Below are 72,089 nucleotides of genomic sequence, written 5' to 3'. Positions count from 1 at the left end.
TTAGTGCTAATCTCCATTAATTACCCATCCTAACAGACACTGACATGTGGGTCCCCGAGCCTAATTAGGTTAGTCTAAATATCCTGCTTAAATTAGTGCTAATCCTGCGGACCCCACGTGTCAGTTTGACTTTGACTTAGTCAACGTTGACCGGGCCCACCTGTTGGCGACCTAACTAGCCCAGGGTCAGTGACCAATGGGCCCCGCAGGTCAGGTTTGACCTGGACCCGTCCTGTTGACTGGATGACATCATAGTGACGCAGTGATGAGGTCATAGATGCTTTTCTAGATCTTAAATAAATCAGAAATGATTTATTTAATTCAGAGAATGTCCAAAACTTCAAAAAATCATAGAAAATAATCTATAACTTAGAATGAAATAATTTATATATGAAAAAATATCAGAAAAATTCAAGGAATCTATTTATGGCATTTTCATTCATGTTAGAACAATTTAAGGCCATTGTTTAGGACAAATCCAACAAAGGGCATTTAAATAATCATATATGGAGTTGGAATTTGAATCTTGTATTCAAACCAACTTCATTTAATTGTGTTGCTAGTTGCATTAGCTCAATCAACAACATATTGCCATGTCATTATCATGCATCATGTTGTGCATTGCATTGATTGTGTTCCTTCTCTATTGCCGGTGGTTGTCCCCTCTCGATAGACGTTGTACCGATGTTGTGATCGTTGACACTGATGAAGAGCCAATGATATCTTCAGAAGTGCCAGGCAAGCAAAACACCCTTGTTCATTCCGATACAATCCCACTCTCTCGCTCCTGCTCTCTTTTACTGCATTAGGAAAACAACGATTCAACTGTTACATGTCGCGGTAGTTGAACCCCTTTCCTCTGCATGACCTGTCATTGCCACAGTAAATAGATGAAACCCACTAGCATGAGTAGGAGTTGTTTGAGCCCTGATGTGCCTACTCATTCATGCTTATTTGTCATGCCTGCTACTGCTTAGAGTTGAGTCAGGTCTGATTCATCGGGGATGAATTGGAACAGTGATGAACATGTCCTACTGTGTGTGAGCTAAGTGTGTGAAAACGATTTGGTAAAGGTAGCGGTGAGAGGCCATGTAGGAGTACATGGTGGGTTGTCTCATTGAAACCGTCCTTAGGAACTGAGTTCTGTGTTTGTGATCCATGAAACAGTTACTACCACGCATTGGGCCCGAAACCAATGGACCCTCTCGGCTTCTTGATCACCCTTGTCCTCTGTCCAGGAGTTGCAACTAGTTTCTGGTGTTTATAGGATATGTGTTGGCGGCCGTGCGTAGCGCTGACCCTAGGGGTGGGCTATGATGCGGTAGATACACCGTGGCCGGGCATGCCGGGCGCCCGTTTGGTGTCTCGGAACCCTGTACACATCGTCCGGGGCCGTATGTGGAAACCTCGACCGGACTCCCTGCGGATGGAACCTGGATAGGCGATAAACCTGGACTAGAGACTTGAGTGTTTAGGTAGGCCGTGGCCGACACCCTCATTGGGCTTCCGCTTGAAGGTTGCCGAGTACATGTCGTGTAAACGACGTTAAGTGGTGAGAGCGTGTGTGAAGAAGTACACCCCTGCAGGGTTAATATCATCTATTCGAATAGCCGTGTCCGCGGTAATGGACTTCTGGGTTGCCTATAACAGTTCATAGACAAGTGAAAGTGGATACTCTAAAACTTGCAAGATAAGTGTGAGTGCTATGGATGGCCTTCTCGTAGGGAGACGGGAGTGGATCCATAGTGGTGTATTGAATGGTGAATATGTGGACTCGTGTGCGCCACCTCAAAAGAGTTACTTGCAGTTGTAGTTCAGGTTAGCCACTGAGTCAAAGCTGGCTTGCTGTAGTTAAACTCCACCACCCTCTTTGTTGATACCGATGCATATGTGGTTAGTTCTGATGTAAGTCTTGCTGGGTACATTTGTACTCACGTTTGCTTAATTTATGTTTTGCAGAGAGACTTAAGTCTCGCTAGTAGTTTCGCGTGGACTTCGACGTTTAGCTTGATACCTCAGCTACGATCTTGTGCCCTCGGCAGGATCTGGTAGATAGTCAGGCTTCTCAGCCTTCTTCATTTGTAGTTGTCTGTACTCAGACAAGTTAAGCTTCTGCATGTGCTTGTTGCTTGTATGCTCTGTATGTTGGGTCATAAGACCCATGTTTGTCATATCTCGCTCCTCGGAGCCTAATGAATAAATACTTTGATTCGTAGAGTTATGTTGTGATGCCATGTTGTATTTACACATACCAAGCATATTGTGTGTATGATTGAAATGCTTGGTATGTGTGGGATCCGACAATCTAGTTGTTTATCCTTGGCAGCCTCTCTTATGGGGAAATGTAGTCTAGTGCTTCCTTGAGCCATAGTAGTCCGCTACAGCCCGGTTCACCGGAGTCCTGCTAGCCCAACACTACTGCTCAGATCACTTGACTGGCCGGCATGTGTTTCACTTCGTTCCTGTGTCTGTCCCTTCGGGGAAATGTCACGCGGTGACATCCGGAGTCCTGCCTAGCCTGCTACAGCCCGGGTTCCCAGAGTCCTGTTAGCCCAGTGCTACAGCCCGGAATCACTCGCTGATGACCGACATGCTCGATGTGATTCATGTATGCCTGTCTCCATAGGTCTGTGCCGCTTTGGGTTCACGACTAGCCATGTCGGCCCGGGTTCTCTGTCATATGGATGCTAGCGACACTATCATATACGTGAGCCAAAAGGCACAAACGGTCCCGGGCCATGGTAAGGCGACACCCGTGGGTTACTGTGCGTGAGGCCGCAAAGTGATATGAGGTGTTACCGGCTAGATCGATGTGACTTGGAATCGGGGTCCTGACAACGTACTCGTACTGTAGCAGTACTAGTACTAATTTTTTCAACTAGTAGTGCGATGTACTGTACTTCTAGTCTAGTCTAGTATAGTGCACCAGTTTTGAACTCTTGAATCTCAGGGCCAAGGAGCTACAGTTGGAAGTGGAGGGTACTCCTGTTCTCTAGAACCATCGTTGTACTATCAATGCAGGGGAAGTACACCTGCATAGTGGCCTAGTGGGTACTCTCGGTGCTCTATTCAGCCGCTCCTCTCACGTAGCTGGCCTACTCAGCCGCTCCTCTCACGCACACACTAGCAACCTGTTTATCAGTGATGGTTACTGCGGGGCAGAACATTTGAGTTATTTGATACAACGAGACTAGGCTTTTTGCTTCCATTTGTGGAGGTGTAATGGATCTCGTCGAACTTTGTTAGTAGTTCCTTCTTTATGAATGAGATGAAGCAAAGCTTTTGCCTCCGTTTCAAAAAAAACACGTCAAGAGGAATTTCTTTTATAGTAGAGCCGATAATGGAGTGAAGTCCATGCATGCAACGCCACAAGCTACAGAGTAGTAGTAGAGCACTTTACGTACAGAGCCATATTGCACAGTCCCCAATGCCCCGCCAGGCTTTTCCGGCTCCGCAGGCTTAATTGGGAGGCGCTAGTTTAAATATGCTACTAGCAGATGAGGAAGCTCCAAGCGAGGTGCGGCTAGGGCGAGCACACGAGCCACGAGATGCTGGGAAGGAAAACCCATTCACATGGCTAGGCTGTCCAGTGCACCTAGATTGTGGGGCCGCACGTCCGTTTGAGTTCAAAACTCAAACTACCCGTGTAAAATATTGGCTCGCAGCGAAGTGTAGTAGTACTATTTTTTTTAAAGGCCGCCGTGCGTTCGGTCGGGATCGAACCCAAAAAATGAGGTATACACTCTCGCGACCACTAGTAGTACTCGTTGGAGTACAACGCAACCTAGAATCGCCTTTTGTCGCTAGTAGTACGTACACAAGAAACCCCTAAGAGCATGGTTAATAGTATAGCCAGCTGCTGGCTATATGCCAGTGCCATGTCATCTATAGCCCATCTTATAGCCAACATGTACAATAATAGATCAAAAGAGTGTACTACTTTTTTATTATGTGACCCACTTCTCATTCTCACAAAGTGCCTAGGAGCACGTGCTAGAGCTGGCTCTTCACGAAGAGCCCGCTTACCTTCTCTCTCCTCTTCTCTTTCCTCCAACTAAGCAGAAATATACTAGTTTATTTATTATAGCCCACTGACTCAGCTTTATTGTACTTGCTCTAATAATGCAAGAAACCACTAAAATGCCAAGAAACTACTACCACTTGCATACGTGGCGGACTTAAGATAAGACTACATTATCAACCATTGTACATGCTCGTACCAACAAAAATCCTCGAGTGACCTCCTACCTCCGGCCCGTCCACCTAGTCATCCTCGGCCATGGGACACAGCTACCGCCACCGGCAGAAGGTGAGGTCAAAACCGCCGGTGGTGCGGAGCCCATGTTGCGGCAGCCCGGATGCCAGCTCCGTCCGGCGCTCGCGACCCCTAGCTAGCCAAGATAGCCCCGTCCAGCTGCTTGTCTGCAAGGTTTGCTAGCTAGATTGGCACGACAGCGCGGCGGCTTGCTCGCACGCGCCACGCTAAGGCTAGCCATCTGGCTCGGGCGAAGGCCAGCACGGCGGCTTGCTCGCTCGTGAATCACGCTCGGGCCAGCCTGCCAACCCGTGCGGAGGCCAGTGCGGCGTCCGGCCCGTCCGGCGGAGCGGCGACCAACCCGCTCATCACCGGCGCCACCGACGAACACGCATCAGTACTGTTTGAAGTAATGTTTAGGAAAAATAATGATTTGAGGGGAATAACAGGATAGAAGGTCAGATGTGGGTCCCTCGTGTCAATGGTCAAATAGAATGTGTTGGTTTAAGCTGCCTCGTCAGCACGGACGTGTGGGCCAACCCTGTCATAAATGGGTTTAAACGAACCCAATCGGTAGGAGTACTAGGTAGTTTTTGGCGTGGATTAAGAAATTTTGGGTATGTTTTTGCTATTTTTTGTACAATAGATTCTTCCTAGGGCTGGTTGAAAGTGGTAGTTTTTTGTTAAATACTCTACATATTGTAAATAGGAGTGAAAGTTAAGCTTTGGAAGCCAATAAGCACGGCTAGTTACATAGTGCATATGTGTACATGATTGAAAGTAAATATCAACCATGAGTGACTAATATCTTGATGGAAAACTAGGAAAAAATGCATGGTTGGAAATACTAGCAATGGTCATGTCCGTTGCAACGAATCATAATTAGAATAGTACTTATTCACAAACTTGGTACAAAACACTCTTATTTTGATATACATATGTCACTAGAGATATATTATGTTTCAATTAGAATATATTCCTTGGGCTGTTTTGGTGAGGTCAGGGAGGGATGTGGTTGGTTTTAAGATACTAATTATGGTTTTTCTGCAAATTGGTAGACAAGTGGGATGTTGGTGAGAAAAGGCAACAACTTACCTCACAATCATTAGGTGTAGATCTAATGGTCAGAAACGACGGATGGCAGACACACCAGCATCACCAACTTAGTCTTGTATAGGAGTACTAGCAAGATCCGTGCATTGCACGGAACATCAAGATGCATTTTTTTATAAAACACTTGTTGTGATTGACCATTGCGGGAGTAATCCCATGTGTAAAAACTAATGATATCTCGAGAAATATAAGATAAGGTGAAGAGGAGTGGGGTGTGGTGGTGGTTGGTGGTCGGACTGAGCGGAGGCATGGGGATTGACGACGCCGACAGCGGCCACCAGGCCAGTTTGTTCCAAAGGCTTCCTTTCTTAATTGCTCAACAATGAGGTTTGTTGGAGATAAGGATGAACGAGGGAAGGCCTTGTCTGCAAATGTGGAGAGGGGTGCGGGTATCTTTTAGTTTAATTTCCATCTGTCAGAAATAGATCGGACGGTCTATATTGCAAGATGGCACACGTACCATCATCACCAACTCGGTTTTTTATATGAGAAGAAATATAAGTATGGAGATACAAACGTATTATCGATAATTGCTTCCGTAAACTAGCATCTACATTCTATTCAATGCCTCGGCATGTGGGGCCTTAGCACAATGACTTCTCGACTATGTAAAACAAAGATTTTCCCGTCGCCGACAAGGAGGGGGTGATGGCGGCGCGCTTTTTGGCTTGCTCTAGTCCTAGTAGTCATACTAGGTGGTCTACGCACGTGTAGAATTATTCTTTTTCACGTCTCGTGTTCGCCGTACTGCCACGACTGTTGATGAATAGACGGTAAGTTATTCACGGGGAAAACCTTGTTGAGCAGGTTTGCGAGAGAGAGAGACAGTGTGCGTGTGTGATATGTTAGAGACTGAGGCAATGATAACAGATTCTTTGTGTCTATGTGTGTGGAGGATAGAGAGAGACATGTACATGGGGCTTTGTGTTGTGTAACATGGAGACACATATACATAATTAGAGAGTGAGTGTGTGAGATACACATGCGTACATGAGGAGAGATGAGGATCCAGATAAATGGGTGTTTGTGCGTGTCTGTGTGTGTTTGTGCACGCGTTTGTGTGTGAGAGGGAGAGAGTGTATGTGGAGTAGAGAGACCACTGATGATGTAAACCTAGTATAAGGGAAGGGGGAATGGTGTGACATGTGTAGTAGCGAGATAGCACGGGTGCGGGCGGGGGGAGCAGACTATTTGGAAGAGACACCGAGTGTCTGTGTGGGAGAGGGGTGTGAGAGCGAGAGAAAGAGAGAGCTAGCGACGGTGAGAGAGACAGGAAGAGAGGGGGCGAGAGGGGTCGTTTGTGTCCATAAATAGCGTATAGATAGGGAGACAATGTTGATGTTGTCCGAAATTGGCCTATGAACGGAGTCGCAAGGGAAGCGAGTCATCGTGTGTGTGATAGGGACTTCATGAGAGATCTAGAATAGATGGTGTAGAGAACAATGTGCGAAATCGAGAACGATTATACATTAGGGAGCTATGCAAAGAGTCACGACATATATGTATACAGGGAAGGAGCTGGGCGGGTCCGCATGTGGGAGAAATAGAAAGAGGAGAGTGGTGCACAAGGAGACAAAGTGTGCTTGTTTGCAGTGGGGGTGGTGTGTGAGGTGAGTGCGCGAGAACCACATAACTAGGGAGATAGACGTTTGGGTGAGACGTTTTGTGTGTATGGGAAATATACACTCTACATAGTGCGTGTGCTTGGGTAAGAGAGATAGCGGGAGTCCTAGAGAGTGAGGGAAGAGATGTGTGCATGCCCGAGAGACAAAGTGATAGAGACCTATGTTGGGGTCCGGACTTTACAAGAGAGAGGGGTGTTAATGTGCTCGTGTGTTGGTGTTTGGGGGAGAGAACGACTTCTCTATGTGTGTGTGTGTGGTGGTGGTGGGGGGGGGGGGGTTGAAAGCACAAGTGCTCCCTAGGTGGTTTTGATAATTGATGACAACATATCTCTTGTTGGACTAATGTTTCTATCTAGTATGTTTCAGATAAGTTCAACAATGGAGTGGCATGGACTAAAGGTTGTGGGAACTCCTTCAAGATGCTAAGGACAAAGGATTGGCTAAAGCTTAAAGCTCAAGACTCTTCATTTTACATTTTAGTGATCCAAGATCACATTGAGTCCATAGGAAAAGCCAATACTATCAAGGAGGGATGAGGTGTTGCTTAATGAGCCTCTTGCTTCATGTGCTTAATGATATGCTCCAAAACCCTCAACTACTTTCCCATATCCACATATGACCTAAACCCTAAGCCAAACTCGGTCCTACCGATTCTTTCTATCCGGCGCCACTGAGTTTCACTTGTCATAATCCACTGCCAAACCCTAGCAATTCGGTTCTACCGATAGGGATCTCGGTCTCACCGAGATGGGATTGCAAACTCTCTGTTTCCTTTTCGTAACTTTTCGGTCTCACCAAAAAAGCGGATCGGTCCCACCGAGATTGCAATGTAAATTCAGTGTTTCCTTTTTGTAACTTTTCGGTCTCACCGAAAGAGCAAATCGGTCCCACCGAGTTTGCCTGACCAACTCTCTGGTTAGCTTATTACCAAACTCAGTCTCACCGAGTTTGTGTAATCGGTCTCACCGAGATTACGTTATGCCCAAACCCTAACCATATCGGTCCTACCGAGTTGCATGTCAGTCCCACCGAAAATCTCTAACGGTCACTAGGTTTACCTTTTCGGTCCGACCGAGTTTGTTGATTCGGTCCCACCGAGATTGGAAAACTGTGTGTAATGGTTGGATTTTGTGTGGAGGCTATATATACCCCTCCACCTCCTCTTCATTCGTGGAGAGAGCCATCAGAACACATACACAATTCCAACTCATATGTTCTGAGAGAGAACCACCTACTCATGTGTTGAGACCAAGATATTCCATTCCTACCATATGATCTTGATCTCTAGCCTTCCCCAAGTTGCTTTCCACTCAAATCTTCTTTCCACAAAATCCAAATCCTATGAGAGAGAGTTGAGTGTTGGGGAGACTATCATTTGAAGCACAAGAGCAAGGAGTTCATTACCTACACACCATTTGTTACTTCTTGGAGAGTGGTGTCTCCTAGATTGGCTAGGTGTCACTTGGGAGCCTCCGACAAGATTGTGGAGTTGAACCAAGGAGTTTGTAAGGGCAAGGAGATCGCCTACTTCGTGAAGATCTACCGCTAGTGAGGCAAGTCCTTCGTGGGCGATGGCCATGGTGGGATAGACAAGGTTGCTTCTTCGTGGACCCTTCGTGGGTGGTTTCTTCTTCGTGGACCCTTCGTGGGTGGAGCCCTCCGTGGACTCGCGCAACCATTACCCTTCGTGGGTGGAGCTCTTCGTGGACTCGCGCAACCATTACCCTTCGTGGGTTGAAGTCTCCATCAACGTGGATGTAGGATAGCACCACCTATCCGAACCACGGGAAAAACATCCGTGTCTCCAATTGCGTTTGAATTCTCCAAACCCTTCCCTTTACATTCTTGCAAGTTGCATGCTTTACTTTCCGCTGCCAATATACTCTTTGCATGCTTGATATGTATTGTGTATGTTGAAATTATGCCTAAAACTCCACTCAAACCAAAAAGGCCTAAAAATTGCAACTTTAGCACTAAGTGTCTAATAACCCCCCTCTAGACACATCTACTTCTAGATCCTACAAGTGGTATCAGAGCTTTGGTCTCCATTGCCTTGGTTTAATCACCATTGGAGGAAGATGGATGTGTCTACCATAGGGAGTCTTAGACATAGAGTGCCTATTCTTGATGGAGAGTATTTTCATGAGTGGAAAAATGAGATGCTTGTAATTTTCAATCAATATCATTTGAACAAGTATATTGCTAGCCCTTGTGCACCTCATATTGATCCTTTGCATCCTACCCTAGATGAAGATATTGACATGATTCGCAATCTTAGAACTATTGAGCTCATCATTAGAGGATTGCCCAAAAATTTGATTGCTAGTTTGCCTACTCTTAATTGTGCCTATACTATATGGAAATTTCTTGAGGAACGATTTCCCGATCATTCCTTGAAAACTTTGGATGAAATTCTCCATAAATCTATTGCCTTGAGTAAGATGAACTCTAGTGATCCTAGTTTTGGTAATTGTCTATTTGAACTTACCAATCTTAACCATGCTAAAGGAGATGTTGGAATCATTAGTGATATCATATTCGAAGCTATAAGAATTCATAAAAGTGACCACTTTGATGATCATTTATCTAATGAATTACCCTCTCTAGGAAATGATGAGTCACAAGATCATGATGAACATGGATACTATGATGATGATGATAGTGACTTCGATCTTCATGATGCAATGAGACATTTTGGTCTTATGGCAAATCTTCGGGGATATGAATCAGGAGGAAAGGAATGGGTTCTTGATAGTGGATGTACTGATCATATGACCGGAGATGAAGAGATGTTTCGTGAGCTTGCTGAAAATGACGGCCCTTGAAAATATGTCACCTTTGGTGATAATTCAAAGGGTAAAGTGGTTGGCCTTAGTAAGGTGGCCATCTCACATGATAGTTCCATTCAAAATGTCATGCTTGTTGAATCTCTCGGCTACAACTTACTTTCAATATCTAGACTTGCTGATTTCGGTTTGAATGTCCTATTTACTGAGGTAGATTGCCAAGTATTTCGTCGAGACAATCATAAAATGGTCTTTACGGGTATGCGTAGAGGTGATCTTTACATTGTCGATTTCTCTAAAAAGGCACAACCTAAAACTTGCTTTGTTGCTAAATCCTCAAAAGGTTGGTTGTGGCATAGACGACTAGGTCACGTTGGCATGAGAAACCTTGACAAGCTTATTAAAGGAAATCATATCCTTGGAGTTAACAATGTCATATTTGATAAGGATAGACTTTGCAGTGCTTGTCAAGCAGGTAAACAGGTTGGAGGAAGGCATCCCGTGAAGAACATCATGACCACAAGAAGGCCACTCGAGCTACTTCATATGGATCTTTTTGGTCCCAACGCCTACAAGAGTCTCGGTGGAAATTCTTTTGGTCTAGTTATAGTTGATGATTTTTCAAGATTTACGTGGGTGTTCTTTCTTAATGACAAGTCGCAGGTCCAGAAGATCTTCAGAAACTTCGCTAGGAAGGCCCAAAATCAGTTTGACGTGAAGATCAAGAAGGTTCGGAGTGACAACGGAACGGAGTTCAAGAACGCAAATGTGGACACCTTTCTTGACGAAGAAGGGATTTCACACGAGTTCTCGGCTACGTACACACCTCAACAAAATGGAGTTGTTGAAAGGAAGAACCGAACGCTCATCGAAATGGCAAGAACGATGCTTGATGAATACAAGACGCCGAAGCACTTTTGGGCAGAAGCGGTTGAGATAGCTTGTCACGCAACAAATCGCTTATATCTTCACAAGCTACTCGGCAAGACGGCATACGAGCTTCTCACCGGTAACAAACCCCAAGTTGGATACTTTCGGGTATTTGGCTCAAAGTGCTACATTCTTGATAAGCATCATCATTCAAAGTTTGCTCCTAAATCTCATGAAGGTTTTCTACTTGGTTATGGCTCAAACTCTCACACTTACCGTGTCTACAACAATTTCACCCGAAAGGTTGAAGAGACGGTAGATGTGAAGTTTGATGAATCTAATGGCTCGCAAGTAGAGCAATTGCCAATTGATGTAGGAGACAAAGACCCTTCAAAAGCAATCCAAGACTTGTCCATTGGAAAAATTCGTCCAACGGAGGTGAAGGAGAGTACTTCATCCGTCCAAGTGGAAGCTTCTACTTCACGACAAGGTGAACCAAGAATCGACACGGAAGCATCCACAAGTGGGACACACCAAGATGAAGAAGACAAGGAAATGCATCAAGATGAACATCAACAACCTCCTTCTCCACCACGACAAGAGAACGACAACGTCAACAATGAAGAAGGCCAAGAAGAAGAACAAGATGAAGAAGATGTTCAACAAAGACCCAAGCAAAAGCTCTCACGAGTTCGAGCAAGAATTGCCAAAGATCATCCCGTCGAGCAAATCTTCAATGATATACAAACCGGGAGAATCACTCGCTCAAAGACTCGTTTAGCTAACTTTTGTGAAAACTATTCATTTATCTCTAGCATTGAACCTATGAAGGTTGAAGAAGCATTGGAAGATCCGGATTGGATAAACGCTATGCATGAAGAGCTACACAACTTTGAGAGAAACCAAGTTTGGACATTGGTTGAGAAGCCCGACAACAACCACAACATCATTGGTACAAAATGGGTGTTTCGCAACAAGCAAGATGAAGATGGACAAGTGGTTCGCAACAAAGCACGTCTCGTCGCCCAAGGGTACACACAAGTCGAAGGTATGGACTATGGTGAGATATATGCTCCCGTTGCTAGACTTGAGTCCATTCACATCTTACTTGCCTATGCTAATCACCATAATATCACCTTGTACAAATGGACATTAAAAGTGCTTTTCTAAATGGTGAAATAGAGGAGGAAGTTTATGTCAAACAACCTCCCGGCTTTATCAATCCTAAGAAACCAAATCATGTTTACAAACTTCACAAAGCTCTTTATGGTCTTAAACAAGCTCCTAGAGCATGGTATAAATGCTTGACCAAGTTCCTTATTACAAGTGGTTTTGAATTTGGTAAAATTGGTTCTACTCTTTTTACTAAAAGGGTTAATGGAGAACTATTTGTATGCCAAATTTATGTTGATGATATCATATTTGGTTCAATTAACCCTCTCTTTAGTGAAAAGTTTGGAAAGCTAATGTCAGAGAAGTTTGAGATGTCTATCATGAGTGAACTCAAATTCTTTCTCGGTTTGCAAATCAAGCAAACTAAGGAAGGTACATTTGTCTCTCAAACAAAGTACACCAAGGACTTATTCAAGAAGTTCAATATGCAAGAATGCAAAGGTATGTGTACACCCATGCCTACTAGTGGACATAATGATTTGACCAAAGATGGTGAACCGGTTGATCAAAAGGTTTATCGCTCTATGATTGGTTCATTGTTATACCTATGTGCTTCACGTCCCGATATTATGCTAAGTGTGTGCATGTGTGCACGATATCAAGCTGCTCCTAAAGAATGTCATCTTAAGGCTGTGAAAAGGATAGTGAGATATTTAATCCATACACCAAATTTTGGCATTTGGTATCCTAAGAGGTCTTCTTTTGATCTTGTTGGCTATTCCGACTCGGATTATGCCGGAGACAAGGTTGATAGAAAGTCCACTTCGGGTACTTGTCAATTTCTTGGTAGATCTCTTGTGTCTTGGTCTTCCAAGAAACAAAACTCGGTATCCTTATCCACCGCCGAAGCGGAATACATTGCCGCTGGTTCATGTTGTGCTCAATTACTTTGGATGACTCAAACTCTTAAAGATTATGGGATTTATGTGAAACATGTTCCACTGCTTTGTGACAATGAAAGTGCTATCAAAATTGGTCATAGTCCTGTACAACATTCTCGAACTAAGCATATTGAAGTTCGTCATCATTTCATTCGAGATCATGTTGCTAAGGGTGACATTAATCTTAAGCATGTTCGCACCGATAAGCAATTAGCGGATATATTTACTAAACCTCTTGATGAGAAAGTGTTTTGTAGGTTGAGAGGAGAATTGAACATCATTGATGCTTCGAACTTGGAGTAGAAACTCCATTGGATACATGCAATACATGAGCTTATGACTAATCCATGATATATCTCTTCTGATAACTATCTTATGTCTTGGATATATTTGCACCTTGCATGTTGTCTAACCCATGTAGGTGCTTGGTTGAATCTAATTCCATGAGATTGCGACTCACTCACATCTTGAGCAATCTCTACATCACCAAGACTCTACACAATGGTGGTTGAAGACAAGGAAGCACAAAACCATTCAAACATATCCTTTGACAAATTCTATGTTGAGCTTCATGATTGTCATTTTTGGATACACAAGTGCTCTTCCTTGCAAGAACTAACCCATGTAGGTAGATGAACTCAAACTCCAAGTGGTGCTCCCAACTCTTGATGAGCTACATCAACCTTGAGCACCCACACAAGTTCAACTACATGAGCAAGAACCACACCACCACCCAAGGTATTTTATTCCATCTTAGAGAAGCTTTACTCCAAGACATGAGTCAGAGCAACTCAACAAGATGTGAATACATCAAGATGCTTAAACGAAAAATGGTAACCCCATTTTGAGCTTAAACAATGAGTATGACCTATGATCAAGTGTTCTCACTTGACTCCTAAGTCAATATACTCTAGCATAGGTGACTATGTCACCGCCCAACTCTAGATGAAGTTCTCTTGTGTTCTTTTCTGTGTTATTGCATTTGTCTCATGCATGTTTATTTTCTTTCTCTTTTTCAAAAAAAACTTCATCTAGATCTTTCAGTTTCTTCTCTTTTCTCTTTGTTTTTGTTCTGCATTTTCTGCATTCAATTCCTTGCAAATCCTTCAGGTAATTCATTGCAAATCTTTGTGAGATCCTACATGTCTAGTGAGATGAGGTGACAAGTGTTTTTCTCTGTGTGAACTCGGTTTCACCGACTTGTAATTTTCGGTCCAACCGAATCTTTTCGGTGCCACCGAAACATACCACTCGGTGCCACCGACTTCGCAACAGGAAAAACAGTTTGCCACTTGTTCTATATTTCTTCTGATCTAGCTCTACTCAATGAATCTTGTCCTCTACAAGCATCACAGTTTTATCCATTGCTTTGTGCTGAGTCTCAAGGACCAAACCTATACGACGGATTCCAGAAAGCCCTTCTTGGAAATTGATGTCAAAGGGGGGGAGAGAGATCACATCAAAGCTTGTAGGAGAGAGAGATCACATCAAGGGAGAGAAAAAGTCTCAAGGACCAAACCTACAAGAGAGAAAGTATTAAGGGGGAGAGAGAGACTTCCAGGGGGAGAGAATACTCAAGGATCCCAGATGCTTGATGCTTGATGTTCAAGAGGAGAGATGTCACATGTCTTTTTAGGGGGAAAGACATGTTCATTTGTATCTTTCAGCTCTGATTTTCTGTTCCCTATCTTCTCCCAATATCCCATGTAAGATTCAGGGGGAGCAAGACACCTAAGGGAAAGAAATCAGTCAAATTCATTGCATATCTTTATTCTTGGGGACATGTTGAATCCAATGTGGTACCTTGTACTCACTCTCTGCATGTCATCCCAGTCTTGGTATTCTTGTGGTTTCTTTTGTTTGCTCTGGCTAGTGGATGTACCTGTGTTATCTAACTTTGTTTGTGCAGGTTCATTCCATCCTAAGCCAACTCAAGACCACAAGGTAAGTATATGCATCAAAATCATGAGTATGAGGAGTTCTTGCTTATGTACATACTGTTTGCAAGAAGGACTCATGAGCATGAAGGTATTTTCCTTCATAATCTTTTGCTCTGATGCATATGGCCAAGATACATGTAACACATTGCCTACTCTGTCATGGTTATGCTCTCACATGCCTCTATATTTCATATTTACATGAGTGCATACATGTAGGGGGAGCCTATGCTTGTTACATGTCCTTCCAAAGCTTTACTTGCTGTTCTTTATATCTTTATCTAAAGCTTTGATGTATGTTGCCATCAATTACCAAAAAGGGGGAGATTGAAAGAACAAGTGCTCCCTAGGTGGTTTTGATAATTGATGACAACATATCTCTTGTTGGACTAATGTTTCTATCTAGTATGTTTCAGATAAGTTCAACAATGGAGTGGCATGGACTAAAGGTTGTGGGAACTCCTTCAAGATGCTAAGGACAAAGGATTGGCTACAGCTTAAAGCTCAAGACTCTTCATTTTACATTTTAGTGATCCAAGATCACATTGAGTCCATAGGAAAAGCCAATACTATCAAGGAGGGATGAGGTGTTGCTTAATGAGCCTCTTGCTTCATGTGCTTAATGATATGCTCCAAAACCCTCAACTACTTTCCCATATCCACATATGACCTAAACCCTAAGCCAAACTCGGTCCTACCGATTCTTTCTATCCGGCGCCACCGAGTTTCACTTGTCATAAGCCACTGCCAAACCCTAGCAATTCGGTTCTACCGATAGGGATCTTGGTCTCACCGAGATGGGATTGCAAACTCTCTGTTTCCCTTTCGTAACTTTTCGATCTCACCGAAAAAGCGGATCGGTCCCACCGAGATTGCAATGTAAATTCAGTGTTTCCTTTTTGTAACTTTTCGGTCTCACCGAAAGAGCAAATCGGTCCCACCGAGTTTGCCTGACCAACTCTCTAGTTAGCTTATTACCAAACTCAGTCTCACCGAGTTTGTGTAATCGGTCTCACCGAGATTATGTTATGCCCAAACCCTAACCATATCGGTCCTACCGAGTTGCATGTCAGTCCCACCGAAAATCTCTAACGGTCACTAGGTTTACCTTTTCGGTCCGACCGAGTTTGTTGATTCGGTCCCATCGAGATTGGAAAACTGTGTGTAACGGTTGGATTTTGTGTGGAGGCTATATATACCCCTCCACCTCCTCTTCATTCGTGGAGAGAGCCATCAGAACACATACACAATTCCAACTCATATGTTCTGAGAGAGAACCACCTACTCATGTGTTGAGACCAAGATATTCCATTCCTACCATATGATCTTGATCTCTAGCCTTCCCCAAGTTGCTTTCCACTCAAATCTTCTTTCCACAAAATCCAAGTCCTATGAGAGAGAGTTGAGTGTTGGGGAGACTATCATTTGAAGCACAAGAGCAAGGAGTTCATTACCTACACACCATTTGTTACTTCTTGGAGAGTGGTGTCTCCTAGATTGGCTAGGTGTCACTTGGGAGCCTCCGACAAGATTGTGGAGTTGAACCAAGGAGTTTGTAAGGGCAAGGAGATCGCCTACTTCGTGAAGATCTACCGCTAGTGAGGCAAGTCCTTCGTGGGCGATGGCCATGGTGGGATAGACAAGGTTGCTTCTTCGTGGACCCTTCATGGGTGGTTGCTTCTTCGTGGACCCTATACGGGTGGAGCCCTCCGTGGACTCGCGCAACCATTACCCTTCGTGGGTGGAGCCCTCCGTGGACTCGCGCAACCGTTACCCTTCGTGGGTTGAAGTCTCCATCAACGTGGATGTAGGATAGCACCACCTATCCGAACCACGGGAAAAACATCCGTGTCTCCAATTGCGTTTGAATTCTCCAAACCCTTCCCTTTACATTCTTGCAAGTTGCATGCTTTACTTTCCGCTGCCAATATACTCTTTGCATGCTTGATATGTATTGTGTATGTTGAAATTGTGCCTAAAACTCCACTCAAACCAAAAAGGCCAAAAAATTGCAAATTTAGCACTAAGTGTCTAATAACCGCCCCTCTAGACACATCTACTTCTAGATCCTATAGGGGTTGACTTCAGATAAAGAGTGAGGTGTCTATATTTGAGGACTTTAGCGTAATTGAGATATTGTGCACTCATGGTTGATCAATTTGTTTCACAGTTGGTACTATGAGATAACGATACTTTTGAACATGCGTGATATACCTTGATGTACCAGAATTACACACCTAAGATTGGAATTTTGGAATTCGACTCCATCATTAGCTTTTGTAATTCATTTAAATGGAGGTACATTTTTTAAGCCGGGATTTCGTGATTTCAAATTCATATATCAAACCTAGAGATATACACATACGGGCATGTTCAAACTTTATAATCATCCACTTTATTCATACACATACACATTTTTGCTTTTGTCACCATATTTAGGATAAACACATTTGGAATTTCATTTGAATTGGACCGTATGATGGTATTTACTTGTAGTAGCTCAATGATCCATATTTCAATTGAATGGACAATCTAAGTTTCAAGTTGGAGACATTGATTTTCAAAACTTGCACATTTTTTTGTGTGCAAAACAAACAAATTGTCGGCCATGATATCATAGTTGGCTATACGAGAGCAGAATACTTATAATTTTAGGTGCCAAAAGCTTTCAAACTTCCCGCTCACATCGAAATATCACGCACCCGAAAGTTTAGCCTTGCGATATTCTTGTTTTACCCCTGCCACATGAACGGAAAAGGGCTGCTTTGGTAACTCCATTGTTTTCCCCTCTTTGCCCCCAACATTCTTCCCCAGAGCCCCTCCCCTTCCCCTCTCCGACCCCCCAACCACGGCAAGCCACCGAATCTAGTCCTCCGCCACAGCGGTGGACCTCACACCCCACCAGATCTACCTTCCGCACCTTGGAGCCCCCGACTGCCAACTCACCACTTCACCGGAGCCGCTTCAGCGACTGGCTTGTCCACCGCTCTAGATCTCCTTGACCGCCATCATGGTCCACCGCACCGGATCTGCTTAACCGGTGTGCTCGTCCACCACAGCATAGGCCCTTCACTGACTCCCTCATCCGCCCCTTCGCTGGCCCTTCATACAAGCCCTCGTCCACCGCAACAGATCCGCCTCACCGAAAGCACTGTACAACGCGCCCGCCGAAGCCTTCGTCCAATGCACCGGACCCGCTCCACGGACGCCATATTCAACTCCATCGGCCCTACTTTACTGACGCCTTAGCCTCATCAGGTTATTTCGATTAGTACTCCTTTGGTTTTTCTCTTTATCGTGCAACTGTTCACTTACCACAGATGAGCTTTCTTGTATGTCGACAGGCGCCGCAACCGTAGGACCGGAGCCGCTTCAGCGACGGCGATAGCCGACCCAAACTCAACCGCAACACGAGCACCATCGACGATCCTTAGCTATCAAGTATGACAACGATACCCATATGCCGCCGAGAATCAGGTACTATTATCCAAGGGCCGGCGCCTACGTTCACTTTCCTAGCATAAGCACCGCACCTTTGAATTTCTTCAGGGCATCATTCAGTTTTTCATGAGACGCGTTATTCTGCTTGCACCTGTAGGGCCATACTTCTGGCAGTGAACATGTTACATGTGCTAAATTACATACCAGTGCACATATAGTTAATATGCTTTAGTTTTGTTCTGATGCCACCTATTGGTTCCATCAGATTTCTTAATGTTCTCTATGCTTAATTACACATCAGCAAACTAGCATGTGGTTCCGCTGCTTTTTGTTCGTTTTACCCTACATTTTCTGATGCTAGCTATTACATCACTGCTCCGAGCCTCTGTTCATTACTTGTTTGTGTGTTCTTGATCTTCCCAAGTTGCATGACTAATTTGCTTCTATTAATTATGGAGCTGCCAACCCCATCAAGCAAAATATTTGTTCTTTTGGGGCTGGCACCTCAAACAAGCATAAAAATAGAGGGAAGCATATATATTGTTGTGTATGCACACACCCTTCTTTCATTAGTTTAGATGAATCATTGATGCTCAATTCGGACCAGTGCATGCGACTAAAATTAATTTTACCTAAATAGATGGTGCAGAATAAACTACAACAACTAGATTTGCAACCACGGGATGCTGACGATATCTTCAAAGAACATTGCAACAGCAGCTAGGCTTCACAGCAACATATGGTAAGCCAATGTGTTTTAGTACATGTGAAATGTAATGCGAGTGGGCTGCTTTCTTGGCTTGTTCCCTCAACGTGTAATCCTACCGAATTACAAATAGTTCAGTTGTCTGCTTTGCTGTATTGCTTGATTTGAATGCTTATTTGTTGTTACGCTATACCCGAGTTGGCCAATATGTCAGCAGTGCCTGCTGTACTGTCGTAAATAAATGCATGCCTATTTCATTTGAGTCCTTAACTTTTCCTCTCAACTTCATCACAAGACTGTCTTCGTAGTTTATATGAGGCCACACTGTTAAGTGCTTTCTCAGATTATTTCAACTGCTTAGATGCCTTGGCAACTTAAATATAGCGGTTGTACACTCCCTTTCAACTAGGGATGTCAACTGGGTCCCGTTTAATCCCGATTAAAGTCCACTAGTGGTATGATAGTTGAAAAGAGTTTTTGTTTTTTGAGGAAAATGAAATAGGGAGGTAGCAAAAACTAACTAGATGGGACTGGCGGATGTCGTTTATTTGCCACTTACATCCCTAGTTTCATCTTACCATTTTAATTTCTTCTCGGCTGATGCTGCTTCGAACCATTTAAATATAGTTTGCCATGCTCAGCAATAATTCGTCTGTCGTTTACCATGTAAGCTTACTGCCTGGATCATACGATAACTATCTCTTACTGATGTCCAGCGCAAACCTTTTAGGATGCCCTTCACACTAGGACACAATGTACAACCCCAGAATCTATTTGTGGAAATAGTGTGCCATCCATGTTACCAGATGGTAGCAGTTCAGAGGCAACACCGCCAGAGAGCAGTCTGAGCACAGATATTATAGTGCTTGAGGCTCTACTAGAGGCAGAAAGAGATGGTGTGGCTTCCATGAATGAGGTAATCTTTATCTTGATGCTGGAAATTACGGAATTAGCGGCACACATTATGCAAGCAACCCAAAAATTAGGGAAGTAGGAATGTTGCATTTGAAGATGGAGGAGGTCCTCCTGTTTCTGCTATCTGAAGCCCAAGGTAATCCCGGTTCTTCTTTAGATACTAGTTGAAATTGTCATTAGATTATTGTACTTGCATGTTGTGTCATGTCTCTGAATGGATTATGTTACAAGACCCCCTATGTTGTCCATGTGTTGTAATGATCCGATTTTTTTAGGCGAGGTAATCCTCAGTATTGGTATGATTGGCGTAAGATGAACTATTTTTCGTGTGAGCATATTGTATTGGATGAAATAACTGTTTGACTCAGAGTGTATCCAACCTACTGAATTCGAAGATCACGACATTTCTAAATCATAATCATATATAAAGGTGGAATAAATCTTTGTTGTGGTTTTGAAGAAATAAATAACAAAACGTATAATTATCTGTGGATATTCATAATTGAATACACATTGGATTTGAATTTAGTTTGCCAGGTCCCAGGGCAAACATGAATGCTAATTCTCCCAAGTTTTGAACGAAGCGGCTAAACACCCACTATAATTTGTGGGCTGCCTAAAGCAAGTGTTTGCGAGATGGAAATTACTGTCTACCCCTGACACTTGACATCCTTATCGACCAGATTTACACTGCTGTCGATAGGGATAGACTAGTAACTTCAATCAGACATGACACAACGGCCTCTGATCCCATTCAGACACGGTGGGCGCCAAACATGGGCGAAAAAACACATTTGATTCAAGCTCGTCCGAAAGACATGTGTCTCTTCCTCCATTTCCCCATTCATACACGGTGGGCGGCAAAACAAACTCTCCTCGTCCGAAATCGATGTAGGCTAATATTTTAAATAGGGGTAGATGTGTAACTTCCATCAGACGTGACACAACCGCCCTACCTATCAGCCCCATTCATACACCGCGGGCGCCAACCGTGGGCGGAAAAACACCCTCTCCTCGCCCGAAATAGTTACCGGCAAATATTTGGGAGATGCGAGATTACCGTCCTATCCCCAACCGATGCGATGTCCGAAATTTTAAACGGGGGACAAGTTCGTAACTTTCCCCCATTTCAGAGAAGCGCGTCCCAAAGTTTGAGATCCCCCCTCCCCTCCATTTCCCCATTCATACACCATCGGCGGCACGACAACCTCCGCACTGCAGCCAGCCTCCTCCGTCCGCCACCCCATCCTCCACCTTGCCAGAGTCGCTACCTGAGGGAGTCCTGGATTAGGGGGTCTCTGGACAACCGGATTATATCCTTTGACCGGACTGTTAGACTATGAAGATACAAGATTGAAGACTTCGTCTCGTGTCCAGATGGGACTCTACTTGGCGTGGAAGGCAAGCTAGGCAGTACGGATATGGATATCTCCTCCTTTGTAACCGACCTTGTGTAACCCTAACCCTCTCCGGTGTCTATATAAACCAGAGGGTTTTAGTCCGTAGGACAACATACAATAATACCATTGGCTAGCTTCTAGGGTTTAGCCTCTCTGATCTCGTGGTAGATCTACTCTTGTACTACCCATATCATCAATATTAATCCAGCAGGACGTAGGGTTTTACCTCCATCAAGAGGGTCCGAACCTGGGTAAAACATCGTGTTCCCTGCCTCCTGTTACCATCCGCCTTAGACGCACAGTTCGGGATGCCCTACCCGAGATCCGCCGGTTTTGACACCGACATTGGTGCTTTCATTGAGAGTTCCTCTGTGTCGTCGCCCTTAGGCTTGATGGCTCCTACGATCATCGATAGCGATGCAGTCCAGGGTGAGACTTTTCTCCCCGGACAGATTTTTGTATTCGGCGGCTTTGCACTGCGGGCCAATTCGCTTGGCCATCTGGAGCATATCGAAAGTTACGCCCCTGGCCACCAGGTTAGGTTTGGAAGCTTAAACTATGCGGCCGATATCCGCGGAGACTTGATTTTCGACGGATTTGAGCCCCTGCCTTGTGCGTCACATGGTCACGATGAGCATGATTTAGCTCTACCATCGGACAGTGTTCAGGAGATCGCACTGGCAGCCGCTCCGACCCTCAATTCGGAGCCCGTTGTGCCGTCCATGGGCGGGTGGATGGACCCCACCACGGAGGCCTTACCCTCAGCAGCGATCGAGCCGAACATTGACCTTACCCTGCACGAGAGCCCCGTTGTCAGACTGCCAGATCCTTCTCCAGCCACGAACTCCGAACCGCCTGCGCCCATTCCAAGCGAATCCGATTGGGCGCCGATCATGGAATTTACCTCCGCGGATATTTTTCAGCACTCGCCCTTTGGCCACATACTGAACTCATTAAGCTCTCTCTCCTTGTCAGGAGGATCCTGGCCGAACTATGTCCGGCCGAACTTAGTAGCCACTGTCGATGACTTAACCGACATGCTCGACTTCGACTCCGAAGACATCGACGGTATGGACGGCGATGCGGGAGACGAAGAGGAACCACTGCCCACAGGGCACTGGACAGCCACCTCATCATACGATATATACATGGTGGACACACCCAAAGAAGGCAATGGTGGCGAGACAGCGGAGGATGACCCCTCCAAGAAGCAACCCAAGCGCCGACGTCAGCAGCGCCGCTCTAAGTCCGGCCAAAGCAAAAGTGGTGATACCGACACAGGAGATAATAACACTCCGGATAGTGCCGAAGACAACAACAATCCCCTCCAGCAAGATTTAGAGTAGGAGGATGGAGGAGCCAGCCCTCCTAAGAGAGCGGCAGATGGAGAGGAGGAGGATGATAATTACATGCCCCCCTCCAAAGACGACGTGAGCCTTGGCGATGACGAATTCGCCGTGCCAGAGGATCCCGTCGAACAAGAGCGCTTCAAGCGCCGGCTTATGGCCACGGAAAATAGCCTTAAGAAAAAGCAGCAGCAGCTTCAAGCTGATCAAGATCTGCTAGCTGACAGATGGACTGAATTCCTCGCAGCCGAGGAATATAAACTCGAACGCCCCTCCAAGAGTTACCGAAAATGCAGGTTGCTACCCCGACTGGAGGAAGAAGCGTATGACGCGGCTGATCGGCCACCTCGTGGCCGCGATAGAGAGGCATTCCAGCCAAAAACTCAGCCCGCACCCCGACATCATTCAAATAAAAAGGCATGGGGAAATATGCCAGACCTGCAAGACGTATTGGAGGACAAAGCAAAGCATGCAAGATCGATCTACGGATCACGAGGGCGCGCCACTTTGCGAGACGATAAACGTCACACCGGATATAGTACAAGTAAATCCGTCCGGGCCGAACACAGCGGGCAAGACCCATTCGAGCTGCGTCGCGATATAGCCCAATACAAAGGCGCCGCACACCCCCTATGATTCACAGACGAAGTAATGGATCATCAAATCCCAGAGGGTTTCAAACCCGTAAATATTGAATCATACGACGGCACAACAGATCCTGCGGTATGGATCGAGGATTTCCTCCTCCACATCCACATGGCCCGCGGTGATGACTTACACGCCATCAAATACCTCCCACTAAAGCTCAAAGGACCAGCGCGGCATTGGCTTAATAGCTTGCCAACAGAGTCCATTAGCTGTTGGGAAGATCTGGAGGCCGCATTCCTCGACAACTTTCAGGGCACCTATGTGCGACCACCAGATGCCGATGACTTGAGCCACATAATTCAGCAGCCAGAAGAATCGGCCAAGCAATTCTGGACTCGGTTCCTAACAAAGAAAAATCAAATCGTCGACTGTCCGGATGCAGAGGCCCTAGCAGCTTTCAAACACAACATCCGCGACGAGTGGCTAGCCCAGCACCTTGGTCAGGAAAAGCCGAAATCTATGGCAGCCCTTAGGACACTCATGACCCGCTTTTGTGCGGGAGAAGACAGCTGGCTGGCTCGCAGTAATAACATATCAAAGAACCATGGTACTTCGGACACCAAGGACGGCAATAATAGGTCACGTCGCAACAAACATAAGCGCCGCATTAACAATGACAATACCGAGGACACGGCAGTCAATGCCGGATTCAAAGGCTCTAAACCCAGTCAGCGGAAAAAGCCATTTAAAGGAAGCACTCCGGGCCCATCCAGTTTGGACCGCATACTCGATCGCTCGTGTCAAATACACGGCACCCCCGACAAGCCAGCCAACCACAGCAATAGGGATTGTTGGGTATTCAAGCAGGCCGGCAAGTTAATTGCCGAAAACAAAGATAAGGGGCCACATGGCAATGACGGGGAAGAGCCCCGGCAGCCGAACACCGGAGGACAAAAGAGGTTCCCCCCACAAGTGCGGACGGTGAACATGATATATGCAACCCACATCACCAAGAGGGAGCGGAAGCGTGCGCTCAGGGACGTATATGCGTTGGAGCCAGTCGCCCCAAAGTTCAACCCATGGTCCTCCTGTCCGATCACCTTTGATCGTAGGGACCACCCCACTAGTATCCGTCATGGCGGATTCGCCGCACTGGTCCTTGACCCAATCATCGACGGATTTCACCTCACTCGAGTCCTTATGGATGGAGGCAGCAGCCTTAACCTGTTTTATCAAGACACAGTGTGCAAAATGGGTATAGACCCCTCAAGGATCAAACCCACAAAAACGACCTTTAAAGGCGTCATTCCAGGTGTAGAGGCCCATTGCACAGGCTCAATTACACTGGAAGTGGTCTTCAGATCCCCAGATAACTTCCGAAGCGAAGAATTAATCTTCGATATAGTCCCGTTCCGCAGTGGCTATCATGCACTGCTCAGGCGAAACGCATTTGCAAGATTCAATGCGGTACTGCATTATGCATAACTCAAGCTCAAGATGCCAGGACCTCGGGGGGTCATCATAGTTTATGGAAACACAGAGCGCTCTCTCCGCACGGAGGAGCACACTGCGACCCTCGCAGCAGAAGCGCAAAGCAGCCTCTCAAGGCAATCCACTAGTTCGGCGTTTCAAGACCCAGACACCTTCAAGCGCGCTCAGAGCAATCAACAACTAGACCGCCCGGCACGATCTGTGATCGTGTAGCAATGCGGCCCCCACCCCGGCCCAAGCCAAACGGCGAAATTCGTGCCACGCGTACACAATTACGCATTAAAAATACCATGGGCACAGGCGGGGAGGGGGGCACAACTACGGCACGCCCCAATACGCGGCTTAAACCGCACTAGGGGCTTCCCGCTTTGTTATTTTTCTCTTTCAGGACTTCAATCTCTGGAAACTCTGTCCAGCAGCACGATTGCCGAACACATGATGCCGCAACCAAGGAGGCAGAACGCTATGTCACACCACGGAACTCCCAGGTGGATTACGATAACGAGTGAAATATTTGCTTTAATACTATTCCTCAGCTTGCCCTTGGAAGGGACATAGTCCTACTTTTTTCTTACCACACTATCTATATCATTCTGCTTTAATGCACCTTTTTGAATAAACAATGCATAGCATTAAGACTATTATCGCAATCTTCTTTTTATATATATATGTGTGTTCATTAAAGATGTCGTGCAACCGTACACTTTGGTACGACCAATACACCAGGGGCTTAAGTACCCCACAATATGGTGTGAGAAGTCTGAACACTTTCACAAGTGCGGCACCCCAAACTTATAGCATTATATGCATCAGCTCCGAATCATGTCTTTGGTCAAATGTTGGGTTTGCTCGGCTCTTATGTTTTGGTACCTTACGTTCCGCTCTATCGGCTAAGGTAGCGCTAGGAGAACTACTGCGATTGTGTCCCGGTTCTGCTGGGCTAAGCAACTCAGTAGAGAAAGCTAAAACTGGCTGTCATGATAAGGCGAGAGACTGGTCGATGTTCGGCGAGGTTTTGAGTCCCTAAAGACTTATGCCGCTTAGAGCGAGGAACCGGTCCTGTCCGGCTTACAGGCGTGTATCGCGCCCCGAATTCGGCCTTCCAAATACCAGGGGCTTCGCCGGAATTTAAAATTATAGAATTCTATGGCTAAGTGAGATTGATAAAGCATTATTAGTTCAGTTGCCTTGTTCGCTGTGCTGAGCACCTCCCTCGAAGGACCCAAAAATGGGAACAAGAGTGCTCAGGTTTATCCCGAACACCGCAGCACTCGCGGCATGGGGGCAGAAGCAAAGGACTAGCCATCTCTCAGATTGGATAAACAGCCAAACAGAAGGTAATATTTTAAATTCAAACAAGCGTTGCATAGCGCATATGAAACAAGTTTTTCATCATACAGGATCACACGAGCAAGTTTACTCAAATATTACATCCTTTGAACATTCGTCCGCTACAAGATGGGCACCCTTCATGACACCCTCATAATAAATCTCAGGGGTGCGATGCTCCTTGCCCTGCGGCGGTCCTTCCTTGATCAGCTTCACGGCGTCTAGCTTGGCCCATTGCACCTTCACACGGGCGAAAGCCCGGCGTGCACCTTCGATGCAGACGGACCGCTTGATGACTTCCAGCTGTGGGCAGGCATCCACAAGCTGCCTCACCAGGCCGAAGTAGCTGTTTGGAAGGGCGTCGCCAGGCCACAGCCGGACTATAAATCCCTTCATGGTCTGTTCGGCCGCCTTGTGTAGCTTGACCAGCTGCTTCAGCTGGTCGCTCCTAGGCACCGGGTGTTCGGTCCCAGTATACTGAGACCAGAACAACTTCTCCGTTGAGCTTCCTTCCTCGCCCTGGTAAAACTGTGTGGCATCCGACACGCTGCGGGGAAAATCTGCGAATGCTCCTGGAGAGCTCCGGATTCGGGTAAGTAATAGGTAATTTACTTTCACATGCTTGCTTTGCATATAGAATGCCTTACCCGCCGTTATTTTCTGCATCGCGTCAATCTCCTGGAGGGCCTTTTGGGCTTCGGCCTTGGCATTCTTTGCGCTCTCAAGGGCCGCGGCAAGCTTAGACTCTCGCGTCTTCGAGTCAAGCTCCAACGCCTCATGCTTCGTCACGAGAGCCTGGAGCTCTTGCTGCGCCTCGCCCACCCGAGCCTCTTGCCTTTCCCGCTCGGTGCGCTCCTTGGCCGCTTTATCTTTGGCCTTGGATAGCGCTTGCTTTAGGGTCGCCACTTCGGTCATGGCCCCTGGCAAATATACGATGATCCTGTCATTTTGCAATCACGTCTTCTTTTATATATACATATCTATAGACAGGGTATTACTTACCCTTGTTCTCCTTGAGCTGCCTCTTGGCAAGGCCGAGCTCTTTCTTGGACCCCTCGAGGTCCTGCTTTAGTGTGGCGACCTCCGCAGTCAGTGCGGCTGAGGCCAGCAGCGAAGCCTGCATACGCATATTGACATACTTATATTAGACTCCTGCGATATTATTTGATCCTCTGTTCGGCTTTTCTTTGTGAACACCGAACAGAGCATCAGGGGCCACTGTCTATGCGGTAATATTTTTCCTATATTTTAAACACTTACCTCAAAGCCTGTTAGAAGGCTGGCACAGGCTTCAGTCAATCCGCTTTTGGCGGACTGAACCTTCTGGACCACCGCACTCATAATAGTACGATGCTCCTCGTCGATGGAAGCGCTGCAAAGCGCTCCCAGCAGATTGTCCGGCGCCTCTAGATGGACAGAGGTCACCGGCACAGGCGTCTTGCCCCTCTTGGAAGGAGGCCGCCTGACCGAGTCCGGAACCACTGGAGGTTCTGGCACGGTATCCGGCTGAGGGCCGAACTCGGAGCCCTCAGGGGCCTTGTTCCCTCCGCTCCCAGAGTCCGGAAGGTCGCCTTGCGGCGCCTCCGGGACTGTCTCCCCTCGACCTGGTGCCTCTTGAGACAATACCTCGATGTCGTCCGCAGGGCAAGGGGAGGTGGCGGTCGGAAGTGGATCGCTATCCATATCCGATGAGCCCAGGGAGCCGTCCGACGATACATCGATACGGGCTCGTGGCGGCCTGCATAATCATATTCGGTGTTAGGGGAAGCAGGGCGATAAAGGAATGCTATGAGTTACTCTGGTATCCGAATACTTACGACTTCGCCAGGGGCTTGGCCCTGAGCAGCCAGTCGTCTTCGCCTTTGGTGGCGGTGGTGGAACTGTCCGGAAGGAGAATTCTTCCCTTCTTGGACCCTCCGGCCTCCCCAGTTGGGGCGGCTTTCCTTTTCTTGTCTCCCCCATCTGAAGGGGGAGCATCTTCTTCTTCCTCCTCGTCTTCGGGGGAGGAGTGTGTCGCGGAGTTATGGAACAATGAGTCCGATGACCCATGGCGTCGGGAACTCTTTCGGGTTCCCTTGGCCTTCTTGGTCTTCTCCGGCACCTTGTAAGGAGCCGGAGTCAACATCTTCGTCGGGAGAGTGTCTGCTAGGCCTTCGAGAAAAGGAGCCGGACAGTCGATCTGTCCGGCCGTCTCCTACCAGTCATGTCAAAGGTACGGGAGCTTAGATCCCGCATAGAGTCAAACTATGAAAAAACAAGTATCCTGTGAGAGGTAAAACAGCTTACCGCGCTGGCTTGGCGCTTCGCGCAGAATCCGCGATCCTCGGTAGTGGGAGGGGGAACCTCGGCACCCTTGAATAGCACCTTCCAGGCATCCTCGTGAGTTGTGTCGAAGAGCCTGTTTAGAGTTCAGTGCTGGGCCGGGTCGAACTCCCACAAGTTGAAAGCCCGTTGTTGGCATGGAAGGATCTGGCGGATGAGCATGACCTGGACTATGTTGACGAGTTTGAGCTTCTTGTTCACCATGTTTTGAATACATTTTTGGAGTCCGATCAGCTCTCCCGGACTACCCCAGGACAGGCCCTTCTCTTGCCAGGAGGTGAGCCGCGTGGGGATGCCAGATCAGAACTCGGGGGCCGCTGCCCATTTAGGGTCATGTGGCTCGGTGATGTAGAACCACCCCGATTGCCACCCCTTTACGGTCTCCACGAAGGAGCCCTTGAGCCATGTGACGTTGGGCATCTTGCCCACCATGGCGCCTCCGCACCCCGCCTGGCAGCCGCTCACTACCTTTGCTTAACATTGAAGGTCTTCAGCCATAAGCCGAAGTGGGGCTTGATGCGGAGGAAGGCCTCGCACACGACGATAAACGCCGAGATGTTGAGGATGAAGTTCGAGGCCAGATCGTGGAAATCCAGGCCGTAGTAGAACATGAGCCCCCGGATGAATGGGTGGAGAGGGAATCCAACTCCACGGAGGAAATGGGTAAGGAACACTACCTCTGATGGGGCCTGGGGGTGGGGATGAGCCGCCCCTCATCTGGGAGCCCGCGCGCGATGTCGTCGGGCAAGTATCCGGCTCTCCTCAGCTTCTTGATGTGTCCCTCCGTGACGGAGGAGACCATCCACCTGCCTCCTGCTCTGGACATGGTTGGAGAAGGTTGAGGTGGGAAGTGCGGACTTGGGCGCTGGAGCTCGAGTGTGCGAAAATGGATGAGCAAAGGAGGAAGAAGGCGTGGATGAGAAGGTGAATCCTTATCCCTTTATATGGGCGGACGAAACTATGCGTCCCCACTAGCCTGGTAAAACTCTCTTATCCCCCAAGCGCCGTAATCGATGGTGCGGTTGGGTTACCCACGCCCGTATTGATGAGAATCCCGTGATAAGGGGACACGATCTCTGCTTTGACAAGACGTGTCAAAAAACTGCCTCGTGTTATGTGTGGGGCTAGTTAAAGGAAACGGTTCGAATAATCACCGGGCCATGACATAATGTCATGTTGCCAAAACAAGTCAGCAAATTAGATTTGTGGAAATATTATTCTCTCTATGGTGGTATGTGGAACTTATTTTGCAGGGTCGGACACTATCCTTGTATTCAAATTCTTTCATGGTGTATTTGGAGGAAGAACCCGCCTTGCCATGCCAAAGACAACACTGCGCGCCGGACTCATCATCATTGAAGCCTGGTTCAGGGGCTACTGAGGGAGTCCTGGATTAGAGGGTCTCCGGACAGCTGGATTATATCCTTTGACCGGACTGTTAGACTATGAAGATACAAGATTGAAGACTTCGTCTCGTGTCCGGATGGGACTCTACTTGGCGTGGAAGGCAAGCTAGGCAGTACGGATATGGATATCTCCTCCTTCGTAACCGACCTTGTGTAACCCTAATCCTCTCCGGTGTCTATATAAACCGGAGGGTTTTAGTCCGTAGGACAACATACAATCATACCATAGGCTAGCTTCTAGGGTTTAGCCTCCCTGATCTCGTGGTAGATCAACTCTTGTACTACCCATATCATCAATATTAATCAAGCAGGACGCAGGGTTTTACCTCCATCAAGAGGGCCCGAACCTGGGTAAAACATCGTGTTCCCCGCCTCCTGTTGCCATCCGCCTTAGACGCACAGTTCGGGACCCCCTACCCGAGATCCGCCGGTTTTGACACCGACACTACCCATACCCCGTCTTCCACTGCAAGAGATGGACGTCTCTCATCCACGACGCTGGACCAGGATCCTTTCATCGCCTCCTCTCGCTTCATCGGCGCTGTCGTCCACCTTGCCATTGCCGCTCCTACGACCACCTCGTCCACGACAATAGGATATATCCCCCGACCTGGCCGTCTGCCATCTAAAGTATTCTTCCCCGTTGCCGACAGCCATCGCACCCGCAGCACCCTCAACGTATCAGCATAGGCCTACACGGCGTCGCAAGAGAGGTGGTACTCTTCCATATGTGCTTAAGTTATTGATCTCACCCGGAAAATAGATCGTAATTTGTTTACTGTACTTTTCTTGTCCATACCAAATCTTAGTGGCTAGTTGAAAGCAAACATTGGTTGTGAAGTAGCTTTGTCCGGTTTATACCTTCAGATCCGCCATGGCACGGGCACTATACTCGTAAAGCTTATGGTTTCCCCCCTTTATATTCACTACCATCATCGTAGGTGCTTCGTGTCGTGCTAGCACTGCTCCTCAAGACCTCAACCCAAAGCTTACGTGTTGAAATACGAATTTGATATGATGCTCATATCACTAAAACAGAGAACATTTAATTGGTCACCTAATGTTCCTATATTCGTCTCGAAAAGCATGTGCGCCACCCACTGGTCCAGCTAGTTCCACTTTCCTGATTTTTCTCTTGATGCTTAGGGTTTTCCCCTTTTATCTACTCTACGATGATCTGCGTAGGTGCTTTCTGTCGTACTAGCATTACTCCACCCTTCAAGCTAAACAACACAACACTTAGAATTCGAAAGCTTAGTTGTTTAAATATGATTGTGATATGATACTGATATTAGTTAACCGACACATTTAATTGGTTAGCTAAAGGTCCCACTTGAGTTTCCAAATGCATGTCACGACATATAGAGAGACAACATAATTGCATTTCTTTGTCACTTGTTGACCGTACTTTCTTGTCCATACCAAATCTTAATTGTTATTTCAAAGCAAACATCGGTTGCTAACTACCCTTTGCGTGGTTTGCAGCTTCAGATCTGCCATCCCACTTCCACGGTCAACACTGTACTCATCATGCTTATGTTTTCCCCATTTTATGATGACCACAATCAGCCTACATGGTTCGTGTCGTAATAGCACTGCTCCACCCATCAAGCTAAACAAGCTTAGTTGTACAAATTCATATATGATATTATTGCTGATATTAGTAAAACTGAGAGATGTTTAATTGGTTAGCTAAATGTTCCTACTTTAGTTTCAAAATGCATGTGAGCCACATATGGAGAGACCAGAAAGAATAGTATTTCTCTGTGCGCTCTGGTTCATCATGGGTGGCCAACCGACATTGTATTGAAAGACTTGTAACATCTTCAATCTGCTTGCTTTTCTGCTCTTCTTTAAGATGATAATATTCTCTTGTGGTCGACTGGTCAGGTCGAGTTGTTCTCCCTTAGTATATTTTGAATCTGTCAGGTCAGGTCGACTTGTTCTTCTTTACTATATGTTGAAGCTATCATCTGCGAAGTGTCATCACTTCTGGAGCTCTCATATTTTGAGTAGTGGGCCACATTATATTAATGCACATAACAAATTACAGCATGCATGTCATCTTTTAAAAGAATTGCAGAGATAGCACAAAGGGGTTTACAGGGAGGCAGTATTGGATTAGAATCACTTCTGCATTACAAAGAAAATCTCACTTGTTTTTATGTTTTCATGCATGTCAGATATTGAACATTATCAAAATGAATATGAGAATGGGTGCACGAGAGGAATATTGCGGTCGATCCACTGGCTAACAAACTTGGCATGGTGGAGGAAGGCCTATCTTATTCACCCATCAAGGTGCTTGCTCTAACTTTGCAAAGTTGTATTGGTCGCACATATTTTGCATCTGACCTCTTGCATTACTTCTACTTTGTTACACCATCTGCTTAGTTTAAGCATCATATATGAGTATATGCCATACCTATCCATTTTCTATACCTATTCCATGTGTCGTCACACTATGTTTTTCTAGTCAAAAGTTGTTCTTTCGTAATAGATGTCCAAAAGGAAGAGGGTGAGTGCAGATCCTCAAGGAGTACAAACTAGGTATTTGGAAAAGGTAGTGATACCTGTTAAATCAGATAGATCAGCAGCCATAGAAAACACAGGCCCAACTGTACCACACTTTACCCCTACTCCAGTGGCCAACCCCCTATTAGAACTGCTGGGAGCCCAGTGAGGGAGTCCTGGATTAGGGGGTGTCCGGATAGCCGGACTATATCTTGGGCCAGACTCCTGGACTATGAAGATACAAGATTGAAGACTTCGTCCCGTGTCCGGAAGGGACTTTCCTTGGCGTGGAAGGCAAGCTTGGCGATACGGATATGTAGATCTCCTACCATTGTAACCGACTCTGTGTAACCCTAGCCCTCTCCGATGTCTATATAAATCGGAGAGTTTTAGTCCGTAGGACGAACAACAATCATACCATAGGCTAGCTTCTAGGGTTTAGCCTCTATAATCTCGTGGTAGATCTACTCTTGTACTACCCATATCATCAATATTAATCAAGCAGGACGTAGGGTTTTACCTCCATCAAGAGGGCCCGAACCTGGGTAAAACATCGTGTCCCCTGCCTCCTGTTACCATCCGACCTAGACGCACAGTTCGGGACCCCCTACCCAAGATCCGCCGGTTTTGACACCGACATTGGTGCTTTCATTGAGAGTTCCTCTGTGTCATCGCTTTTAGGCCCGATGGCTTCTCCGATCATCAACAGCGATGCGATCCAGGGTGAGACTTTTCTCCCCAGACAGATCTTCGTATTCGGCGGCTTTGCACTGCGGGCCAATTCGCTTGGTCATCTGGAGCAGATCGAAAGCTACGCCCCTGGCCATCAGGTCAGATTTGGAAGTTTGAACTACACGGCCGACATCCGCGGAGACTTGATCTTCGACGGATTCGAGCCACAGCCGAGCACGCCGCACTGTCACGATGGGCATGATTTTGCTCTGCCGCCGAACAGTGCCCTAGAGGCCGCACCTGTGTCCGCTCCGACCCCTAGCTCGGAGCCGATCACACCAACCGAGGATGGGTGGTTAGACACCGCCTCGGGGGCTGCAATCTCTACGGCGATCAAGCCGAACACCAGCCCTATTCTCTGCGAAGCCCGTGACTCCAAGGAGCCGGACTCCTCTCCAGACTCCGAGCCCTCTACGCCCCGACCGATTGAACCCGATTGGGCGCCGATCATGGAGTTCACCGCCGCAGACATCTTTTAGCACTCGCCCTTCAGCGATATTCTGAATTCACTAAAGTCTCTCTCTTTGTCAGGAGAGCCCTGGCCAGACTATGGTCAACAAGGTTGGGATGCGAATGATGAAGAAATTTAAAGCCCACCCACCACCCACTTCGTAGCCATTGTCGATAATTTAAACGACGTGCTCGACTTCGACTCCGAAGACATCGATGGTATGGACGACGATGTAGGAGATGAACATGAACCAACGCCTATAAGGCACTGGACAGCCACCTCATCTCATGATGTATACATGGTGGACACACCCAAAGGAAGCGACGATGAGGAACACAGGGATGCAACGAGGGATCGTTCACTCGAAAAGCAATCAAAGCGGCGACGTAAGCGCCGCTCCAAGCCCCGCCTCGACAGAGACAACAGTCATATAGACCCAGCCATAGAGCAGGACGAGCCGGCGGACGACGAACATGCCTTCGAGCAAGCGTCCGAACAGGGAAACTTGGATAAACAAACCGAACACCCCGTCCCCAGCGAAAACAACAGTCCAGACAACCTTACGCCGGATAAACTCATGGAGCAGAAGAACCTCCACAAAAGGCTTGTCGCCACTGCGCATAGCCTGAAAAAGCAGAAGCGGAAGCTCAAAACTGCGGAAGATGCACTCAGAATCAGATGGAGCAAAGTACGCATAACCGCAGACAAATATACCGGTAGTCGCCGCACAAAAAGCTATCCAAAGCGAAAGCTACTGCCTGAATTTGACGAGCAGGCCTTAGAGCCCCCGCAGTCAAAAAATAGGAAAGCCATCCGGTCAGATGGACGACCGCATGGCCATCATGGAGCGGCAAGCGGTGCCGCACACAAGCCGGCACGCGATCCACCAAATGATCCGCATCAAAAAGACGGCCCAGCCAGATCTATATACGGGCCAAGAAAGCAAGCTCTAGTAAGCAATGCAACACAACAAATATCCGAACATCACGGCACACCCAAATACAGGGGTGCCGCACACCCCTTATGTTTCACCGATGTAGTGCTGGACCATGAATTTCCAGCGGGATTCAAGCCCGTAAACATAGAGGCATATGACGAAACAACAGACCCTGGGGTCTGGATCGAGGATTATATCCTCCACATACACATGGCCAGAGGAGATGACCTCCACGCCATAAAAACTTACCCCTCAAGCTTAAAGGGCCAGCCCAGCATTGGCTCAAAAGCCTTCCCGAAAACACCATTGGAAGTTGGGAAGATCTTGAGGATGCTTTCCGGGAAAATTTTCAAGGGATCTATGTCCGCCCTCCAGATGCAGACGATCTCAGTCACATAACTCAACAGCCCGGAGAGTCAGCCCGGAAATTCTGGAACAAATTTCTTACTAAAAAGAATCAGATAGTCGACTGTCCGGACGCCGAAGCCCTAGCAGCTTTTAAGCACAACGTTCGAGACGAATGGCTCGCCAGACACCTTGGCCAAGAAAAGCCAAGAACAATGGCCGCATTGACAAGCCTCATGACCCGCTTTTGCGCAGGAGAGGACAGCTGGTTGGCAAGATGCAGCACCAGCGACCCAAGTACATCCGAAGTTAGGGATGGAAACGGAAAACCCCGACGCAGCAAGGACCAGCGCCAGAATAAGGGAAACAGCCCGAAGAGCACGGCGGTCAATGCCAGATTCAAAAGCTTGCGGCAGAATCAGAGAAAGCCGCCCCTTAAGGATAACAAGGACGAGCTATCCAACTTAAACAAAATCTTGGACAAGATATGTCAAATACATAGTACTCCCGGGAAGCCTACGAACCATACCCGCAGAGATTGTTGGGTTTTCAAGCAAGCCGGCAAGCTCAACGCCAAACACAAGGGGCTCGACACACCAAGTGAGGACGACGACGAACCCCACAAGCAGAGCACTAGGAAACAAAAGGATTTCCCACAAGAAGTCAAAACAGTAAACTTACTTCACGTGACGAACAGAACGGCGCCACAAGAGATACGCGCCATACGGCCTATCCCAAAGGAGTCTCGCCAATGGTTGTTAAAACCAATCACCTTCGACCATCAGGATTACTCTAGAAGTATCCGGAACACAGGCTGGACTGCCTTGGTATTAGATCCAATAATCGGCGGACTCCATTTTACAAATGTCCTGATGGACGGCGGAAGTGGTCTAAACCTATTATACCAGGACACAATCCGCAACATGGGGATAGACCCAACAAAAATTCTCCATAGCAAAACCTCCTTTCAAGGGGTAACGCCAGGCCCGGATGCCCGTTGCATGGGTTCTCTCCGGCTAGAAGTTATGTTCGGCTCCCCCGATAACTTCCGTTGCGAACAGCTAACTTTCCACATTGCCCCATTCTCAAGTAGCTATCAAGCACTGCTGGGACGCGAAGCTTTAGCCCGCTTTAACGCAATACCGCATTATGCATCTCTTACGCTTAAGATGCCCGGTCCACAAGGCATCATCTCATTAAAGGGAAAACATTGAGCGTTCCTCCCGCGCGGAAAACAGTGCAGCTGCCTTGACAGCCCCGCAATAAAGCGGCTTCACCAGCCAAACCATCTAAACAGGTCGTCAAGACCACAGACACGGCTAGAAGAGTCCGGCATAAACATACAATTGATAAAGGCTTAATAGCCGTATACCCCTGTACTAGGGGCTCCGCGCATATAAAACAAGAGACAATAAAGCTCAATTTTACCCATTTCGATTCATACTTTGTTTATTTAGTATAACTCATGTTCGGCACGATCTTTCTTTAACTAAGTTCCTCTCTTTTACAGATGAACACCGTGCTACGCCCGTCCAGGATACGACACAATGGAGACACAGGCGCAGACGTGCAGCAGGGACCCGTTCCAAGGATTCTTTTCAGATTAAGACCCTGCGTAAACCTTTTTTACTGTCTCTTGTTGATACACATCCCCTGGTTTCTTGGTATAACCAAGGAGGAGGCTGGCGTTTTGGCATGTGGCCACGTCAGAGTTTTGCGCGTACCTGGACACTAGGGGCTTATTACTAAGGGCGTTATCCCGCCCTCCCTCATAAAGACCGAATACCTTAGGGAGTGTTCGGCGTCGCGAGTTTGTCCTTATATGCATCAGCTCCGAATCATGTCATTGGTCAAATGTTGGGTTTGCCCGGCTCCTGTGTTTTTCTGCCTTACATTCCGCTCTATCGGCTAAGGCGGCACCAGGAGAACTACTGTGATTGTGCCCCGGTTCGGCCAGGCGAGCACCTCAGTAGAGAAAGCCGAAAACTGACTGTCATGATATAGCGTGAGACTGGTCAACCACTCGATGACATACCGGAATCTTTAGGATTCCTCCGCATTATCGAAGGGCCGTTTCCCGGCCAGGCACATACGCGCCCCGAGTTCGGGCGAGCGCAGGCGCCACCAGGGGCTATATAAGTAGCCTCAATGTCAAACTCCTATGGCTAAGTGAAAGTGATAAAGCATCATAGTCCGATTGCCTAGTTCGCTGCGCTATCACCTCCTTTGTAGGACCAAGACGTTGGATCAAGTGTGAAAATGCGCCTTCTACGAACACCCCCGCATTATGTGCGTGGGGGCTGAAGCCGACGACTGCCATCTTTCAGATTATATATACATATATGTTAAACGGCCGCACAGGAGGTATCATAATACTTGCAGGCACAAGTATAAAAATCTTCTACAATTTATCAAAATATTGTTTTACAATAATACATGCTATTCGAATATAGTATCCTTCGAGCACTGCGTCTCTATTAAACGAGCGCCTTGCAGAACTTCCTGAAAATAGCGCTCGACAGGTACTCGGCTTCCATCCGAGTCTGGGGATGCAACAGCGGTGGTTTCCATTTCTGCCCAGTATGTCTTGACACGGGCAAGAGCCATCCGCGCACCCTCTATGCACGCTGACCTCTTCATCGCATTGATATGCGGCGCCGCACCAAGGAACTGCTGCACCAAGTTGAAATAACTTTTTGGCTCTGGTCGCTCTAGCCACAGATGACTCATGACATACTTCATGGCGAGTCTGGACAACCTATTTAGCTCGGCCCATTCAGCCAAACGATCAGCTAATGACAGTGGACGCTCTGGATTGTGGAACTATGACCAGAAGAGCTTTTCCACTTCGCGATATTCTTGATCTCAGAAGTGCTCGGCCGCATCTGCGGCACTCGCTGCTAAATCCAGATAGGTGTCCGCCGTACTCCACATATGGTCTAACGGAGCATGTTTAGGATCACATAACTTCCTCCGCAGCATAAAGGGCTTTCCAGCCGCGATTTCTCCGGCCTGACGCAGCTCCTCCTTCACCGCTCTCATCGCAGAGCGAGCATCCTTGGCATCGGCAACGGCCTTCTTCAGGTCCGTCTGTTTTGCCCGATCTTCTTTTTCAAGAAGCTTGCAACGGTCAGCAGCGTTCTTCAGCTTCACGGCCATCTCGGCCATTTCCTTCTTGCTTCGGCAGTGAGCAGCCTGTTCGGCTTTCAGCTCTTCAATTGCATTTCCGGCAGCCGCATCACTTTTCCTGGCTTGCTCCTTGGCTCAGGCAAGTTCCGCCCAAAGATTCTCCATGGCAGCAGTACCATCTGCATCAAGCGCACACATTGTAAGATATTGGCATAAAGCTCCTCTTACCAGGCACCGGCGAAAGAATTACATACCTTGTGCCTCGTCAAGCCGCTTGTTGACAAGCGCGATGTCGGCATCTGCCACGTCAAGTTGCCGCTTTAGCTCAGCAAATCCATCAGTCCGGCTGGCCACCGGACACTTCGCCACCTACGTATAAAGGCGGCATATTAGACCTGGGATTATGATCCTCTGTGCGCCGTCACTTTTGATAACACACAGAGTCTCAGGGGCTACTATCTACACAGGGCACGTCTTATTTATGCACAACTGTCCAAAAAGGGTATATTATTTCACGTACCTCAAAACCTGTCAGTAAACTCCTGACGGCCTTGTGCAAACCGCTCTCCGCGGATGAAATCCTCTCAATCACCATACCCATCAATGCACGGTGCTCCTCTGAGATAGATGCTCGCCCTAGCAGATCCTTTAGCTCCTCCGACCGCGCACCAAATGGCGCCGGACTCGTCCGATGGCCCTTTTCGAAGGCCGGACGCGGAAGGCTTTGGCGGGCCATATGACTACCTTCCGGCCCCACCAGATTCGGAGAAACCCTCCGCGACGATACCTCAGGGTCGCCCGCCTCGCAAGGCGGTACGACAGGGGGAGGCGTTCCACTCTCCATCATCTCCGGAAGAAGATCCCCCGAAGACGAGCTCTGCTGAGAAGGGCTAAGGTCCGAGCTACAAGGTAAATTTTCGATTACTTTTCTCAGATATAAAGCAGGGATTTCTCTCGTTTCTTAAAAAGAAAACTCCTCTATACTTATGGCTCGGTGGAGGGCTGATCCCCTTGAGGGCATAATTCGGCCGAAGTATCCCCCAGCACAGGACCCTCTGGCGAAGATTTCTTTCCCCGCTTTAAGGCCATGGTCTCCGGGTCTTCAGAGGCAGTCCTCTTCTTCCCCTGTGGAGAGGAATTTTCGATTCCTCCCTTCCGGACAACCTCCTTTGAGGAGGTTGTAGCTCCCTTGTCCCCTCCCTCGCTTCCCTTTGAAGGCACAACCTCCAACATCCTGACTAGCACGGGACCCGGCGTGGTCTCGGGGAGGGGGGCCGGACACCTGATTAGCTTTGCTTTCGCTATCCACTCCTGTTTAAAGGACAACTCTTTTAGGGGCAATTTTATGATAAATATACGAATAGCGAGTCCGGGCACAAGGCTACTTACTTGAGTATCTGGACGATTGCAGCTCAAACCTGCGTCCTCTGTAGAATCTGGACACACTACTTGTGGTGCAAAGAACAATTTGTACATCTCCACGGGCGTCATGCCAAGAAAATGTTGGATAACTCGTGGTCCCTCCGGGTTGAACTCCCACAGGCGGAGGGGGCGACGTTTGCAGGGCAGAACTCGGCGAGTTAACATAACCTGCGTCACCATGACCAGACTGATGTCTCTTTCTAGGAGATCTCGGATGTGTCCCTGCAACAGGGGCACGTCCTTTGCCGGCCCCCAGGCCGGCCCCGTATTGACCCATGACGCCAGTCGTGGCGGGGGACCCGAGCGAAAGGCTGGTGGCGCCACCCACTTAGGGGCCCTGGGAGCGGTAATATAAAACCACTCTCGCTACCATAAGCTGGACTCCTCTTGAAAAGAGCCCTCGGGCCATGGAGTACCAGCATTCTTGCTTATAAAAGCGCCTCCGCACTCCGCATGCCGTCCCTCGATCATCTTCGGCTCTACTTTGAAGGTCTTGAGCCATAGTCCGAAGTGAGGAGTGATACGGAGGAAGGCTTCACACACGACGATGAATGAGGAAATATGGAGGATGGACTCCGGGGCTAAGTCGTGAAATTCCAGCCCATAATAATACATGAGCCCCCTCACGAAGGGATCCGTCGGGAAGCCTAGCCCCCGAAGGAAGTGAGACATGAACACCACACTCTCACCGGGATTGGGAGGGGAAAGACCTGCCCTTGAGCAGGCAGCCTATGCGAGATTTCGCCGGTCAAGAACCTGGCCTCTCTCAACTTCAGCACGTCCTCCTCCGTGACGGAGGAAGGCATCCATCGGCCTCGAAGGTCGGAACCGGACATTGTCGAAGGTCCGAAGCGCCTGAAATCTGGAGCCTTGGGTGTTGGAACTCGAGGCGAAGGGCGGACTCGTTTGAGATTGAAAGAAAGGAGTAAGGCCTTGGTCTCTTTATAAGAGGTTGAATACCAAGGGCCTTCCCCGTGACCGTTTGGGACTCGCCTTTGATCGAGAAAATATACCAACGGGTACGGTTGGGTTACCCATGCCCGTGTTGATGAGAATCCCGGAATAAGGGGACACGATGTCTGCTTTAACAAGACGTGCCAAGGAAACCGCCTCGCTAAACGCGCTAAGGTGGGACAATAAAACAATTCGAATAAAGACTTGGCCGTGGTGTGATGTCACACCACAGAATACATCAGTAGATTAGATTTGTGTAAATATTATTCTCTCTATGGAAATATATGGAAACTTATTTTGCGGAGACGGACACTACCTTTGTGTTCAAAATCTTCTATGAAGTACTTGGAGGAGGAACCCGTCTTGCAATGCCGAAGACAATATGCGCGCCGGACTCATCGTCATTGAAGCCTGGTTCAGGGGCTACTGAGGGAGTCCTGGATTAGGGGGTGTCCGGATAGCTAGACTATATCTTCGGCCGGACTCCTGGACTATGAAGATACAAGATTGAAGACTTCGTCCCGTGTCCGAAAGGGACTTTCCTTGGCGTGGAAGGCAAGCTTGGCGATACGGATATGTAGATCTCCTACCATTGTAACCGACTCTGTGTAACCCTAGCCCTCTCCGGTGTCTATATAAGCCGGAGAGTTTTAGTCCGTAGGACAAACAACAATCATACCATAGGCTAGCTTCTAGGGTTTAGCCTCTCTAATCTCGTGGTAGATCTACTCTTGTACTACCCATATCATCAATATTAATCAAGCAGGACGTAGGGTTTTACCTCCATCAAGAGGGCCTGAACCTGGGTAAAACATCGTGTCCCCTGCCTCATGTTACCATCCGACCTAGACGCATAGTTCGGGACCCCCTACCCGAGATCCGCCGGTTTTGACACCGACACCCAGCGTCAGGTACTGTCTATGATATCAATTCAAAATTTGAACTCCTAAATTTCTGCTTGTGCCTTACCTGTATGAAAACTAATTTTAGATGAATCTCCTTGCTCAAAGGATCATACGATCTCAAAACAATAATGTGCTCTGCATTGCTCTTGTTAGTACCTCTCTCCCTTTTGCCTTGTAACGTTGTACTTAATTAATTGCTATTTGATTATGTATCATCAGTCTGCACCTGAGCTTCATTATCCTTTGTTTCTTCCAATATTATTTGATATATATTTACTCTTTGCAAAATGTAGAATAATGGCAACGCTTATAAAGAATTTTCTTTGGGGAATTTATTGAATTATCCTTCCATCAACATGGAGAAGGGCTTTGTCCAGCCCGTGTTAACATGTAATGTAAGTTCATCCTTCTCAAGCCTTCAAACTTTGTTCTAGTATTGATTTGGATAGGCATCATTTCCTCCACTGCTATTTGCTTTGCTGTTTACATCTGATTGGATGTTTGCAACAACTACCAGTTTCAAATTGTAGTTGTAAAAACATGTTCCTTATGCAAAGCAGATCCATTTATTTGCTTATATAATTGTGAAACCTGTTACGTGTCTCCTTGTTTCTCTTTTAGACTCGTATCTCTTACACCAGGCAGAACTTTAGGGAAGATAGTGAGCCAAACCATCTTGAGGACAGCGAGATGACCCCAAGGTCCTGTCTTGATGAAGACAGTGAGTTGAAGCTACTCACCAACAGGTGTGAGACAATCTCTGTGCAGTCGCTGCCTCAATCAGTTCGACTTCTTCAGTCTCAACTTAAAGCGGAAAGGCTTGCTTCAGCTCAGCTCTGACTTGAAGTCAAAGATGCAATGAAGATGTCAGAGGACTGCCGTGCGCACCATCATGCCTTAAATCTAGTGTTGATGCATCTATCGTTGACACAACTGAGGTCTACTCAACTTCTTCAGCTGTTTGGGGGGCCCGACCTGGCCAGGCCTAGTGCCTTCTGAAGTGCTCTCAGATTTGTATATTCTTTTGTCGGCGGGTTTATTTGCACTAGTGGCGAACTTTGATGCCCAGTGGATGTAATATGTGCGATAGCCGTGATAGGCTAGCGTAAGTTGCTTGCTTATTTATTTCCTTGTTGTCTTGTTTATTTGTTTGCTTGTAGTCATTGCAGTTCTTTTTCCGCTGTTTGCTAGTGGCTGCAATAACCTATTTTTTAAAACCAGGCCACAATAACCATGGGCTAATATTTACTGTAGTGACACTGGGCTTCCTACGGGCCGTAGAAATAGTGGGCCTTCTACGGGCCATAGAAAGAGTGGGCCTTCTACGGGCCGTAGAAACAGTGGGCCTTCTACGGGCCGTATCATCAATGGGCCTTATACGGGCAGTATGATCGATTGACCAAACATGGGCCAATAACAGGCCGCATTATGGCCATAAACGGGCTAGGGTTGGAATCGTCCGTTCATGGGCCGACCATAATGGGCCATCGTTAATAGGCCGTATTTTATGATGCTATGAAATCGGCCCAACGTATTAACGGACCACAAATGGGCCGACTGTAACCACGGGCTGAATTTGGCCCACAAGCAGAAAATGACAGTAATGGGCCGTAAGTAAACGAATGCTGGAAATGAGCCCAAGAATAAATGGGCTCTGAGAAGGTCGAAAGATAGCATGGGCTGGAAACGGCCCAACGGAATAACGGGCCGTTAATGGGTATAAAGTGATACACTGTTCATTACGGGCCAGTTTCACCATGGGCCGTTAATAGGCCAAGAGTTACATAGGGCCTCATATGGGCCGAAAGACGTCATGGGCCATACACGGGCCAGAAGTGAAAACGGGCTGGAATCATATTGGGTGGCCCAGATGACGCTACTGGTCCTAATTCGGATAGGGCATAACGGGCCTTGGGTTAGCGGGCTATAAATGGGCTATATGCGAACAGGCCGTTAACAGGCTTTACATGGGCCGGCCCGCCACCTTTTGACCAAGTCAAACGGGCTGGCCTTTACACAGGAATGGGCCTCTGTTGGGCCGTGCCACGTGTCGACGTATCATAGGCGTGTTCTGTCCAATGAGTGGATGACATCTGTCCCAACGATGAGCCGACACGTGTTTCCTCCAGCCAATGATGATTTTACACGTGGAAAATCCCCATTGGTCGGGGTTGTTAATGGTTTATCGGATCCAAAACCCGACCCGATAGCTTAACGATGTTCCGTTACAGTGGATTCCACGTGTCGGTCACCCTTGACGAAAGCACTTCTGTGACGCGAGATTTATCGTCATGGAAGTGGACACTTCCGTGATGATAATTTTGGTAATGTCATGGAACACTGCTACGACAACACAGGTATGACTATCTTGATTCTGTCATAAAATCTTCATGGATGTACATGCATGACAGAAAATGCGACCTACTGTGACAAACACGTATCATCACGGAAGTGTATTTTTTTTGTAGTGTATGGTGCGATCTATGATGTCCCTCACTGATTTACCACTATCGTTTTGGGGTTATGCTTTGGAGACAGCTGCATTCACGTTAAATAGGGCACCATCAAAATCCGTTGAGACGACACCTTATGTACTGTGGTTTGGCAAGAAACCCAAGTTGTCGTTTCTTAAAGTTTGGGCTGCGATGCTTATGTGAAAAAGCTTCAACCTGATAAGCTTGAACCCAAATCGGAGAAATGTGTCTTCATAGGATACCCAAAGGAGACTGTTGGGTACACCTTCTATCATAGATCCGAAGGCAAGATATTCGTTGCTAAGAATGGATCCTTTCTAGAGAAGGAGTTTCTCTCGAAAGAAGTGAGTGGGAGGAAAGTAGAACTTGGTAAGGTAATTGTACCTGCTCCCTTATTCGAAAGTAGTTCATCATTGAAATCAGTTCCAATGATTCCTACACCAGTAAGTGAGGAAGCTAATGATGATGATCATGAAACTTCTGATTAAGTTACTACCAAACCTCGTAGGTCAAACCAGAGTAAGATCTGCACCAGAGTGGTACGATAATCTCGTTCTGGAGGTCATGTTACTTAACCATGACGAACCTACGAACTATGAGGAATCGATGATGAGCCCAGATTCCGCAAAATGGCTTGAGGCCATGAAATCTGAGATGGGATCCATGTATGAGAACAAAGTGTGGACTTTGGTTGACTTGCCCAATGATCGGCAGGCCATAGAGAATAAATGGATCTTCAAGAAGAATACTGACACTGACGGTAATGTTACTGTGTACAAAGCTCGACTTGTTGCAAAATGTTTTCGACAAGTTCAAGGAGTTGACTACGATGAGACTTTCTCTCCCCTAGCGATACTTAAGTCCGTTTGAATCGTGTTAGCAATTGCTGCATTTTATGATTATGAAATTTGGCAAATGGATGTCAAAACTATATTCCTTAATGGATATCTTAAAGAAGAGTTGTATATGATGCAACCAGAAGGTTTTGTCAATCCAAAAGGTGCTAACAAAGTGTGCAAGCTCCAGCGATCCATTTATGGACTGGTGTAAGCCTCTCGGAGTTGGAATATACGCTTTGATAGTGTGATCAAAGCATATGGTTTTATACAGACTTTTGGAGAAGCTTGTATTTACAAGAAAGTGAGTGGGAGCTCTGTAGCATTTTTGATATATTATATGTGGATGACATATTGCTGATCGGAAACGATACTGAATTTTTGAATAACATAAAGGATACTTGAATAAGAATTTTTCAATGAAAGACCTCGGTGAAGCTGCTTATATATTGGGCATCAAGATCTATAGAGATAGATCAAGACGCTTAATTGGACTTTCACAAAGCACATACCTTGATAAAGTTTTGAAGAAGTTCAAAATGGATCAAGCAAAGAAAGGGTTCTTGGCTGTGTTACAAGGTGTGAAGTTGAGTCAGACTCAATGCCCGACCACTGCAGAAGATAGAGAGAAAATGAAAGTCATTCCCTATGCTTCATCCATAGGTTCTATCATGTATGCAATGCTGTGTACCAGACCTGATGTGTGCCTTATTATTAGTTTGGCAGGGAGGTACCAAAGTAATCCATGAGTGGATCACTGGACAACGGTCAAGAACATCCTGAAATACCTAAAAAGGACTAAGGATATGTTTCTCGTTTATGGAGGTGACAAAGAGCTCGTCGTAAACAGTTACGTTGATGCAAGCTTTGACACTGATCCGAATGACTCTAAGTCACAAACCGGATAGATATTTTTATTAAATGGTGGAGCTGTCAGTTGGTGCAGTTCCAAGCAGAGCGTCATGGCGGGATCAACATGTGAAGCGGAGTACATAGCTGCTTCGGAAGTAGCAAATGAAGGAGTCTGAATGAAGGAGTTCACATCCGATCTAGGTGTCATACCTAGTGCATCAGGTCCAATGAAAATCTTTTGTGACAATACTGATGCAATTGCCTTGGCAAAGGAATCCAGATTTCATAAGAGAACCAAGCACATCAAGAGACGCTTCAATTCCATCCGCGATCAAGTCAAGGAAGGAGACATAGAGATTTGGAAGATACGTACGGATCTAAATGTTGCAGACCCGTTGACTAAGCCTCTCTCACGAGCAAAACATGATCAGCACCAAGACTCCATGGGTGTTAGAATCATCATAATGTAATCTAGATTATTGACTCTAGTGCAAGTTGGAGACTGAAGGAAATATGCCGTAGAGGCAATAATAAAGTTGTTATTTATATTTCCTTATACCATGATAAATGTTTATTATTCATGCTAGATATGTACTAACCGGCAACTTAGTACATGTGTGAATACATAGACAAACAGAGTGTCACTAGTATGTCTCTACTTGACTAGCTCGTTAATCAAAGATGGTTAAGTTTCCTAGCCATGGACAAAGAGTTGTCATTTGATGAACGGGATCACATCATTAGAGAATGATGTGATGGACTTGACCCATCCGTTAGCTTAGAACAATGATCGTTTAGTTTACTTCTATTGCTTTCTGCATAACTTATACATGTTCCTATGACTATGAGATTATGCAACTCCCAAATACCAGAGGAACACTTAGTGTGCTATCAAACGTCACGACGTAACTGGTTGACTATAAAGATGCTCTACAGGTGTCTCCGATGGTGTTTGTTGAGTTGGCATAGACCAAGATTAGGATTTATCACTCCATGTATCGCAGAGGCATCTCTGGGCCCTCTCGGTAATGCACATCACTATAAGCCTTGCAAGCAATGCGACTAATGAGTTAGTTACGGGATGTTGCATTACGAAACAAGTAAAGAGACTTGCCGGTTACGGGACCTCAAGGTATAACACAAAACACGAACAAGTTTGTGTTGAACGGAAAGCAATAAAGTGGTTAATGATAACACGAATCATTGAGGGGCAAGGATGGTATTATCCATCAAGAATTTGACATATATCTTGGAAGAGCTTAGGATGTTGATGATGATCAAGACACAGTTGTCGAGAGATTTCATGAAGATGTAAACGATTGGCGATGTCATCAAGTCAAAGGAATGATGAAGCACAAGGTTATTGGAACCACGGGTACGACACAAACTCGAAATCAAGCTTGCTGTTCAAGGCGAGATGATATGACAAGGAAGATTGACGTAAGCTTAGCTCATCATCAAAAGCTGCGCTTTGGGAATAAAGACCAGGTGGCATAGTTTAAAATTTAGCACAAGGTGATAGCCGATCAGGCTAGGATTGACATGCTCGAGTACAAACTCGTGAGTAAAGGAGATTACTAAGAGTTGTTTAATCATGGTGCGGACCCGATTTAGTTATCGGTGTCCTCGAGTGACTAACAACTCGGAACCAGGAAACATTGGAATCGGTGAGGAATAATACTCAATGAAGGATCATAATAAGCAACATGGTTTGATGATATTATCGAGATACCAGAGGGTAATACTCAGAGGTAGAGCAAAATACAGGGTTGACAAGTGTATTGATCTGCAAAAGACAAGTACTTTAACTTGTCCGAGAAAAGGAATCAAGGAATATCAATATGGCCGAAACCATAGTTGCAAGGGATCCAATTCAAAGACACCAGAAGAATTATCCAACTAATTAGAAGTTTTTCAAGAAGCTTCTATGATAAGTTCCACATCAGGTCCATGGGCATGAACACAAAGTTCAAGGTCGACTCCCACTTCTCCAATGCATAACCTTTCAGTCACTTCTCATTTTCGAAGAAGTTGTAATATTGAAATTTTATTTAGCAAAATACCAGAAGAGTATGACTCGTGAAAACTTTAGAGTTCACACATATTAAGGAAGGCATAGGTTCAACCCGTCAGGGTATCATGGAAACATATACCACAAGCTTCAATAGTAAATACCACCATCTCGAAAACAGAGCATGGTTGAGAAAAAACAGGATACAATGTACCAAAGGCTTTATGTATTAGGGAAGGAATTTCCCGAGGTTTCCGTAAATGAAGGACATTGTCGGATGATAAATTGAGCAAAGGATTTGACGGTCCATGACCGAGCCGATGTTAGCATCGGTACCCAACCAGAATAAGAAGGGATGCAAGGAGATCAGACTATAGAAACAACTGACTAATTAAAAGCTGAAATGCAAGGAATTATGATCTTCAAATCAAGGGATCAGAAGCAAACACTCTGATCAACGATGGATAAGTTGAGTAGGCTTAGGGGTACAATCGATGGCAATTTGATTGGTCGAGATCCAGCTCATGTTTAATATGACGTCTGAGCCGGAAGGATGAATTCTAGGATCTGATTGAGGATTGCGAGCATTCGCAACATATCGAATCAAGGGACTCGAAATGATAATGACAAAGGAAGCTAATGAATATTGCTAGTCATATGGATCACAACCACAATGCACGCAGACAAGTAATTGCAGAGTAATAGCGGACAGAGATTTATCAAAAGATCATATAGTATTTCAATGTGTCTTGTGAATCATATGAACAACGGGGGAAGAGAGGATACTCGGTAAGTGCGAGTAATTATCCGTAGAGGGTATTCATATGGCAAGAACTGCAAGGCAGTAGGCACAAAGTATTCTCGAACCAATAGAGATAATTTCAGGGTATCTTGTAATAACAAGATCAACTGGGAACAAAAGTAAGAACAACAGCGGTATGTATTTATACATAGGGATATTTCGGTGGTAGGGAATTGCAAAGGAGGTGGGCACAAGTGTCTCGAGAGAACATCGGAGATTATCTTCGGAATCCTTTGGTGCACCAAGCAATCATCTGGAGTGAGGGGCTCTCCAGGAGGAAGTAATTAGGAGAACCTAGAGTCAGAGTTCGTAAAATCATTTAACACGAATAGAAGAGAGATTAGAGTCAAAGAGCATAGACGAGAAATAAAAGATCCTAATACCACCCAATGGCGACGTGGGCCCATGGGCCACACAACCATGTTAGTAAAAGTTTTGCAATGTCTAGACTCGACTTCAGCCAAGGAGTGTGGAAGGGGGATTCCTACAGGCAGTTGGCTCTGATACCAACTTGTGACGCCCCCGATTCAATCATACACTAATCATACACGCAAACGTGTATGATCAAGATCAGGGACTCACGGGAAGATATCACAACACAACTCTACAAATAAAAATAAGTCATACAAGCATCATATTACAAGCCAGGGGCCTCGAGGGCTCGAATACAAGAGTTCGATTATAGATGAGTCAGCGGAAGCAACAATATCTGAGTACAGACATAAGTTAAACAAGTTTGCCTTAAGAAGGCTAGCACAAAGTGGGATACAGATTGAAAGAGGCGCATGCCTCCTGCCTGGGATCCTCCTAAACTACTCCTGGTCATCGTGAGCGGGCTGCATGTAGTAGTAGGCACCTCCCGAGTTGTAGTAGTCGTCATCAACAGTGGCGTCTGGCTCCTAGACTCCAACGTCTGGTCGCAACAATCGGGTATAGGAAAGGGGAAAAGGGGGAGCAAAGCAACCGTGAGTACTCATCCAAAGTACTCGCAAGCAAGGAGCTACACTACATATGTATGCATTGGTATCAAATGGAAAAGGGGTAACATATGTGGACTGAACTGCAGAATGCCGGAACAAGAGGGGGATAGCTAGTCCTATCGAAGACTACGCTTCTGGCAACCTCCATCTTGCAGCATGTAGAAGAGAGTAGATGGTAAGTTCACCAAGTAACATCGCATATCATAATCCTACCCGGTGATCCTCCCCTCGTCGCCCTGTGAGAGAGCGATCACCGGTTGTATCTGGCACTTGGAAGGGTGTGTTTTATTAAGTATCCGGTTCTAGTTGCCATAAGGTCAAGGTACAACTCCGGGTCGTCCTTTTACCGAGGGACACGGCTATTCGAATAGATCAACTTCCCTGCAGGGGTGCACCACATTTCCCAACACGCTCGATCCCCTTTGTCCGGACACACTTTCCTGGGTCATGCCCGGCCTCGGAAGATCAACATGTCACAGCCCTACCTAGGCACAACAGAGAGGTCAACACGCCGGTCTAAATCCTATGGAGCAGGGGTCTGGGCCCATCTCCCATTGCACACCTGCACGTTGCGAACACGGCCAACGAGCAGACCTAGCCTCCCTTATACAAGAGCAAGCGTTCCAGTCCAACCCGGCGCGCGCCGCCCAGTCGCTGACGTCACGAAGGCTTCGGCTGATACCACGACGTCGAGTGCCCATAACTGTTCCCGCGTAGTTGGGTAGTGTGTATAGGCCAGTAGCCAGACTCAGATCAAATACCCAGATCTCGTTAAGCGTGTTATTTTGAAGTAACCACGAACACCGACCAGGGCCAGGCCCACCTCTCTCCTAGGTGGTCTCCGCCTGCCCTGTTGCTTCGCCACAAAGTAACAGTCGGGGGCCGTCGGGAACCTAGGCCCACCTCTACCGGGATGGAGCCACCTGCCCCTTCAGCCCCCAACATCGGAATCACTCGCGGGTACTCAATGAGCCAACCCGACTTTAGTCACCACCTGTATAGTATGTATGTATAGTATATACCCATGATCAACACCCGACGTGATCATGGCCCGATAGTATAGCAAGGCAGACTGACAAGAATGTAGGGCCACTGATGATAATCTAGCATCCTATACTAAGCATTTAGGATTGCAGGTAAGGTATCAACAGTTGTAGCAACAATGATAGGCTATGCATCAGAATAGGAATAAAGGAAAGCAGTAACATGCTACACTACTCTAATGCAAGCAGTAGAGAAGAATAGGCGATATCTGGTGATCAAGGGGGGGCTCGCCTGGTTGCTCTGGCAAGACGCAGGGGTCATCGACACCGTAGTCGAACTGGGGTCGCCGGCAGTCTCGGGGTCTACCGGAAAAAAGTAACAGAGGGGGAATATAATAAATAATAGAGCAATCAAAGTATCACAAAGCATAACAAGACAAAACGCGGTGCTATAGGTGACCTAACGTGGTACTAAGTGATACCGGCAAAGGGGAGAAACATCCGGGAAAGTATCCCCGGTGTTTCGCGTTTTCGGGCAGATGGACCAGAGGGGGGGGAAGTTGCATGTTCGCTATGCTAGGGACGTGTGGTTGGCAAACGGACTGCGTATTCGGATTCGTCTCGTCGTTCTGAGCAACTTCCATGTACAAAGTATTTTCATCTGAGTTACGGATTATTTTATATTATTTTTTAAAGATTTAAAACCAATTTTGGATTTAACAGATTTAAATTAATTAGAAAATACAATTATTGTGTCAGCATGATGTCAACAGGACCACATGTGGACTAGGTCAAACCTGGTAGGTGGGATCCATTCGTCATAGTCTCAGGTTAATTTAAACAAGGTTAATTAGTTTAATTACTAGATTAGGTTAACTAAATTTAATTTGCCAAATTAACTAAATTAATTAATTTACTAATTAATTAATTAATTTTTCTAAATACATATTTTCTTTTTCTTCTTTTTACAGGGGCGGGCCCCATTGGCCAGTGGCACACGACCAAGCCTCTCTGTTGTGTGCTCTTGCACAGAGAAGGCGTCGGCGACGAGCGCCAGCACCAGGCGCGGAGGGGTGCCAGGACCACGATGACCGGAGCCCGCAGCGGTTGCCGGCGACGGCCAGCGCAAGCGGCCACCGCGTGCACGGGCGTAAGGGTGCGGCGGCGCAGGCGGGTCGGTGGGGAGCGGGAGGTAGGGGCGCGGCCAGGGAGTGACGCATGCTGCGAGCGAGGCAGATGCGCGCAAGTGGCATCGGACGCTGGCGAGTGGCGGCAGCAGGCGGAGGAAGGGGCAGCACCGGCAGCGGCGACAGGGTGTGGTGGCAGCGCCGGGCGAAGCGGGAGGCGGTTGCGGTGCGGGAAAGGGGGCTTAGGGCGTGGCCAAGCACGGGGTGGCACAGCGGAGGAGAGGCCAGGGCGGGCGCAGGCAGCGGCGGCCAGCGACTCACGGTAGCAACAGCGCGATGGCAGGAGCGACATCACAGTAGCAGTAGTAGCAGAGGAGTGGCGGCGCAGGGCACGGGCTGCGACAAGCGCGGGATGGCCAAAGGGCAGCAGTGGCGCATAGAGGCAGTGGGCGCGCGACCAGGGGCATGACGGGCGGAGCTCCGGCCACGGCGGTGGAACGATGGCCCACGGGGACGAATTGAGGGGCAATTAGGGGGAACGGGGAGAGGAGTTCACCGCGGTTCCGAGGACGAGCTCAGGGAGGCCGGGGGTGCAGTGAAGACGACGAATCCGTCGATGGCGTCACGGTGGCCGGAGGTAGAGGACGAGGTGGTCGATGGCGACGTTGCGGTGCGGCCCCGGTTGACATGACGCTCACAATCGGCGTAGATGGCAGCGGGGTTCGTCTTGGACAACAGTTGCCGGTGTAGGGGGCGATGGACACGCGGGACGGCGAAGTAACGGCGAAGGCAGGGGCAGCCATGGCGGGGGAGGAGAGAGCAGCACGAGTGCGAGTGAGAGGGGAACAAGCGAGGGGGAAGGGAAAATATCTCGGGCTGACGAGGACGAGGCCGAGGGGGAGACTTATCGCCTCGGCGGCGTAGGTGGGCTCGAGTGGGCCGAGGCCCAGGGGGTAGGGGGCTGCTCTTTTCTTTTATTTTGATTTTTTTACTTTTTATTTAATTTTATTTTCTATTTTCGTTTAGTTTCCTGTTTTATTTAGGTTCTGCTATCAAATGAATTTTGTTGACCTTGTAAATTTGCAAATAACCCACGCACTATATTTTGGGGCTGCACAAAATGCTTTCGGGCAATTGGAGTTAATATAAATTATGATTGAATTTGAAAGGGCAAAAAAAGGTGTCGTTGGTCCATTGTTTAAAATCCATGGGTGTTTTTAAACATCTCCAAAAATATTTCTTAATGAATGAGAATTATGTAGTGAATATTTCCAACCTAAGGAACATTTTTAATTTACAGTTTTATAAAATTCTAATTTGACTTGGCATTCAAACTTGGATTTCAGTTTGGTTTGAAGCAAAGTGAGGATTATCAAAATAATTATGATGTAATTGTATCATTAGGCATGAGATTACTGTAGCATGATCCTCCGGGTGTTATAGAGATTGAACTAGGTATTGAGATACTGACGATCGAATCTCAGGCAAGTAACATACCAATGACAAAGGGAACAACGTATGTTGTTATGCGGTTTGACCGATAAAGATCTTTGTAGAATATGTAGGAACCAATATGAGCATCCATGTTCCGCTATTGGTTATTGACCGGAGATGAGTCTCGGTCATGTCTACATAGTTCTCGAACCCGTAGGGTCCGCACCCTTAACGTTTGGTGACGATCGGTATTATGAGTTTATGTGTTTTGATGTACCGAAGGTTGTTCGGAGTCCCGGATGTGATCACGAGCATGACGAGGAGTCTCGAAATGGTCGAGACATAAAGATCGATATATTGGATGACTATGTTTGGACATCGGAATGGTTCTGGGTGAGTTTGGGCATTTACCGGAGTACCGGGAGGTTACCGGAACCCCCTGGGAAGTATATGGGCCTTATTGGGCCATAGTGGGAGAGAGGAGAAGGAAGCCTAGGAGGGGGCGTGCCCCCCGAGGCCCAATCCGAATTGGGTGGGGGCCAGCCCCCCTTTCCTTCCTCCTTCCTCCCCTTCCTTCCTCTCCTAGTCTAACTAGGGAAGGGGGGGGATCCTACTCCCGGTGGGAGTAGGACTCCTTCAGGGCGCGCCATAGAGGGCCGATGACGGTGTCCAAACCGGTGGATCTCGGGTAGGGGGTCCCGAACTGTGCGTCTAGGCCGGATGGTAACAGGAGGCAGGGGACACAATGTTTTACCCAGGTTCGGGCCCTCTTGATGGAGGTAAAACCCTTCGTCCTGCTTGATTAATATTGATGATATGGGTAGTACAAGAGCAGATCTACCACGAGATCAGAGAGGCTAAACCCTAGAAGCTAGCCTATGGTATGATTGTTGTTATGGTTGTTGTTCTACGGACTAAAACCCTTCAGTTTATATAGACACCGGAGAGGGTTAGGGTTACACAAGGTCGGTTACAGAGGAGGAGATATCCATATACATATTGCCTAGCTTGCCTTCCATGCCAAGTAGAGTCCCATCCGGACATGAGACGAAGTCTTCAATCTTGTATCTTCATAGTCTAATAGTCCGGCCAATGGAGATAGTCCGGCTATCCGGAGACCCCCTAATCCAGGATTCCCTCAGTAGCCCCTGAACCAGGCTTCAATGACGATGAGTCCGGCGCGCAGTATTGTCTTCGGCATTGCAAGGCTGGTTCCTTCTCCGAATACATCATAGAAGAATTTGAATACGAGGATAGTGTCCGACCCTGCAAAATAAGTTCCACATTCCACCATAGAGAGAATAATATTTTCGCAGATCTAATCTGCTGGCTTGTTTTGGCAGCATGACGTTATGTCATGGCCCGGTGATTATTCGAACCGTTTCTTTTAACTAGCCTTGCACATAATGCGAGGCAGTTTTTCGACATGTCTTGTCAAAGCAGAGATCGTGCCCCCTTATTACGGGATTCTCATCAATACGGGCGTGGGTAACCCAACCGCGCCATCAATTGCAGCGCTTGGGGGATAAGCGAGTTTTACCAGGCAAGTGGGGACGCTTAGTTTCGTCCGCTCATATAAAGGGATAAGGATTCACCTTTCAATCCACGCCTTCTTCCTCCTTTGCTCATCCGTTTTCGCACACTCGAGCTCTAGCGCCCAAGTCCACACTTCCACCTCCACCTTCTCCAACCATGTCCGGAGCGGGAGGCAAGTGGATGGTCTCCTCCGTCACGGAGGGAGACATCAAAAAACTGCGCGGAGCCAGATACTTAGCCGCGAACATCGCGCATCGGCTGCCTGCTGCGGGGCAGATCGTCCCTACCCCAGAACCTTATGAGAGGGTAGTTTTCCTTCACCACTTCCTCCGTGGACTAGGGTTTCCCTTCCATCCATTCGTCCGTGGTCTCATGTTTTACTACGGGCTGGACTTTCATGACCTGGCCCCGGACTTCATCCTCAACATTTCGGCGTTCATCGTTGTGTGTGAGGCTTTCCTCCGCATCCGACCCCACTTCGGCCTGTTGTTAAAGACCTTCAATATCAAGCCGAAGGTAGTACGAGGCCAACAAGCAGAATGCGGCGGAGCCATGGTGGGCAAAATGCCCAACGTCATATGGCTCGAAGGCTCCTTCGTGGAGACAATAAAGGGATGGCAATCGGCGTGGTTCTACATCACCGAGCCGCGCGACGCCAAATGGGCGGCACCCCCTGAGTTTCGATCCGGATTCCCAACACGGCTCACTTCCTGGAAAGAGAAGGGCTTGTCGTGGGGTTCATCAGTGGAGCTGGATGGACTCCAGAAATGTATCCGGAGCATGGCGAGCAAGAAGCTCAGGCTTGTCAACATAATCCAAGTTATGCTCATCCGCCGGACCCTCCCATGTCAACAACGGGATTTTACCTTGTGGGAGTTCGACCCGGCCCAGCACTAGACTCTGAGCGAGCTCTTCGACACGACGCACAAGGACATCTGGAAGGTACTGTTCAAGGGCGCCGAGGTCCCCCCTTCTCTCACCAAGGACCGAGGACTAAGCGCAAAGCGCCTAGCGCGTCCGGTGAGTTCGATATGTCTCGTAGGTCATTTATTTTCCCAGATTAATTATGCGCGGGGTCTAATCTCCCTGCCTTTGATAGGACTAGGTGGAGATGTTGGGGGTAGATTAACTGTCCGACCCCTTTGCCCGAAGACACTGCGAGCGCTCTCCTGACGGAGATGCTGACTCCAGCTCCTTACAAGGTGTCGAAGAAGACCAAGAAGGCCAAGGGAACCCGAAAGCATTCCCGGCGCCAGGTATTATCGGACTCGTCGTCCGATAACTCTGCAACACACTCCTCCCCCAAAGACGAGGAAGAAGAAGATGATGCTCCCCCACCGACTGGGGGAGACAAGAAAAGGAAGGCCGCCCCTACTGGGGAGGCCGGGGGGGTCCAAGAAGGGAAGGGCTCTTCTTCTGGACAGTTCCACCGCCGCCGACGAAGGCGAAGACGAGTGGTTGCCCAGCGTCAAGCCCCCAGGGAGATCGTAAGTATTCGGATACCAGAGTAACTCTTAGGATTCCTTTATCGCACTGCTTTCCCTAATCGCCGAACATGATTATGCAGGCCGCCACGAGGCAATATCGAGGTATCATCGAACGACTCCCTGGGCTCGTCGGACATGGATAGCGATCCGGTCCCGACTGCCACCTCCCCTCATCCTGCCGACGACGCTGAGGTGTTGTCTCAAGAGGCACCGGATCGAGGGGAGACAGTCCCGGAGGCGCCCCAAGGCGACCTTCCGGACTCCGGGAGCCGAGGGGATGGGGCCCCCGAGAGCTCCGAGTTCGGCCCTCAGCCGAACACCGTGCCGGACCCTCCAGCGGTTCCAGGCTCGGGCATGCAACCTCCTTCTAAGAGGGGCAAGACGCCTATGCCGGTGACCTCTGTCCATCCAGAGGCACTGGACAATCTGCTGGAAGCGCTTCGCAGCGCTTCCGTCAACGAGGAGCACCGCACTATCATGAGTGCGGTGATCCAGAAGGTTCAGTCCGCCAAGAGCGGATTGACTGAAGCCTGTGCCAGCCTTCTAACAGGCTTCGAGGTAAGTGTTTTAAAATGTAGTAGAAATATTACCGCATAGACAATAGCCCCTGATGCTTTGTTTGGTGTTCACAAAGAAAAGCCGAACAGAGGATCAAATAATATCGCAGGAGTCTAATATAAGTATGTCAATATGCATATGCAGGCTTCGCTGCTGGCGTCCGCTGCACTGACTGCGGAGGTCGCCGTACTGAAGCAGGCCCTCGAGGGGTCCCAGAAAGAGCTCGGCCTTGCTAAGAGGCAGCTCGAGGAGAACAAGGGTAAGTAATACCCCATCTATCGATATGTATATATTAAAAAAGGACACGATTGCTAAATGACAGGATCATTGTATGTTTGTCGGGGGCCACGACCGAGGTGGCGACCCCGAAGCAAGTGCTAACCCAGGCCGAAGATAAAGTGGCCCAGGAGCGCACCGAGCGAGAGAAGCACGAGGCTCGGGTGGGCGAGGTGCAGCAAGAGCTCCAGGCTCTTGTGACGAAGCACGAGGCGTTGGAGCTTGACTCCAAGACGCGGGAGTCTGAGCTTGCCGCGGCCCTCGAGAGCACAAAAAGTGCTAAGGCCGAAGCCCAAAAGGCCCTCCAAGAGATCGACGCGATGAAGAAGATAGCGACGGGTAAGGCTTTCTATATGCAAAGCAAGCATGTAAAAGTAAATTACCGATTACTTACCCGGATCCGGAGCTCTTCAGGAGCATTCGCAGATTTGCCCCGCAGTGTGTCCGATGCTGCACAATTTTACGAGGCCGAGGACGGAAGCTCGACGGAGAAGCTGTTCTGGTCTCAGTATGCTGAGGCCGAACATCCGGTGCCGACGAGCGACCAGCTGAAGCAGATGGTCGAGCTACATAAGGCGGCCGATCAGGCCATGATGGGCTTTATAGTCCGGCTGTGGCCTGGCGACGCCCTTCCGAACAGCTTCTTCGGCCTGGTGAGGCGGCTTGTGGATGCCTGCCCACGGCTGGAGGTCGTCAAGCGATCCGTCTGCATTGAAGGTGCACGCCGGGCTTTTGCCCGTGTGAAATTGCAGTGGGTCAAGCTAGATGCCGTGAAGCTGATCAAGGAGGGGCCGCCGGAGGGCAAGGAGCACCGCCACCCTGAGATGTACTACGAGGGTGTTCTGCCGGGTGCCCGTCTCATCGCGGATGAGTGCCCAAAAGATGTAATATTTGAATGAGACTTGCTCGTGTGATCCTGTATGATGAAAACTTGTTTCATATGCGCTATGCAACGCTTGTTTGAATTTAAAATATTACCTTCTGTTTGGCCGTTTATCCAATCTGAGAGATGGCTAGTCCTCGGCTTCTGCCCCCATGCCGCTAGTGCTGGGGTGTTCGGGATAAACCTGAGCACTCTTGTTCCCATATTTGGGTCCTTCGAGGGAGGTGCTCAGCACAACGAACAAGGCAATCGGACTAATAATGCTTTATCACTCTCACTTAGCCATAGAATTCTATAATTTTAATTTTCGGCGAAGCCCCTGGTATTCAGAAGGCTGAATTCGGGGCGCGATACACGCTGTAAGCCGGACAGGGCCGACCCCTCGCCCTAAGCGGCATAAGTCTTTAGGGACTCGAAAAAAACCTCGGCGAACAGCGACCAGTCTCTCGCCTTATCATGCCAGTCAGTTTTAGCTTTCTCTACTGAGGTGCTAAACCCAGCAGAACCGGGGCACAATCGCAGTAGTTCTCCTAGCGCTACCTTAGCCGATAGAGCAGAACGTAAGGTACCAAAACATAGGAGTCGGGCAAACCCAACATTTAACCAAAGACATGATTCGGAGCTGATGCATATAATGCTATAAGTTCGGGGTGCCGCACTTGTGAAAGTGTTCGGAGTTTTCACACCGCATTGTGGGGTACGTAAGCCCCTGGTGTATTGGCCGTACCAGAGTGTATGGTTGCAAGGCGTCATTAAAGAATACATATATATATATATATATATATATATATATATAACAAGAATGCAATAATAGTCATAATGTCATGCATTGTTTATTAAAAAATTGCGTTAAGGCAGAGTGATACAGATAGTGCGATAAGCAAAGAGTAGGACTATGTCCCTTCCAAGGGCAAGCTGAGGAATGATATTAAACTGAATATTTCACTCGTTACTGTAATCAACCTGGGAATTCCGTGGTATAACGTAGCTGTCTGCCTCCTTGGTTGCTGCATCATGTATTCGGCAATAGCGCTGTCGGACAGTGTTTCCAGAGATTAAGGTCCTAAAAAGAAAAAAAGGAAAAATAGCCAAACGGGAAGCCCCTAGTGCGGTTTAGGCCGCGTTTTGGGGCGTGCCGCAGTTGTGCCCCCTCCCCACCTGTGCCCATGGTATTTTTAATGCGTAATTATGTATGCGCGGTACGAATATCGCCGTTGGGTTGGGATTGGGGTGGCTGCCGCATTGCTACGCGAGCTCAGGTCGCGCCAGGCGGTCTATTTGCCGATTGCCCCAAGCGCGCTTGAAGGTGTTCGGGCTTTGAAGTGCCGAACTGGTTGATTGCCTTGAGAGGCTGCTTTGCGCTTCTGCTGCGAGGGCCGTGGTGTGCTCCTCAGTTCAGAGAGAGCGCTCTGTGTTTCCATTGACTATAATAACTCCGCGAGGTCCTGGCATCTTGAGCTTGAGGTATGCATAATGCGGTACCACATTGAATCTAGCAAATGCGGTTCGCCCGAGCAGCGCGTGATAACCACTGCGGAACAGGACTATATCGAAGATTAACTCTTCGCTTTGGAAGTTATCCGGGGATCCGAAGACCACTTCCAGTGTAATTGAGCCTGTGCAATGGGCTTCTACACCTGGAATGACGCCCTTAAAGGTCATTTTTGTGGGTTTGATCCTTGAGGGGTCTATACCCATTTTTGCGCACTGTGTCCTGATAAAGCAGGTTCAGGCTGCTGCCGTTGTCCATAAGGATTCGAGTGAGGTGAAATCCATCGATGATTGGGTCTAGGACCAGTGCAGCGAATCCGCCATGACGGATACTAGTGGGGTGGTCCCTACGATCGAAGGTGATCGGGCAGGAGGACCAAGGGTTGAACTTTTGGGCGACTGGCTCCAACGCATATACGTCCCTGAGCGCACGCTTCCGCTCCCTCTTGGGGATGTGGGTTGCGTATATCATGTCCACCGTCCGCTCTTGCAGGGGAAACCTCTTCTGTCCTCCAGTGTGTGGCTGCCGGGGCTCCTCCTCGTCATCGCTATGTGGCCCCTTGTACTTGTTTTCGGCAATTAACTTGTCGGCCTACTTGAACACCCAACAATCCCTATTGGTGTGATTGGCTGGCTTGTCTGGGGTGCTGTGTATTTGACACGAGCGATCGAGTATACGGTCCAAGCTAGACGGGCCCGGCGTACTTTGTTTGAATGGCTTTTTCCGCTGACCGGGTTTAGAGCCTTTGAATCCGGCATTGACTGCCGTATCCTCAGTATTTTCGCTGTTAATGCGGCGCTTATGCTTGTTGCGACGTGACCTACTATTGCCGTCCTTGGTATCTGAGGTACCATGGTTCTTTGATATGTTATTACTGCGAGCCAGCCAGCTGTCTTCTCCCGCACAAAAGCGGGTCTTGAGCGTCGTGAGAGCTGCCATAGATTTTGGCTTTTCCTGACCAAGGTGCCGGGCTAGCCACTCGTCTCGGATGTTGTGCTTGAAAGCTGCTAAGGCCTCCACATCCGGACAGTCGACGATTTGATTTTTCTTTGTAAGGAACCGAGTCCAGAATTGCCTGACCGACTCTTCTGGCTGCTGAATTATGTGGCTCAAGTCATCGGCGTCTGGTGGTTGCACATAAGTGCCCTGAAAGTTGTCGAGGAATGCGGCTTCCAGATCTTCCCAACAGCTAATGGAGTCCGCTGGCAAGCTGTTAAGCCAATGACACGCTGGTCCTTTGAGCTTTAGTGGGAGGTATTTGATGGCGTGTAAGTCATCACCGTGGGCCATGCGGATGTGGAGGAGGAAGTCCTATATCCATACTGCGGGATCTGTTGTGTCGTCGTATGATTCAATGTTTACAGGTTTGAAACCTTCTGGGAATTGATGTTCCATTACTTCGTCTGTGAAGCATAAGGGGTGTGCGGCGCCTCTGTATTGGGCTATATCTCGACGCAGCTCGAATGGGTCTTGCCCACTGTGTTCGGCCCGGCCGGATTTTCTTTTACTGTATCCGGCGTGACGTTTGTCGTCTCGCAGAGTGGTGCGCCCTCGTGATCCGTAGATCGATCTTGAATGCTTTGCCTTGTCCTCCAATATGTCTCGCAGGTCTGGCGTATCTCCCCATGCCTTTTTATTTGAATGGCGTTGGGGTGGTGGCTGAGCTTTTCGCTGGAATGCCTCTCTATCGCGGCCACGAGGTGGCCGATCCGGCATATCATACGCTTCTTCCTCCAGTCGGGGTAGTAACCTGCGCCTTGGGTAACTCTTGGAGGGGCGCTCGAGTTTATATTCCTCGGCCGCGAGGACTTCAGTCCGTTTGTCAGCTAGCAGATCTTGATCAGCTTGAAGTTGCTGCTGTTTTTCTTCAGGCTATTTGCCGTGGCCATAAGCCGGCGCTTGAAGCACTCTTGTTCGACGAGATCCTCTGGGACGGCGAATTCATCGTCTCCGAGGCTTGCCTCATCTTCGGAGGGGGGGATGTAATTGTCATCCTCCTCCTCTCCATCTGCCACTCTCTCAGGAGAGCTGGCTCCTTCATCCTCCTGCTCTAAATCTTGCTGGAGGGGATTGTTGTTGTCTTCGGCACTATCCGGAGTATTATTATCTCCTGTGCCGGTATCACCACTTTTGCTTAGGCGGGACTTAGAGTGGCGCCGCTGACGTCGGCGCTTGGGTTGCTTCTTGGAGGGGTCATCCTCCACTATCTCGTCGCCATTGCCTTCGTTGGGTGTATCCACCATGTATATGTCATATGACGAGGTGGCTTTCCAGTTCCCTATAGGTGCGGGTTCATGTTCGTCTCCTACATCGTCATCCATACCATCGATGTCTTCAGAGTCGAGCATGTCGGTTAAATCATCGACAGTGGCTACGAAGTGGGTGGTGGGTGGGCGTCGAATTTCTTCGTCGTCCGCATCCCAATCCTGTTGGCCATAATCCGGCCAGGGCTCTCCTAACAAAGAGAGAGATCTTAGTGAATTCAGCATGTCACCGAAGGGCGAGTGCTGAAAGATATCCGCGGCGGTGAATTCCATGATCGGCGCCTAATCAGATTCGATTGGCAGGGGCGCGGGCGGTTCGGAGTCAGAAAGAGAGTCCGGCACCTTGGAGTCACGGGTTGCGCAGAGGATCATGCTGGTGTTTGGCTCGATCACCGTTGAGACTGCAGCATCTGAGGCGGTGTCTAACAACCCGTCCTCGATTGGCGCAGTTGGCTCCGAGCTAAGGGCCGGAGCTGATGCGGGTGCGGCCTCTGGGGTACTGTTCGGAGGCAGAGCTAGGTCATACCCATCGCGACAGTGCGGCGCGCCCGGCTGTGGCTCGAATCCGTCAAAGATCAAGTCTCCGCGGATGTCGGCTGTGTAGTTCAAACTTCCAAATCTGACCTGATGGCCAGGGGTGTAGCTTTCAATCTGCTCCAGATGGCCAAGCAAATTAGCCCGCAGTGCAAAGCCGCCGAATACGAAGATCTGTCCGAGGAGAAAAGTCCCACCCTGGACCGCATCGCCATCGATGATAGTAGGAGCCGTCAAGCCTAACGGTGACGACACAGAGGAACTCTCAATGAAAGCATCAATGTCGGTGTCAAAACCGGCGGATCTCGGGTAGGGGGTCCTGAACTGTGCGTCTAGGCCGGATGGTAACAGGAGGCAGGGGACACGATGTTTTACCCAGGTTCGGGCCCTCTTGATGGAGGTAAAACCCTACGTCCTGCTTGATTAATATTGATGATATGGGTAGTACAAGAGTAGATCTACCACGAGATCAGAGAGGCTAAACACTAGAAGCTAGCCTATGGTATGATTGTTGTTATGGTTGTTGTTCTACGGACTAAAACCCTTCGGTTTATATAGACACCGGAGAGAGTTAGGGTTACACAAGGTCGGTTACAAAGGAGGAGATATCCATATACGTATTGCCTAGCTTGCCTTCCACGCCAAGTAGAGTCCCATCCGGACACGAGATGAAGTCTTCAATCTTGTATCTTCATAGTCTAACAGTCCGGCTAATGGAGATAGTCCGGCTATCCGGAGACCCCCTAATCCAGGACTCCCTCAGCCGGCCCTCCCCTTCCTCCAATCCTTTATATACGGGGGAGGGGGCAACCCATAGACACACAAGTTGACAATTGTCTTAGCCGTGTGCGGTGCCCCCCTCCACCATAATCCACCTCGGTCATATTGTTACAGTGCTTAGGCGAAGCCCTGTTCCGGTAGCTTCATCATCACCGTCATCACACCATTGTGCTGACGAAATCCTCCCTTGACACTCAGCTGGATCTAAAGTTCGCGAGACGTCACCGAGCTGAACGTGTGCAGATCGCGGAGGTGTCGTACCTTCGGTGCTAGGATCGGTCAGATCGTAAACAAGTATGACTACGTCAACCGCGTTGTCATAACGCTTCCGCTTATGGTCTATGAGGGTATGTAGACAACACTCTTCCCTCTCGTTGCTATGCATCACCTAGATAGATCTTGCGTGTGCGTAGATTTTTTTTTGAAATTACTGTGTTCCCCAACAAAAAAGTGTTTCGGGTGGCTCTCTGGTATATTGGGAATATTTGGGAATTTATAGAGGTGGAATTAGATCAAGAGGTGCCATGAGGGGCCCACAATTCTGCCTCCCCCTCCCCCCGGCACGCCTAGTGAGCTTGTCGCTCCTTCGTGGCTCTTCTAGTCTTCTCTTGAACCTTCATGGGTCCCTTCTGGTCCAGAAAAACTAGACTCCGTTTGATATTGATTTTATGAAAAGCCAAAAACAAGCAAGAAAACAACAAGTGGCACTGGGCAGTAAGTTAATAGGTTAGTCCCAAAATATGATATAAAATTACATATAATTGCATATAAAACATCCAAGATTGTTAATATAATAGCATGCAACAATAAATAATTATAGATACCTTGGAGACGTATCAAGCATCCCAAGCTTAATTCCCGCTCGTCCTGGAGTAGGTAATGATAAAAACAGAATTTTTGATGTGCAATGCTACCTAACATGTTCATCATGTAATATTTCATTTATGGTATGAATATTAAGGTCCCGATGATTCAAAGTAATAGTCTATAGTTTGATATAAAGACATCAATACTTAGGCATACTAATATACAATCATTCTTTCAAAAAAATGCTAAAGAACATTATCCCTACAAAATCATATAGTTGTCATGCTCCATCTTCTTAACACAAAGTATTTATCATGCACAACCCCGATGACAAGCGAAGCAATTGGTTCATACTTTTTAATGCGCTTAAGCTTTTTCAACCCCTACGCAATACATGAGCGTAAGCCACATAGCACAATGGGTGGAATAGAATGCATGAAGGAAATATTCCCTAGAGGCAATAATAAAGTTGTTATTTTATATTTCCTTATTCATGATAAAGGTTTATTATTCATGCTAAAATTGTATTGATCGGAAACTTAAATACATGTGTGAATACATAAACAAATACCATGTCCCTAGTAAGCCTATACTAGACTAGCTCGTTGATCAAAGATGGTTAAGGTTTCCTAACCATAGACATGTGTTGTCATTTGATAACAGGATCACATCATTAGGAGATTGATGTGATGGACAAGACCCATCTATTAGCTTAGCATATTGATCGTTCAGTATATTGCTATTGCTTTCTTGTTGTCAAATACATATTCCTTCGACTATGAGATTGTGCAACTCCCGGATACCGAAGGAATACCTTGTGTGCTATCAAACGTCACAACGCAACTGGGTGATCATAAATATGCTCTACAGATATCTCCGAAGGTGTTTTTTGAGTTGGCATAGATCGAGATTAGGATTTGTCACTCCGAGTATCGGAGAGGTATCTCTGGGCCCTCTCAGTAATACACATCATAAGAAGCCTTGCAAGCATAGTGACTAAGGAGTTAGTTGCAAGATGATGTATTACGGAATGAGTAAAGAGACTTATCGGTAACGAGATTGAAATATGTATGAAGATACCGACGATCGAATCTCGGGCAAGTAACATACCAATAGATGAAGGGAATTACGTATGTTGTCATTAGGTTCGATCGATAAAGATCTTCGTAGAATATGTAGGAGCCAATGTGGGCTTCCGGGTTCCACTATTTTTTATTGACCAAGAGGTGTCTTGGTCATGTCTCCATAGTTCTCGAACCCATAGGGTCCGCACGCTTAACATTCGTTGACGATATAGTGTTATATGAGTTACATGATTTGGTGACCGAATGTTGTTCAGAGTCTTGGATGAGATCAAGGACATGACGAGGAGCTCTGGAATGGTCCAAAGGTAAAGATTGATATATGGGATGATGATATTTGGACACCAGAAGAGTTTCAGAGTGCACTCGGTAGTCATCGGGTCACCGGAAAGGGTTCCGGAAACCCCCGGTAAGTGTATGGGCCTAATGGGCCAGGGGGGACAGACCAGCCCACAAGGGGGCTAGTGCGCCCCTTCCCTGGCTGGCCGTACATATGGGGAAGGAAAGGGGAGGGGTGCCCCCTCCTGCCTTTTCCTCCTCATGAGAGAAAGGAAAGGGGGGCACCACCTCCCCCTGCCTTCCTCTCGCACTCAAATAAGGAAGGGGGCGCGGCTTGGGGAGGACCCCAAGTAGGATTCAGCCTACTTGGGGGTGCCTCGTAGCTTCTCCCCTCTCCCCCACCTATATATATGCGGGAGGCGGCGCCACACATAACCACGACAATTACTTATCCATGTGCGGCGCCTCCCTCCACCGTTTACACCCTCGGTCATATTTTCGTAGTACTTAGGCGAAGTCCTGCGAAGATAGTGATATATCTCCAACGTATCTATAAATTTTGATTGTTCCATGCTATTATATTATCTGTTTTGGATGTTTTATATGCGTTAATATGCTATTTTATATTATTTTTGGGACTAACCTATTAACTTAGAGTCGAGTGCCAGTTTATGTTTTTTTCCTTGTTTTTGAGTTTTATAGAAAAGGAATATCAAATGGAGTCCAAACGAGCTGAAAATTTATAGTGATTTTTTATGGACCAGAAGAGACCCATGGGGCATTAGAGTTGGGCCAGAAGAGTCCCGAGGTGACCACAAGCCTAGAAGCCCCCCTAGGGCGCGCCCCTGGCTTGTGGGCCCCTCGAGAACCCCCTGACTTGTTTCTGATGCAAAAATTCATATAAATATAGAAACCTCTGAAAAGAAAACTAGATCAGAAGTTCCGCCACCGCAAGCCTCTGTAGCCACGAAAAACCAATTGGGAGCCTGTTCTGGCACCCTGCCGGAGGGGAAACCATCACCGGAGGCCATCTTTATCATCCCGGCGGCCACCATGATGAGGAGGGAGTAGTTCACCCTCGGGGCTGAGGGTATGTACTAGTAGCTATGTGTTTGATCTCTCTCTCTCTCTCTCTCTCGTGTTCTTGATTCAACACGATCTTGATGTACCGTGAGCTTTGTTACTATAGTTGGATCATATGGTGTTTGCCCCCCTCTACCTTCTTGTGAGGAATTGAGTCTTTCTCTTTGAGGTTTCGTTATGTTGGATTGAGTATTGGATTTCAGAACACTTGATATATGTCTTGCGATGGGATATTTGTGGTGACAATGGCATTTTCTATTGATTCACTTGATGTATATTTTGGCACTCAACTCGCGGATTCCCGAGGTGACATTGGGGTAATCTATGCATAGGGGTCGATGCACGTTTTCGTCCTATGTTCTTCGATAGAAACTTTTGAGTGATTCTTTGTTGCACGTTGAGGGATTGTTATACGATGCGATTATGTTATCATTGTTGAGAGAACTTGCACTAGTGAAAGTATGAACCCTAGGCCTTGTTTTCAAGCATTGCAATACCGTTTTCGCTCACTTTTGTTACTAGTTACCTTGCTGTTTTTATATTTTCAGATTACAAAAACCTATATCTACCATCCATATTACACTTGTATCACCATCTCTTCGCCAAACCAGTGCACCTATACAATTTACCATTGTATTGGGTGTGTTGGGGACATAAGAGACCCTTTGTTATTTGGTTGCAGGGTTCTTTGAGAGAGACCATCTTCATCCTACGCCTCCCACAGATTGATAAACATTAGGTCACCCACTTGAGGGAAAATTGTTATTGTCCTACAAAACTCTGCGCTTGGAGGCCCAACACGAGTCTACAAGAAGAAAGGTTGCATAGTAGACATCAGATAGCATCACTATCACCGTCACCACACTATCGTGCTGCCAGAACTCTGATGCGTCTTGAAGCTACGTCGGTATTTCCCCAAAGAGGAAGGGATGATGCAACACAACGATGGTAGGTATTTCCCTCAGTGACGAGACCAAGGTTATCGAACAAGTAGGATAACCAAGAAATACTACATAAACAACACCTGCACACAAATAACAAATAGTTGTAACCCGACGTATTAAAGGGGTTGTCAATCCCTTTCGGGTAACGGTGCCACAAATTGGAAAACAGACGTGAATAAATTGTAGTAGATTGATAGATCGAACGCCAAATAAAATAAATTGTAGCAAGGTATTTTTGTATTTTTGGGTTTAATAGATCTGAAAATAAAAGCAAAGGAAAATAGATCGCAACGACAAATAATATGAGAAAGAGACCCGGGGGCCGTAGGTTTCTCTAGTGGCTTCTCTCAGGAAAAATAGCAAATGGTGGGTAGACAAATTACTGTTGGGCAATTGATAGAACTTCAAATAACCATGATGATATGCAGGCAATGATCATTATATAGGCATCACGTCCAAGATTAGTAGACCGACTCCTACCTGCATCTACTACTATTACTCCACACATCGACCGCTATCTGTCAGTGGGCGACGACACCTATGGGATCACAAGAATCCCTACTACGGTTGCCGGGGAGCGGGGTCGTGAGAAGAGCAGGATTAGCGGTCAGCACGAGGATCCTTTACCCAGGTTTGGGCCACGAGGATGCGTAAAACCCTAGTCCTGCTTTGGTGGATGTATTTAGTGTTCTTGGGTTTTCTAACTAGCTACGGTGGCTGTGTAGTTCAAAAGAGCCGAATCCCCCCCAGTACGCCATAGGCCTCCTTTTATAGTCGAAAGGGGCTTCCACAGTGGCACACAGGAGGTGGAAAGGCCTACAGTACTGTGAGCTTATCGCCCGTATTACAGGACAAGACACACTTAATGCATCGCTTAGGTGTCCCTTAGCTTTATCGGGGACGGGAACGAGGCCCGTCCTGTCCGCCGCTGCTCCTCCTCGCTTCGACACGCGCCCAGGCGAGCGATCCATGCAGTGCCATGTAGACAGGCAAGCAGCTAAGGTGGCGTGGTGGTAGGGCTTTCATGAAGGTCCGCACGCTGCCACGCAGGTGCCTGCTGATTTGGCCTAGAAGCTGCATGTTGCCACACAGGTGCATGCCCAGCTGGTTGGGCTGGCAGTTGCATGCAAACGGCGGTGGTAGTCTTGGCTGGTATGGGTCTGGCAGTGGCCCTGCTGATGCCCTCGGCAAAGGCTTTGCCGGGGGCCCGACAAGGGTCTTGCCGTGGTGTTGCCGTCATCCCCGGCAAGGGTCTTGCCAGGGGCCTTGCTGTCATCCCCGGCAAGGGTCTTGCCGGGGGCCTTGTGGACTTCCTTGGCTAGGATCCTGCCGAGGGTCGCCGTCTTCTGGTCCTCATCTTATCCTGAGTGTTTCTCTGTCTTCACAAAGATCTGGATGCCACCCTGGAGGTGCCTCCCGAGCCCTGGCCCAACGTGGTTGATGGTGTTGGAAACCATGGGCTCAAGGGTGGTGTGCTCCACTGGCGTTAGGCGAGCTGCCCCGGCAAGGGTCTTGTCGGGGCCGCTGAGGCTGCCCCGGCAAGAGTCTTGCCGGGGTAACCTGTTTCATCCCTCTGCTCTTTGTGCTCTCGGCCTTGGTGTTGTCTTGTTTGCCTTGGTGCTTCGGCTTCTCTCTGGCTTCCCTCCTCTGCCCTGCTAAGTGTGGCCGCGGCGCGTGGCTCTAACCGCCCGCGTACATGTAAAGGGGTCAAAAGGAGAGCCCCTACTTTTGTACACCGACAGGAGCCCCCGGGCCTGGGCCATACATAAGCGCGATGCGTTATTGGGCTAGGCCCAAAACGGTGCACGGGCAGGTGGGGCGTATTTTACCGCAGTAACTTCTTGTCCGATGTGTTTCCCCACGACCCGCGTTGAACGCGCAACATGGAGGGTCGTGCGTGACGTGGGGGTCATGCGTGGGACGGTTTCCGCACGCATGTGTCGCATCGTGGTAAAGAGGCGGCTCGCGCCTTCCCCATAAAAGGAGGGAGGCGCAGAGGCACGACCCATTTACTCAGGTGGACTCGGGTCGTGGCCTTCAAGGCACCCACGCCCCATGATCATGGGGCGGGGAGCGGCCGCCTCGCCTGCCCCTTCAATGTTGCTCGCTCGCCACGTGTCCCTCATGCATGTGGCTGGAGGTGGAGGTGGGAAACCGGGCCGTCACTGATTGGGGTAGCGGGCTGGTCCTGATTCCCTGCACCCTCGATGACCGGACTGGTCGAGTGGGGCGGCCGAGCTCCGACTCCACCTCTTTATAAGGAGGGGAGGGGGCGGCGTTCCACACTCTCCCATCATCCGTCTCCTTCCACCTCCGCTTCTTCCTTCCATCTGCCATGGCGAGAGGAAGCATTGGCCCTTCGACGGTGGTGGCGAGGGTCGATGCTCCCAGCGCGTTCCTCCTTCCCAAGAGCTCGTGCCGGCGGAACCGGCCACGAGAGGAAGGGGGAGGGGGCGAGGTTGAGGCCGTCGTGGCGCCCGGGGGAGAGGAGGACGGGGCGGTGCATCGGCTCGCCTTCGCCAGCGATGCCTCCCCCGGCGGAGCACCAAGTTGGGGACCAGCCCCGCGAGTTATTCATCAGGCTGCACCGGCCACTGCGTCACCGCCTCCGTCTCCCTACTGCCATCGCTTGGGAGATGGAGCTCGATCCTCCCCAGACCCTTTGGTTGCACATGAAGGGCTGCGGGAATGGCGGCACGTGGGTCGATGTCAACTTCCCTGCCCCTCACGCCATGTACCTCCGCCGCAGATGGAAGATGTTCACACGCAACCACAGCGTGACGGCGAGGCTTGTCCTCTACTTCAAGTTAACGGAGGACAGCCTGCTCTCAGTCAAGGTCTTCGGAGATCTCGGAACTCGCTTGAAGTGCTGCGTGGAGAGCTCCTCCGACGATGAAGATTCCTCCTCAAGCGGGAGTGAGGAGGAGGATAGCGACAGCGATGACGAGGGAGTCGGGCGGCGGGATGCCGACTCCGAATTCGACTAATCGCGCTGCCCCTCCCTCGGCTGCGTGCCTTGCCGAGGGCCATCCTCGCCAAGCTCTCCATCGGAGTGCTCCCCATCGCCTCCTTGGGCGGCTGGCGTAGGAGGGCCGGAGAGGGCGAAGAAGGCGGGTGGCGGCCGTCAAGTTGGAGTACGCGGGCACCGATGCCTTCGTCACGTATTGCCGGCCCGCTGTCTCGTCTTCCAGCTTCCCTCCCAGCACCAGGACGTTCTCTTGGTCCTTTCTACTTCTCGCACCTCACCTAGGTGCTCTTTTCGCCCTCCGGCCCTCTTGTTCCACCTTCTGAGGAGAGGGACAAGGAAGGGATTACAGGCATCTTATCTTTTTTTTAAGCCCACGGGCACTTGTTTATTTTAAGACTTGTTACCCCCTTGCGCATGTTTTTAATTCCGTATGAACTGTACCTGTATGTGATGTTTTTAATGAAAAGGGTGCTTGCCGGGTTCTTTGCGCGTGAGCAAGGCCCATGCCAAGGATGAATCCTTGTTATTTTTAAGGTAATCATTGTCGCCCGGAAATAGGCCTTACCGTTTCCCTACTCTAGTCGACCATTCTCGCGCTCTTGGTGGAGGCAGGGGCGAAGTAGGGTTAGGCCCCTCGGTCATCTCCTTGCCACCATGACTAATACCAAATTCCGACCCAGGAGGTAGCTCTCGGGTACAGAAAAGGGGGAGCACGGTGGTTTCAAGAACACAAACGAGGTTTCACATATCCTAGTTCTATACGGAAACGCACAACAAGGGGATGAAAGACTTATCTGAATCCGCAGCCCCCGGCAACCCTGGGCTTGCCGTGGTTGGTCCCTCGTATCTTCAGCTCCCCGCAGCCTTGCCCTGCCGAGGCCGGGGCACCGTCTTGTTCTCCTTTTCCCAAGCGGCTCAGTAGAAGTGCCCTGCGAACCAAAGAGAACAGAAAGACGCACACTCGACCTCTAGGCCAGGGGTTAGTCGCCGCTAAGCACTATCAACCCTAACCGAGGGAAAGACTTGACCTAGAATGCATGCTATAACTTAGGGCGCCAGCGCTTCATTTATTTATGCTCAGGGTCTGCGCCTGGCTCTGTACAGAGGGTTACATGCCTTGTCGGCAAAGCTTGTACAAAGAGTGGGTTGCCGGGGAGCCCAGCAAGCCGCGCCTTATGGGTAAAACTTGCGAAGATGCTCGATGTTCCAGGAGTTGCTCACTTGGATGGCATCTTCGGTCTCCGGGCGGACTGTGCCGGGCCTAGTGACTCGTATTACCTGATAAGGGCCTTCCCACTTCGGAGTAAACTTGTTGGAATTCTTGGCTGACTGAATGCGCCGAAGAACAAGGTCGCCTTCCTTAAAGCTTTAGGCATGAACCTTGCGGCTATGGTAGCGGCGCAAGGCTTGCTGGTAGCATGCTGCTCTCACGCTGCCCGAAGACGATCTTCCTCAAGGAGCGTCGCGTCGTCTTGCCACAACTGCTCTTGCTCAAGCTCGTCATAAGCGAGCACTCGAGGTTACCCGTATATGAGATCCGTGGGGAGAACTGCTTCTGCCCCGTATACTAGGGCAAAAGGTGTCTGGCCGGTGGCTCGATTTGGCGTCGTCCTAATCGACTAAAGAACCGCCGGCGACTCATCAATCCAGCGCCTTCCGCTTCTGTGCACCTTGTCAAAAGTCTTTGTTCTCAGGCCTCGCAGTACTTCAGCATTTTCCCTCTCCGCCTGGCCATTGCTCCGTGGGTGTGCCATAGAAGCAAAACAGACCTTGCTGCCGTGGTCTTGGTATACTGCACGAAGGCGTGGCTTGTGAACTGCGTGCTGTTGTCGGTGATGACTCTGTTTGGCACACCAAAATGGTAGACTAGTCCCTTAAAGAACTTGACGGCTGACTATGCTGTCACCTTCCTCACCGCTTCCACCTCCGGCCACTTTGTGAACGTGTCGATCGCGACGTACAAGTACTCAAAGCCCTCGATAGCACGGGGGAAAGGGCCCAATATGTCGAGCCCCCAGACCGAGAATGGCCCAGAGAGAGGGATTTTTTGAAGGGCTTGAGATGGTTGATGAAGCTTCTTTGAATGTAACTAGCACGCTTCACACCTGGTTACTAGTGTCGTTGCATCCTGGAGGGCGGTGGGCCAGAAGAAGCCTTGCCGGCAAGGGCCCTCGACCCTATGTGGGAGCCACATATGCCTCCATGTATCTCTGCCAATAGCTCCAGTCCTTCCTCCCGGGGGATGCACTTCAATTTCACACCGTTCGGTCTTTTTCTGTACAGGACGTCATCGATGAACTGGTACAAGGCAGACCGACAAGCTACTTTTTCCGCTTCTTCCCGCTCCTCAGGAAGTTCCCCTATCTAGAGGAAATAGACGGTATGTTGTGCCCATGCCGGAGCCTGGGGCTCGACGGCAAGGACTAAAGGCATTTCTTCCGCCATGGGGGCGACCGTCTCTACGGCCAGGGCTTGGTGCCCTGCCGGAGCTAGCTGCCCCTTGGCAGGCTCGGAATCCGTGGCAACACTCTTGCCGGTGGCCCCTGGGGGCTCGGCAGGAAGGTACTTGCTGGGGACCGATTTCCTCCGCTTGTTCCACTCCGTTGATGGTTCGAAGGATGGTTGAGTTAGCCGAAGCAAAAAG

This window comes from Triticum urartu, chromosome 4A, assembly GCF_056163025.1.
Source record: "Triticum urartu cultivar PI428250 chromosome 4A, HENAU_Tu73, whole genome shotgun sequence".
Classification (NCBI taxonomy): domain Eukaryota; kingdom Viridiplantae; phylum Streptophyta; class Magnoliopsida; order Poales; family Poaceae; genus Triticum; species Triticum urartu.
This window is presented reverse-complemented; position numbering follows the sequence as displayed.